Raw genomic sequence first — 60,948 nt, 5'->3', positions numbered from 1 at the left:
TACCCCTCTGTCTCCGCAGCTCTCCTTCTCAGACTGCCCTGGCAAAACTTCTGCCAGTTCCAAACAGAACTCTCTCTCTCCCTTTTTGACTTTCAATAAATCTTTTCTCTGGATACTCTGTAGAGTCTCGTAAATGCTTTTACATTCTGCAAATGATCAGGGGTTAATTCTGCACCAAGATAAACCCGTCAATTTCCCGCGATTTATTTGAGAAGCCATTAAAAAGGGGGCAAAACTATAATGCATGGTTCTGGGAAGCAGGAGGTACACTCTGATAAGCAGGATGTGTTCCCTCCCTCTCTGGCATTTCTCCTTTTTCTAATGACATATCTTCTTGGTTAAGGGGCGTGTACTAGCCCACTATCTTCTCATAATTCTTTAGGAAAGCCTGCTAAGGGGGGTGGGGAGGGCTAAACCGTAAAGTCTTGTTCTCAGTATCCTGCTGAGCAAGCTGTTTGTGCCCACCTTTGTTTTCAGTATCCTGCAGAGCAGAATATCTAACTCAAGTAGGAGCAGCTGCAAGGGGCCTCCTAACTGGGGCTAGTTCCCCTCTTTCTGCTTATTTCTACCTTTCTACCTACCCTATCAAAAGCTTTTATACCTTTTAGACAATGAAACAGTAAATCTGGAAAGAATTGACAAGTCAAAAGGGTTTGAGCTATGGGTAGTAAATGGTGAAAAAGAAATTAGAAAGAAAAGGGTTAGTTTAACAAGGTTCGTTTATACAGCTAAGTTTTACTTCAAAGCCTAAGCCTTTAAACCACCCATCTTTTATCCACTAAGCCTGTTAACTTGAATATTAATTGCTCTGAAAGTAAGTTGTAACTTGAACAGATCTAGACTGTTTATAATGAAACCTTGCATAAATTACCTTGTATTAATTAACCATGTTGAGGTCACAAAGGGTAGGAAATTATCCTACTGGAATGAAAATTGTTTGCAGTAGGTCCATCTAAATAAGAATGTGTATAAACAGCCTGAATTAGCCTGTTTGCTTGTGTTAAGTACATTAACTTAAACGGAAGCTTGGTTTAAAAAGTTCAGCCTAAAACAGTGCAGGTAGCATCACTGGTTCATAAAGAGATAAGGTGAAGGAGAAGGTTGTGTCATATCAGCACCTTTTAAGGTAAAGAAGGAGGGGATCTGCCTTTAACTCATTAGCCAATCAGACTCTGAGGCCACTTCTTAAAACCACTTCCTGTCTCTGTACTTTCTCTCTCTCCGGTTGGTGGTGGGCTGGTGAGTGTGCACTTAATTTTGTTCCCTAATTGTTTTGAATTTCCTTTCCATTTGAACCATGTATCCTGGTGGCAGGCCTTTATTTCAAGCCAGCATTGGAGTGTGTGTGTGAGCCGTAAGGTGATTATACTCGGCTGGTGGAGACGAAGAAGGCAGTGAAATGCTTTGCCTGGCTTGTTTCCACGTGGGCCTCTGCAGTACTGGGTCTGCCTTCCTTTCTTAGACCTGGTGACTTAGAAACAATAGACTCTGTTTCATGTACAGAGTGTACAGTGTTCCTGGAAAATGTGTGGATTCATTTTGCTTGAAGGGAAAGCTACAGTTGTTATCCCAGTGCTGTTTGACTTCTGTCTCCCTGGGTGAGAGGGTAGGTCTTGGGAGGAGTTCAGACCAGTACATTGAACGCTTTTGTGGCTGCAGGGCCCTGGTCCTTACTGGGTTTGTGTGAGCTGCAGTGAATGCTGTCTTTGCCCTGGTCTTTGCTCAGAGCCTTCCAGTTTACTTAGTAAGATTAAAGCAGCAAACTGAAGTCAGGATTTTAGCCCTAAGAAGAGTTCCTAATTTTAATGTTGCCACTGTGGTGAGGGTGCCCTAAAAAGCTTAAGATATACTAAAAAAGATCAGGGGCCTTAGCTTAGTGCAAGCCTAAATCAAATTTCAGTGCCACAGCTTACTATTCCAGTGACCTTCAGTGAGTCAGTGAGCCATTCGGAGGCTCAGCTTTTGAGGATCAAAATACATGAAGGCCAGGCTCTAGTTAGTGTACAATAAATGCAACGTAACTTCTGGAAGTAAGCAATACATTTATTTAGTAAATCTTTTTTTTCATAAAAATGTTTTGCCTACTGACCTTGAGTGTAATTTCACCAGATTCCCATTTTTCTCTTTGTTACACTTTAGTTTGAATAAAGCGTATGTGTTGGCTTAGCTTTACAAGCAGGAGGTGTGAGAAAGACATAAACTAGTGTATGGAATGTAGTAACAGCCAGTTATAGACCTCTGATAATCCTTCTAATTCTCAAGCTTTATTGTTAATTTTATTTTTTGAATAGGTAGTACATTCATATGGTTCAAAGTCCAAAAGGGACCAAAGTATATACAATGAAGTCTCCTAAGCCAGCTGATTCCCCTTCCCAATAACAGTGTTAACAGTTTCTTGTGTATCCTTCCTGAGATATTTTCTGCTGCTATTAGCAAATATATGTATCTTACTTCCCTCCCTGCCCTAAGATTTCCAAATGAGTAAATACAGAGCATCCACATTCTTTATAATGGTTACACAGCAATCTAATATATGTACATACCGTAATTTATTTAACCTTTTTTATTCGACTTCTAGGTCATTTACAATTTTGTTATTTCCCCCACATGTGACATTTCAGTTGGGTTTTGATATATTGTTTATAAGGACTCTAAATATGCAGTGCTTCCAGTTATATTTATTTTGTGCACGTAATGATGACTAGAAACAACCAACACCATAATATCTTGACTGAGCAATAAAGACTTTTCTATAAAAAGCAACACCATGCTGATGGCTTTTAATGTGAGTACATCTTTGCCCACTTCGGTTTAAAGCATGTAACGTTGAGAAGGAATGACAACATGAACCACAGAAAGCACGTGGTCTTTGTGTTCACGGGCAGAAAGGGCATGCTCACGGTGTGTACTTAGCAAAATGTGTGCTGGATGTCTTCCTCAAATTATGATAATGAGTGAGTAAACTCATTTTAACATTAAATTAGGAAAAACTGACTTTTTTTGGGGGTGATGGAAACGTGCAAAATAAAAAAGGAAGCCTCCGGGAATTCCTACAAAGCTAATTTAAAAGTCTTAAGAGGCTAATAAGATCGTGTCTAATACTTAATTTTCCAGTTAGGAGGCTTTGATGACTGGGAGAAAAATTTCTTTTTGATGGAAGTATGCTTTTGTTGAGTAACTATATAGAATATACCGGAGTCTTCACTGTTAAGGAGGGAATTGAGGGGAAGGGGGCAGTGGACTCTTACAAGATGCAGCATCTTAGATTTGGAGGGGCCCTTTTACATGAGTGACTTTCTGGCTTCAAGATTGTTCTGAAAAGTTGAATTTTTTGGGCAGAATATCTGCATTCTTACTCATTAACTGGTTGAGCTTAGATACTTACTAATAGAAACAACATATTAAACATTAAAGTATTTTATATTCATTTTACCTCATTTAATCTTCTCAATAGTACTAAGAGGTAGATGGTATTTGTCCTCATTTTACAGAAAGGAAATCTAAGGCTTAGGGAAGTTAACTTGCCTAAGGTCACAGCAAATATGTGGGGGAACCAGGGTGCAAATCCAGTTCTGTCCAACTTCAAAATCCATTATCTTAACCCCTAAGCTAAGTTGCCTCATTTATTTAGTCTCTATACTACTTCCATATCTATAAAATGGATATGGCATAGTACTTGCAAAATGAGGTGAAATATGGAAAGTGCTTTATATATTCTAAGATAGGCGAAGTATTATGAAATAGATACAAATATGTTGATACAGTAAAAGATTTTATTTCCTCTTACATCCTGATTTCCAGTTATTCCTTCCTGTTGTTTCCCTTAGGTTCTATATTTTCAGTTCATTTTTATTCGTTCCTCCAGCAATGGGACTGGGCTGGGTGAAATAGTGGTCTCTTAGGATGAACTTCATGGTTAGTCATATTTCTGATCTCACCACTTATTTATGCTCTGAGTGGATTCCCCCTGCACTAAGAATTTAAAACAATTAGTATTCTTGGCTAAAATAGCTAAGAGTGAGTGGGGACCAAAACTTGGCAGTCTGTTCTGATAGTGCCCTATAGAGGTATCTCTAAAAGAGAACTATGCCAAGCACCAATATAGCATACTTCCCATACAAACTTCTGTATTTTCCTTTGTTTCAGGTTGAAGATGGAATCCATTGAGGAAGGAAGGCCTGGGTCTTCAGCACCTGTGTGCGAGCACAGAAGTGGCACTGTGAAAGCCTTTATAACATCTGCTGCAGACCCACTAAAAATCAAGTGGGCTTGTATTTGGACATTCTCAGTAGGAATGGTTAAAAGCTGATGGGATCATAAAGGCAAGTACTTGAACTTTGATCAAGATATGTTGCCTTACAGTGTTCTCTGTTACCTGTATATGTGTCTTTCCCATCTAAAAAAGGTAGGAGGTTCTTTGAGTTACCATTGTATCCCACAATCGCTAGACACACAGTCGGAAGAGTAAAATTGAATGGTAATGTAATAAAACAAGCCTCAGCTGATTTAGTATTGCGAATAATTAGTTTGTATCAGGCTTTGATGAAGCATCTGTTCATATATATAAAATGAATCTGTTCACATATGTAAAATGATACTGGTGCCATGAGCACCAGTACTTTGAAGCACTTGTCACAGGGAACAAAATGAGTGGGTCATTGATTGTTTATGGGGTATTTACAAAACAATTTATACCCAGTAAATAAGTACGCAGTAAATATGATGTGGCCTTCACATGGTAGAATGACACTTGTGAAACGACTAGACCCCCATAGGGAACATCACACATTGGGAAAGGCATCATTTAACACCAGGATTTATGTGGTAGGCTTCGTGCCATGTGCTAAACACACAAAGACCAGGTTCTTTGCAATCTTGGTTTTGTTTGTGAGATGAGACAAATAGAGAAGTTGCACCCTTAAATCTATAATTTATCTCCTGTAAGAAGTACTTGGATCATGGAGTTTTGAGATAGACATTATTAGAACTATAGAAACCTCCGACTTCATGTTTTGCTTCCTGTCTTTGTTCCTGCTGATCTGAAAACATTCTACATAATTAAAGCATTCAAGAGTAGGACAAGAAAGGAGTAAAATAACACTTTGATTATATCTCTGGGGTACTTAAAACTCCTCAGTTTCTTTCCAACCTACTGAGCCAGCCAGTATGTTCTCATTACGTTCTAAGGTAAACCATCTTCTGTAGCTCTGCTTTTTATTTCATGTAGGTGGTGGCAAGTTGAAGTGAAAACAGGGAGTTTTGACAACTAGACTTAAATCCTAGCTCTTAATAGCTAGGTGACCTTAGGAAATTTAACTTCTGAACCTCAAATTTCCTTGTAGATATGGGGTTGTAAATTTTGAGTAAAACGATTTCTATAGTTCTGTCAGCTTATTTTAGTCAATACCTGTCCTTCAAGGCACTGCTGTCCAACAGAACTTTCTGCAATGGATATGTTCTATATTTGTAATGTCCAATATGGTATTCATTAACCAAATTTAGATATTAAGCAGTTAAAAAGTGACTGGTATGACTAAGAAATTTTGTTTTTAATTTAATTTAAAGTGGCTGTGTGTGGTATTACTTATTGGATAGTACACTTTTTAAGAGCTGAGACGTAAGTGGCAACATTAGTTTCAGGTGCACAACGTAATGATGCGGTAATTGTATAGATTGCAATATGATTAGCACAGTAAGTTTGGTTAAGATCCATCACTACACCTTCTTAACATTTTTCTTGTGATGAGAACGTTTAAGATCTACTCTCAGCAACTTTCAAATATACAATATAGTATTATTTTAAGTCCAATTTTAATGTTCATTCAAGACTTTTTTTAATCAATAGGACGTTTTATTCAATTTAGTTCTGGAATGGAAATAATCGTCACATTTTATAATGTCTAATTTCAATTTCATATTATCTATTGTGTATAGTCAAGCATACCTGCTAGCCTTGTTCCTTCCCCTAACTTTATGAAACCATCCTTGATCAATGATTCTTTTAACATTACTTGCTTTCTCTACCACTTATTTAGTATTTACCATGGACATTAATTTTCATGAGTCTTGTCTTTTCTAGCTCGATTGTATTTGAGGTTATGAATTTTTAAATCTCCACATTACTATATGAAAAGGAACCTGATAAAAATACAATTGTAATATTTTTAGTTAATAAGTTTTAAATGATCATTAACTGTAAGAGAAAATTTTTCTATTTAGTAATTAGATAAAGAACAGGGAATAGTCTGAAGGGTTGCCTACAGTGATGAATTCTGTGTCCAGTCGGAAAGTTCAGATTACATTCAAACAATGGAAGAGGAAATTAAAGCTTCTCATATTGCCAGCTTGTGGCTGACTTGGGCTCCAAGTGATGAGAATTCAATTTTGCTATGTCAAGGGAAGGTTTTCTTTAGCTTATTGCAATAAAAAGTGTACCAAAAGTAAAGGTTAAATATAATCGATATTAGCTCAAATGAAATTGAAGTGTATTTTGAAAAAAACTTTTGGATTACCTTCTCCTATCTAAATCTTAGTGTCTTCCTTTTTTTTTTTTTTTTTTTTAGGATTTTGTGAATTCAATGACTAGTTACATGTGTTCTGTCATCACACCCGCCTGTGGAGTTGAGAGGCTGACAGTGACCAGTGCCATTTATGCCTCATCTCCCTGCATTTGTTCCCATGGCTGCCAAGCTCTGGCTGCAGTCAGCACAGGGCTCTTTCCTTTTGCATACCTGTTCTCATTGTGAGACTGTTGACCTTTATAAACTTTCAGAGGCTGGTTACACTTATTGCACAGTTTTCCCCAAACTTTTACATTTATACAAAAAGTTGAGCTTGGGTAGAAGTCCTGCCCTACTCTGATACTGAGTTTGAGCATTTGATGACATTCTGCATGTAGGTGGATCAATTTATATTACTGAATGGAGATTCAAAGAATGAGCAGTTTTCCTTGAGGTTAATTTTCTTTGTGGCTGTATGGGTGTGACTTGTGTAGGCTGGTGTGCATTCAAGTCTTGTCGTAAACTTTGTGTTTTTTTTTAATTTGTTTTCCAGAGATAATGCTAAGTAGTCAATAGATTCTGTAGTTCAGCTTCATTCCAAGATAGATGCTGGATTCATCTGATACCAGAGGTAAGTGAAAGAAAAACCTTCATTCTTACCTCATTTGAATCTCTAATCACTTAGCAAGTTTTGGGGCTCAGTGTTCATAGTGGCTGAGATTTGATACTTGAAAAAGCGTTGGTTCTAACCTTAAGATTTTCCTGGTTTAGGGATGAGGAACCGGTGGTGGTTTGCCCTTCACCAGTCATTTACAGTTTGCCATGATGAAATGCATGTTAAGTCCGTGTTTCAGCTGATCATCCTGATTAAACACATGCTCTGAGCAGACTAAAGCTAGGGCAAACACCTGGAATTCTGCTTGTTGGAGTGCCTAATTTGGGATCTAGCCTGTGATCCCAAGTAATTCTTAAATCTTTCTGAATTTGATACTATAACACTTTTGTTATGCATTAATCTTTTCATCAAAAGATCTCTATGATATAGACAGAACTAGGGTCAAGAATTATAAAAAATTTGAACAGTAAAGAAACAGCACTGATAATGGGGATAATTCTATTTTATTAGTCTATATATCAGGTTAAGAGAATCTCAGAGTCAGATCAGTTTTGTCAGGATCATATAATGCAACACTATACAGTCACTTACAAGTTGTGTTTACCTTTCTTTTTATTATTAAAATTTATTGGGGTGACAATGATTAGTAAAATTACATAGGTCTCAAGTATACAATTCTGTAATACATCATCTATATATCATACTTGTGTGTTCACCACCCAGAGTCAGTTCTCCTTCCATCACCATGTATTTGATCCCCTTTACCCTCATCTACCATCCCTTTCCCCCTTACCCTCTGGTAACCACTAAACTATTATCTGTGTCTATGAGTTTTTGTTTCTTCATTTCTTTGTCTTATTTCTTTGTTGCTTTCAGTTTCATATCACACATATCAGTGAAGTCTTATAATTTTCGACAAAGGAGCCAAAAACAATGGAGAAAAGAAAGCCTCTTCAGTAAATGATGCTGGGAGAATTGGAAAGCCACATGCAAAAGAATGAAACTAGACTGCTATCTGTCACCATGTACCAAAATTAACTCAAAATGGATCAAAGACCTAAACGTAAGACCTGAAACAATAAACTGCGTAGAAGAAAACATAGGCAGTAAACTTATGAACCTGGGTTCAAAGAACATTTTATGAATTTGACCTCAAAGGCAAGGGAAATAAAAGCTAAAATAAATGAATGGGACTATGTTTACCTTTCTTGAAATGGGAGGGTATTCATGACACATTGAATTAAAAACAAGTTACAGAGTAATACGTATAATCCTTTTACTGCCTAAACATTTTTATATACTTATTTATTTGAGAAACCACCTGAAAGGATATACTCTAATACTAGGGATTATTGTCTCTAGAATTGGATTCTATGTGTGATTTTGTTAACCTGTACTTTCTGACTTTATTATATCATGTATTATATAGTTTAAAGTTATTTTTTTAATTAAAAAAATTTTTTTATTCCTCAGTTTTATTATTATTTTTTAATTAAAGTTTATTGGGGTGACAATTGTTAGTAAAGTTACGTAAAGTTCAGGTATACAATTCTGTAGTACATCCTTTATAAATCACATTGTGTGTTCATCACCGGGAGTCAGTTCTCCTTCCATCACCATATATATGATTCCCTTTACCCTCAACTACTACCTGCCTCCCCCCAATTTTTAAAAAATTTTTATTGGGGAACTGTGTTTTTACAGGACCTATCAGTCGTCTTTCAATCTAGTTGTGGAGGGCACGCTCACTGGCCTATGTGGGAACTGAACTGGCAACCCTGTTCAGAGCTTGCGCTCTAACCAACTGAGCAATCCTGCTGCCCCCTAAAGTTATTTTTAAATAACCTAGATGGAAGAGGCTTGTATTCTTTACCTGTGCCTGAACGTTTCAACAGAATGGGGTAAATCTGAGGGTAAAATACAGGAAATACACATAATTCAAAGTAACATCAGCACTTGAAATAGTTTTTTAGCTTTTGGCTATGTCTTTTGCAGAAATGAAATTTCAGGAGACTGAAACTAGATGAATTTCTTTCTAGAAACTTCTTTCCCAACCTTGGAACTCTTGGCTGCTGTAAGTCCTGGATATACAATAGATGATGACAACATTTTTCTCTTATGGTAAGGCTTATGATGAAATTGAGAAGCTTTGATATACATATGAATCTTTGAAAATTCAGCTTTGTGACATTATGGCTAGCTGCTAAGGTTCTACAAATTTTATTTTAAAAAGTCAGATGTTGAGAGGTAGCATAGTAGTAATACATGGGTCAGACTGGAGTCAGGCTGGGTTCAAACCCATCCTCTGTCACTTAACCAGCTATGTAAACTTGGCAAGTTTCTTAGTATCTCAGTTTCTTAGTGTCTATATCTTAGAAGACAATGCTAGTGCCTGACTCAATAGTGCTTGACTTTGAAGATTAAATTAGGTAATACATGTGTGGGGCTTAGAACATTGTTAAGCGTATGGTAAATGCTCAGTAGATGTTAGCTGTTTTATCAGTGTTCATGTGTATATTTATTTTAGACTTTTTCACTATCTATTCATTTCTGACATCTGCATAATAGGGTGTTAGAAATTCTTTTATTGCTTATGTGCATCTTCCAGTCTGCCGGTTCCTCATTATTTTTACCCCAAAGCCTAATTTAATTCTTGAATTAGGCAACATATGGTAATAAGGACTATAGTGTGTATCCCTATATAATTCCAGTAACATTTTCTCTAGTTAATTATTCTTGGTTCGGGCACTAATTCTTTTTATAATCTGATTCCTCATTTTTGTCTGTATAGCTGGACCAGTTGATATTTAATGGTTGTTTTCGCTCTTGACTAACTCTAAAATTTAGATGTTATGATTCCTGTAAGTCACTTGATAGCTTTATTTTTTATTTTTAAACTTTTTATTTTTTTTGTTTTGATTTTTTTATTTTGTCTTTTTTATGTTTTTTGATAGCTGTATTTTTGATAAATATTTCTTAGAACATCTATTACAGTTTATTAGAATGGTTGGAGATAAACTTTGATGGCTGTTCCTCTCACTGCTTGGAGCCTTAGGTAGTGGGATTTTAGTCCATCATATATATAAGCTGACTTGTCTTCACTCAGAGCACCATGGGGATGGATTGGCTGTCCATTAGTGCCTTCTGATTTTTGTGGAGTCAGACAATTACAAAACTTAGTAATTCTAGGTTAATAAAATGTACCTGTGATTTAAAAACAAAACAAAACTAAATTTAAAACATGAGTATATAGTTTGAGAACCCTTTGATTGCAATAGTATTTGAATAGCACTGATCTTGGGCTATGAAATGAACTCTAGTGAATTGATCTGGGATTTACTGAAACATTATACTACTCTAAAGTCATTCATGTTTAAATTTTAAATGGTTTACTCAGTTTTATACTGAGTGATTGTTCACATATTCAGGGCGATACTAAAAATATCTTTTTCTTTGCAGTATGAAGGTAGACGATTCTTCAAATTGAAGATGGAAGCTTTTGTCACCAGAAAAGGTTTTTAAAATCAACTTGCAAAAATGTAAGAGGCAGCAAAGGAAAGAGTAAAATATTTTCTCGTTCTTAGATTCCACATTGTAAACTCCGTGAAAGCAGGCCAACTTCTTTATCCTTAATGCCTGTCCCAGAATAGATAATCAAAAAATAAACTATCTGGGTACCAATGAATCTACTTATAATTCTTAATATCTGGTTATGATGCTTGATCCTTTAAGAGGCAATAAAGAATGGCTGTGCAAACATCCTATGTATGTGAGGAATAGATATATAAAAGCTTACTGATATTTAATAGGAAATCTTTTATTAACATTTTATAGTCTTATTGGATATTTACCATTGATTTAAATTACACATACCACTCAAGTATGATAAAAAACAAACAAACATTATTTCTGCTTTATATTTAATGTTGAAATAGTCTCAGTTTTGGCTACATTATACTACAGGGAATTTTTTGCCCAATATACTGTACTTACATTCATGAATGTATATTTAATATGCAAAAGGTATAAAATACACATCCAAATATTGGAAGTCTGGATTACTTCAGTGTGTTTTGGAATGAGATTTAATATCATGCTTATACCAGAATCACACCAATGGTATGTAACTGTAATAACTTCTGTTAGAATACGAAACCTATTTAAATTAAGATTCTTTTATTAAAGTATCAAATTAGTTTTAGATTACATGATGCTAACAGCCAAAGATTCAAAGATAATGGGAGGTAAAGTTACTATCTCTGAGACTCTTAGAGAAATGTGGTACATAAATACTCATAATATAGCTGAAAGTTACTTAGAATATTTACACAAGATCAAAATCAAATTTCCAGGCAAAAATATCATTTTTGAAAGGTGAAAGTAATATGTAATGAAATGGTGTAAGTGATGTATAAGCACAAATTGTACTGTCAGTTTATCCAGACTCCTTATAGGTTAAAGATCTATAAATGTAAAGGAGAATTTTACACCTATAGAAAAGCAAAGAATGTGACATTGGAGTAGACATAAGCTCAAAAAGGAAAGATTGATAAATTTGTATACAGTAAAATTCAAACTGTATTTGCATGCCCTGTAACTGGCAAAGGATTTCATATAAATGAAGGAAATGATCAAAGGATTAAATGTGCAATTCACAGATGAGAACCCCTGAGTAATCATTCACATGAAAAGATGTTTAATCTCACTAGTTCAAAGAATTACACATTAAACAACATTGAGAAACCATTTTACTGCCATTAGATGGGCAAAACTCAAAACAGAAAAACTGATACTTCCATATGTTGCTGGGTCTGGAACGTGGGCTCCCTTTTCTGGTGGCAGTAAATTTAAGTGATACTTTGGAGAGTGGTTGTTTAAGATACTTATACACTAACCCAGTCTCTGGGTATTACGTTGTGTAGGAATTGGCATGTGTAGTAAAGGAGGCATTTACAGAAAGTTCACTGCAGTATTTTTAATTGTAAAAACCGGGAACCAATGTCCATTAAAAAGTGGATAAATTGTGGTATATTTGTAGTATTTGGCTATTAAAAGGAATTAATACAAAGTATGTATATTAATTTGACTACATCTCAAAAATGAGTTAAAATGACCAAGTGATATGTGCTATGTGATGAGATTTGGTGGTTTTGGAACATGCAAAACAAGACTGATGTTTACCGTGTTTACCTGAAAATAAACCTAGTCAGACAATCAGCTCTAATGCGTCTTTTGGAGCAAAAAATAATATAAGACCCGGTCTTATTTCACTAACATAAGACCGGGTATAATATAACATAATATAATATAGTATAGTATAATATAATATAATATAATATAATATAATATAATATAATATAATATAATAATACCTGGTATTATTTTACTATAATATAAAACCCGGTCTTATATAAGACCGGATAATATATTCATTTTTTGTTCCAAAAGACGCATTAGAGCTGATTGTCCGACTTGGGCTTATGTTCGGGGAAACACCGTATGCATATACTAAAAGTGTAAAAGCATGTATGAGAATAATAAACACCGAAATTTGGCTGTTTACTTCTGGAGAGGTGGGAGGAAAATGAGGTTGAAGTGTACACAGGGGAGGTTTCAATTATATCTAATGTGTTACTTCATTAAAAAAGATCAAATGTGAGAAAGGTTTGGGTTTATTAAAGCTGTGATGCTTTGATATGCTTGATATTTAATAATAAAATTTTGGGTTTATTAAAGCTGTATGATGCTTGGTATTCTTGATGTTTAATAACAAAAACCAATATTTTAAAAATATTTTTTTGGTGGGTGGTTGCCTTAGCCTTTCTTGATTGATTTCAGTGGTTTCATCTCCAGGAGCACCCTAGAAACAAGCCAGTGAAGGGTTTGTCTATGCCATGAGAACAGGATACATGCCATGAAGAAACAGTTAGTTCCTGATATTCCAAACTACTGGGATATTAAGACTTTGTAGCTCCCCCCACTATATGTGTAGAAAGAAAAATAGTAACTCTGAAAGGCGTTTAGCCAAATGGGTTGGAAATTGGAAACTGATTTAGAGAGAAAATGGTGTGGGGAACACTAGGTTTTGGGAATCAAGAGGATGACCTTAAGCTGGAAGGGATTGTATTGCAGAACAAGGGTAACTTGGCTAGGATCACAAACTTAGGTACTTGTATTGGTGGAATTTGAATGCTTTGTGTTTTATAACTTTAAATGACATTGTACCCTTTTCTTTTTACATTTGGCATAGTCAAAACCAGAAAATGCACAAAAGGCTCAGATAGCCAAAACATGTTAGGGATTACATGGTTTATAAATGAACTTAATTTTCTCTGAATCCAGTTTGTACCACTAGAATCAGGTCACAGCTCTAAATTCTCAGAAGATAGACATTTTAGGAAATGTATACAAAGCCCAAGATGACCCTTTCTAATTACTGTGAACAAGTTGCAAATAGACCAACTAGCAGAATGTTTTAACAGGTTTTTTGGAGAACGGTTTAGTATTAACATTTCACAACCCACCAGGGGTTTGCAGGGCTTGGTGTCCATTGTTTTGCTGATTAATTGGATTGTGCCTGTTACAAATTCATAGTGGAATCACATCTGGAAAGGTGGTTACAAAAGACAGCATTAAAGCTTATATCCCCAGGACCCCTCAAGCCCTCCTCGGCTTAATTTCTAGTGTGAATTCTAATCGACTCATATATTGAGCCAAAAAATCATAGTACAGAACAGAAAAGGAAGTGACAGGTAACAGCATTAGGATCAAACAAGTACAAACATTTAAACAATCACAAGTGGGTCCAGGAGAGCACACAGGCTGATCACCTCAAAAAAGCTGTGGCGCCTGATCCCAAGTGCTGTAATGAAAGTTCACAAGGCAGAGTGAATCAAGGAAAGTTCCAGAGGATGTGTAAAAGCTGGAAAGATAGCTATATCAAGATGAATAAAAAAGTCAGAATCTACCTCAAGATGGAGGTGATAGCTGTCCAATTATATGTCGGTATCACCACTTCTGGGAATTTTTCCTGAAATCACTTAGCCTGTGCTATCCAGCTGGCACTCCCCACATGTTGCCAGGACAGACACACGCGTGTATTAGCTTCTTAATTGTTCCTCTCTGCCCTTACCCTCAGGGGATTGACCTCAAATGTTATCCCCATTAAAGTTAGGAGGTACTCTTGTGCTGGTAGAGGGCAGTAAAGGTAGTCAGTTACAGGATCTGCGAGGCTCCAAGTGGGAAACCTCACCCAGGTGTCGGATTTGTGCGCTCACTGCCCATGCGACGTGCAGTGGGTCCCAGCATCCTGAGCGGCTGGACCCGGAGCTCGCCACCCGGCCGGTGACTGCGCGTGCGCCCCGTGCGCCCTCCGACGTAGCGGCGACACGCGCCGCAAATCCTTTCGCCTGGTGGAGTTACAGAGGCAACGGCGTTTTCCCGCGCTTTTTCTCAGGCGCCTCAGGTTAGGTACTTAATTCATATTACTGTTATTTTCTCTGTGGAGCGCAAAAAGCAGGCCAAGAAGTTCTGACTGAAGTTTCTGTGAGTCTAACTCTCAAAAACTTGGCCCTCAGCTCGCTAAATTGGCTTTCCCCCAATTCGTGGAAAATTTGGAATTAATCTGCGCCTCTCGCACTGCCTGAGAAGCGTCTCAGCTTCAAAACTGTCCCCAGGTCTTCTGCTTCCTCTACTCCCATTATGCTGCTGAAGGTAAAAGTTGACCTCATGACCAGCTGCAGGTGCCGTACACCTGTGGGGAGAATCACTCAGCGGTGACATTTGGGGTAAAGGTGTCAGAACGTCCTTGTCAACCCCTATGACCAAGGCAACATTCTTGACAGATTTTGTCTGTCAATAAACGTGAACATTTTTTCTTGGTGTTTAATTGGTGTGTCACTACTATGTTTTACAATGTATGACTTACTTTGGTATATCCCGAAGATTGCTGTCCGGTTTGGAGTAGTAAAATTCCAATAAGAGTGGACACCATATTGAAAAGTAACAAGAGTATTTCGTTTTAAAAATGTTTTAAATAGAAGCATAGCATTGAATAGTATAATAGGTGAATTGTTGATATGGTGATAAAAAATCTGCTTTTATATAGTCAGGCTTCATAATGGTCAATTAATTGGATGAATTAGATTAGTTTTCATTTAATACTATCAGGTTACTACTCTTTCAGTCAACACAGGTAAAGAATCTGAGAAATCAGCATATATGAAAAAATTTAAAATACTTTGCACTAAAGAATGGCTAAAATTAATGCCTGGACTTTTATATATGCCAAGAGGAGAAGTAATACTAAAATATTCTAGCAAACAATGAATGGGAAATTTGGGTTTTTTGTTTAGGCATTGAGGAATGGCAAAAAGCACTAATTTGATGTTTATTTGTTTGTACTTTGTAAATGTTACTGAACTTTTTCTCCCATGTACGTATTATTTTTGATTTTAGTGAGACTTGGAACCACCCATGTCTTTAACTATTTCCATAAAAAAATTCTCAATGGCTTTGTAGTGATTTGCATGAAGGAGCACAATTAATATTGATTATAATAAATATAAAACAATGAAATGTACATTATTTTACCATAAAATGAAAACATGCTTTATTTATTTAGTTATTTATTTCATTTCACTGCGATTTGACTTATATGACCTTTTCATTTACTCCTTAGGATCCTTTTCAGCACCTAAAGACATCACTTTCTATTATGTCTTTGTGTGAAGACATGCTGCTTTGTAATTATCGCAAGTGTCGAATCAAACTCTCTGGTTATGCATGGGTTACTGCCTGCTCTCACATTTTCTGTGATCAACATGGTAGTGGTGAGTTTAGTCGTTCACCAGCTATCTGCCCTGCCTGCAACAGTACCCTTTCTGGCAAGCTAGATATTGTCCGAACAGAACTCAATCCATCAGAGGAATATAAAGCCATGGTACTGGCAGGACTTCGACCAGAAATTGTGTTGGACATTAGCTCCCGAGCACTGGCCTTCTGGACATACCAGGTTAGTGCTTAGGCTAGTTTCTTTGGAGAGTGTGATTTAAAGTATATGTGGAAGTTTCTAGTAATGTTTTTCCTTCATCGTGTTTGCAATTATTTTTTATGAATGTATGGAAAACTTTCTTTTTAGTAAATCATCTTCAAAAGTAGGTTTAGGGCAGCCTGTTAGCTCAGTTGGTTAGAGCCCGATGCTTGTAACAACTGGGTTGCCAGTTCGATCCCCACATGTGCCAGTGTGAGCAGTGCCCTCCACAACTAGATGGAAGCAACTACTTGATTTGGAGCTGATGGGTCTTGGAAAAACACACTTTAAAATAAACTTAAAAAGTTAAAAAAAAAAGTAAGTTTATTGCTGAAAATCCAAAAGGAAGAAAATTAAAAAACATCCATAATTTCCCTCACTCAGAGATAACCATTGTTGATATATTTTGTGTATTAGATTTTTTTCTGTGCATAAATATATAAATAAAAATATATATTTTTGTCTTTACAAAAAAGATAAGAGCACACGTACTGTTTTAGTGGCCAGTTAAGGTTGACAATATATTATGTCTATTATGAATATTTTATTAAATGTTTTTAAATTAAGTATTCTATAATCATAATTTTAGTGGTTGCACTGTATCATGATTTATTTTCATTATAAAAAATGCTGTGATGAGCATTTTTATCATCAAATCCACATCCTTAATTATTTACTAAGATTAAATTCCTGAAGGTGGATAAATACATTTCCATGTTTTAAAATTGCAGTATTTTAAAGTTGCCCTCTACTGAGATAATATCAATTTGTATTCCCTTAAGAAGGTTGTATTCCCTATATCAGGGTGCTTGGTTCTCCACACTTTCTACTGTCCAATTTGATGTGGGTGAAATAGAATCTCATGGCTCTTTAAATATGCATTTCTTGGATGACTTTTAGATGTACACATTTTCTTGTATTTTTGCATGTATTTTTCTTTTATAAATTGCTTTTCAGTTTGCTTACTTCAATTGCTGTAGGTTTTTTTTCCTACTGATTTGTAAGACTTCTCTCTATATATTTAAGTCAGATGTTGCAAGAAATTTTGTTTTTTTCACTTTTATTAGTCTTCATTGATTTTCTTTGGACATACAGAAGTTGAAAATTTTAGTGTATTCTATGTAATAATATTAATGATTGCATTGTATCATATTTTTTCCTAGGTTATTTAAAATGATGCTGTATAAGCATTTTTATCATCAAATTCATACCCGTAACTCTTTTCCTTTATGCTTTCTGCCTTTGGTGTGTTCTTAGAAAAACTTACCTTCTGTGGAGAACTTTTAATCATATCTTGGAGTATATTGTATCTTGCATGTGCATTTATAAGACTGCTTCCTAAAGGTTTTGTTTTCTGTCAAGTAAATATTTTCATTGTATTTTTCTGGGTAAGATGTCTCTGTTATACACTGTTGTATCATCTTATGCTTACCTTTATTGTATTATTAATATTGTATCATAATTACCTCCATACATGTTCACCTTCTCTAATTGGGAGAGTTCTTTAGGTCAAGTTTTGATTCTTGTATATCTCTGTATGAGCAATGTAGGATCCTCAGTGACAATCATAGTTACTGGTCTTAAGTCTCAGTAAATACTTATTGACTGAATGAATAGACACTGTATATTAAAGTAGATTCCTATTTGGGGGTTAGTATTGATTGAACATGTACATGTGATATTGTTTTCATCATTTAAGATATGGAGGAAACCAGTGAGTGAGTTAGTAAGGTAGCCAGAAATGAATTTTTCTTTACTTCATTAATTTTTTTCCTAATATTTTAGTCATTCAACATACATTTTTTGAGTGCCAGGAAACATTTATATTTCATGCACCTTCTTAGGTGCTAGGTACACAGTAATGAAAAAAAATGTATGAGCTTCCAGGAGGCTACACTTTAGTGGTGTTAAAGATTAAGAAAAAAAACCCAGACATTTACTATCTATCTCTATCTATCTATCTATCTATCTATCTATCTATCTATCTATCTATCTATCTATGTCTATCTTTTTAAATTTTATTGGGAATATTCGGGTAAAGTGTGTTTCTCCAGGGCCCATCGGTTCCAAGTCGTTGTCCTTCAATTTGGTTGTGGAGGCCGCAGCTCATCTCCAAGTCCAGTCGCCAGTTTCAATCTTTAGTTGCAGGGGGCACAGCCTACCATCCCATGCAGGAATTGAAATGGCAACCTTGTTGAGAGCTCGCACTCTAACCAACTGAGCCATCCGGCCGCCCCAGATATTATATTTTAATGTAATGTTCTCACAAAGTGACATCTTGTCATTTTTCCTGTATTTCAGTCATATGTCCTATCCACACTCAAAGGGAGAATATAAGTACCAGGAGGCAGGAATAACTGGGGGCTGTCTTATAATCTATTTTCCACACTGTGGGTTACTTGAAACACAGGATTATATTTCTTAAAAATTTTTGGACTACATGTCACTTGTTAAGGTTAGACAAATACTCATTTCTTTTGTTGGTGTAATGGTAGTAGTTTGAGATTTCTTTCTATGCATTTAGTGACATAACGTATTATTTTCAATAATAATCACCCTAATTCTTAATCTGATTCTAAATGTTAATAACAGTCCAGTATAGGCATATTTTTCTGTTTGTATAAAGTTTCATATTATATAACTTTATATTTATTGCATTAAAAACCTTTATTTTTTTCTCTTGGGACAGGTGCATCAGGAGCGTCTCTATCAAGAATACAAATTCAGCAAGGCTGAGGGCCATCTGAAGCAGATGGAGAAGATATATACTCAGCAAATACAGAGTAAGGATGTAGAATTGACCTCTATGAAAGGGGAGGTCACTTCCATGAAGAAAGTGCTAGAAGAATACAAGAAAAAGTTCAGCGACATTTCTGAGAAACTTATGGAACGAAATCGTCAGTATCAAAAGCTTCAAGGCCTCTATGATAGCCTTAGGCTACGAAACATCACTATTGCTAACCAAGAAGGCACCCTTGAGCCATCCATGGTATCACAGTCTGGTATTTTTGGCTTCCCTGTAGGTAAGGAAAGACATGCAATATCCAACATCTATTCTTTAAATCCGTGATTTTTCACACTGTTCTATACAGTTCCACGTAGTCTGTGGAGACTCCAAAGGCCTAGAGTGGGATAGGCTCTAGGTTCTTCATGTCTCAACCTGTACATCACTGCTTTTATCTATTTTATTTGATTATGTTTAAGTTACATGTTCAATTTGAACTGTAAATTTGGGGTATATCTCCCCAAAATAAAATTTTGCAAATTGGTCCTTTAAATGAAAAGCTATTTAGTTGTAATAATAATAATAGCTGCCATTTATTGATTCCTTACCAAGTGCTAGGCACTGTTATAGATGTATTTATGTTATTTTAAAAACTTTATAAGGTAAGTATTATTTTTATCCCTCTTTTACAGATGAGAAAACTGAGATACAAAAAGTTTAAGTAAATTGGTCAAGGTCACAAAGCTATCTTCAGAGCCCAGACTCTTAATCATCTGTTATCCTCTAAGAAGGCTATATTTCACTTTTACAAGGCAATACTGATTGCACAGTTCTTAAGTTATTGTGGGTTGTTTGTTTGGTGGATGTTTTTGTTTAGTTGTCCATTCATCAAATATTTATCAAATGTGTTTCACATGCCAGGTTGGTAGGTATAATCCCAGGCAATGAAGATATAAAGATTATGTAGATAGGATTCCTGCCCTCTGGAAGTACACAATCTAGAATGATACTAGCCCTTTTCTGCTTGTTTGATGCCTTGGCAGATACAATGAATCAAGTGTTATTGTGTATGGGCATTTGTAGATGTTCTTATTTTTTCCCTTGTCCCTATCCACATTTATTTTTATTTCTTTCATATTCACCAGTCTTTTTCTGTTCCTCTTTTTGTGCACACTTACCTTTTTCCTTTTACCTCTTACTACCATTTCTGGCTTGAAGCAGATATGGCCACCATTCTCCTTTAGTTATGTGTTCCCTTTAAAACTTGTACAAGCCCAGGAAGGGTTTAGTGGACGTTGTTAAATGCTTATTGAATCAGATCTATTGTCTGATTTTTTTTAAGGCTATTCTAATTGATCTCATGTCATGAATATGTGCCAGTTTTTATAGTTGTCATATATTTTTTTGGAGTGTTTATGGTAATCTTTTAAAAAACTTAGTCTTAAAGAACCTGGGACAAAAAATTATATACCCCCTTACATGTATATATGATATTCCTTTGAAGTAGATTAACAAATAAATAAAATTATGATATTATACATTCTAGCTCTACTAAAAATGTATTTCATTGTGTCAAATTACTTTAGGTGATGAGGTCATGGCTATCACAGAAGAAGGTACAGTTTACACTGTGGTCGGGGGAGGGGGTGGGGACATCATAGTTCTCTTCTTTATCCAACATTAGGTTTATATTTTATCTGTCTTGTATGTGTTGGGTTCTGTTAAAATATTTCTGGAATATTGAATTACTTTAGTCTTTTTGGTTCTAAAGGTCTGTAAGTAAATAGATGATTAAGTTTTTCCCTTATTTTTTTCCTAGGGAACAACTCCAAGTTTCCTTTGGACAGTACACCAGTTCGAAATCGAGGTGGTGCAGATGGAGATTTTCAGTTCAGACCATTTTTTGTGGGTTCTCCCACAGCACCCGAACCCAGCAATAGCTTTTTTAGTTTTGCCTCCCCAAGTCATGAATTAGAGCAACAGCAAGTCTCTAGCAGGGCCTTTAAAGTAAAAAGAATTTAGCTCACATTACAGAATGTTTCTGTTTACTTTAAGTGTTGTCATTTAGCGAATAATCTTTATTCTAGATAGGAGTCACCGACCTCCCTGTGCTGTTGGTGACTTCTTCCCTGTGCTATTAAGTCTTTGAAGTTGTCTTCACATTTTCAATTTATGAGAAACTCAGTGGCAGTGAGGAGTGGCTTTCGAGTCTGGTTTCTTTTCCTATTTCCATTATATGAAGCATGAGCATTTTATTAAACTCAATTTCATTGTGAACTGTTGAGTTTTCACAATTAGTAAAAAGGTTACAATATTATTGGGTGTTTTGTAGATCAATGGTTGTTTCTGTCTGGGCTATTTGACTGAGCTATGTGTTTTTGCATCTGTATAAAAGCACCAAAGCACTTATGTTATATGTCTACATGTCACTTTGGGTTTTGGTATTTATGCATATATGTATATGTATGTTCCTTTATATTGATATTTTGCTGTATTTGCTGGTATATTTATGTGAAGATTTTGGTTCAGGAAATGGTAGGTGTGTCTACAGTTTGTCGTTTGGGTGTGTACATTTATTTCTATTTATTTATGTACTTCCTCTTATAATTACTTGTTTGGAGTGTTTATGCTTATGTCAGTGAATGAGAGTACAATTTGATGCACATCTGATCATTCCCTATTTCTATTTAAAAGTAATTCACATTAATAAAGTTATTTTGCAAAGTTGATTTTTTTTTGCCGTTTATTTTAAAATAAAATTGCTCTTTCTTTACTGTTTTGCCAGCTGTTGCCTTGGTTTACTTATTTAGGAATATACTTCTAATGCAGAAAACTTACAATATGTTATTGATCTTGAGAGATTGTATTAATTAAAATACTTTAAAAGATTTATTCCTTGTTTTCCTTTATTCAGTAATGAGGATTTCGGATTACTGTCACAGATAACTTATTTAAAGCATAGAGTCAAGAAAGAAATTTGAAGGATACTTTCAGTAACTTTATGTCCTATAAAGGCAAGACTTGAAATCGTACTGGTTGGGGAGACAGAACATCTGGGTTCTAATTATGGCTTTTTTTGTTGTGTGTCTGTTTAAACTTTCTGGGTTTTTGTTTCTATATCTTTATATTGAGGGATTGAATTAAATTATCCAGTAAGCTTTTTGTAACTCTTAAATTTTATGATTTATTCTTAATGGTTTGGGAGGAATTGCAATGGAATTATCCAAACTGCCAAATCTCAGCTTTGTTAGGTAATAAAGTCATACTGAAATAATTTGAGGATATTTTATATTTAGTCATTGTAGAAAGGAGTGAATAATATCAAGCAAGTAATGTTTTCTTTAGGAGTATAGAATATAAAATCTCTTCAAAAATATTTAATTTTATTAAATTATAGTTGGCATACAATATTATATTAGTTTCAAGTGTACAACATAGTGATTTGACATTTATATATCTTACAATGTGCTCAACACACTGTCTAGTAACCATCTGTCACCATGAAAAGTTACCACGCTATTGACTGTATTCCCTATTCACCTTTCCACAAATCCCTTCACCTCCATATCCTAAAGTTAAAATTGTGTCTGAGAAAGAGGATGAAAAATCTTGACTTAAAAATTTTAAAACGTCTTTCCCTATTTCATAGCTAATCACAGATTTTATAGATTACAGTGCAAAATATTTGTTTTCCCTATGCAATTTTAAATTTTGTTGGAAAATGCTTTGAGGAAATACTTTTATGTACATTCATGATTTCTGCCTTGAACTTTGCTTCTTTAAGTTCACAAAATCACTTTGAAGTACAAGAAGCTATAATTAAAACTAAAAAGTACAGAGAAACTTTGAAGTCTCCCTTTCACTCCTGCTCCCCAGCCACTCCTGCTTTCTGGAAGAAATTACTGTTGCCAGTGTCTTATATCTCTTTCAGAGATAGTCTAATGGAAGCAAATCATTTTTTACTTAAAAATTATACTTATTTTTGATAGCTAATACATATACAGATAGAAATTTAAAAGTGTACAAAATTCAAAAGAATTTTCTTTGCCCACTGATAACTCTGTTCCCATTTCCCTCGCCAGAGACACTCATTATTTCTTACGTATCCTGGATATCGTCTATCAATAAGCATTGTTAGTGTACTATTATACTACTAGTGTATTAGTGATGGTTTTCATAATACCATGCCAAGTGTAGATTTATTAGAATTGTGTGTTCAAAATAAAATTCCTCATATAGAAAATCACTATAAAGTTTGGAAAATATTCAGACAAGTTACCATTGTACTACATTTCTTTCAAATGTTAAACTTGTAACAGGCATCCATAGTCTTAACCTTTTTTCCTTTCTTTTTTTGGGGGAGGGAGGGGACCTCAATAATTTCTACTTAAGTGATATTTTTCAGTTCTAAAATTTCCATTTGGTTCTTTTTATACCTTCTATTTCTTTGCTGAGACTGTTTACATTTTCATTTGTTTCAAGCAGGTTCATAATTGTTCCTTTACGCTTTTTTCTGACAGCTGGTGTAAAATCCTTGTCAGGGAATTCCAAGATTGTGTCATCTCAGTGTTGGTGTTTGTTGATTATCTCTCCTCTTTCAAAATCTCAAAAGGCTAAGATTTTCCTGATTCTTGGTATGATAAGTGATTTTCTATTAGATCCTGGACATTTGGAGTATTACCTTAATGAGACTGAACTTTGTTTATCTTATATCAGTAGGTCTCCACTGACCCCATGCTATTGGGGAAACGCGGGCTCCCCCTCTTTGGTACTGCCTCGGTAGGGTGGGGGGTCTGGCTCCCCACGGGCCTTGCTGATGGGGTGGGGACCTGCAGACTTTGTGTGGAGTGCAGCAGGAATTATCCAAGAAGTCTGTCCTGATGGGCTGCCTTTCCCCTTCCTGCGCTCCTTGGGGATTCTTCATCTCTGCCTGTTAACTGTTCCTGGGCTTCAGGTTTCTCCAGGACCCAGGATTATTGACAAATACTCGAAGGTCAAGTGCTACTGCACACACGGCAGGCAGAGCCCAGTTTTTTTCTTTGTGGGCCTGAATTGCCTGCCGGAATGACTGGACGATGACACTCCGTCATTTATATGCCTCTATGAAGTCATGGTTCCCCACTACGGAAGTGCACCTTAAATGAGCTGCAAACGTTTCATCATAATGGAGTTCCAAAACTTGTCACTTCTCTTCTGGAGAGGCCAATGGAGCCGTGGGTTGGCATCACGAGGATGCTTGAAAGACACCAGCTCCGCCCGGGATGCTGGGTTCCTGTTGTTGATTGCTACATAGTCCTCCCGCAGGTACCGCTTTATGGCGATGTGCGTCATGGCGTACCCACCGTCTGGACTGGCTCTTTTTTCTTTTGGGGGTAATAAATAAGTAGGAAAATATGAAACAAAAAATATACATGCAATTAAGCTGAGAACATTTTATTTCCAGGATTTGGGAAAGAAACAAGTTTATGAACTCAAAAGTGATTAGAAAACATCTCCTTTGAGGTGTAGGCATTGGGTTAAATTGGTTTGGAGCGATGTCTTTCCTTTAATCCAGCTCCTTCTGCTCAGGTGCAGGTAAGCCTCCAGCTACCTAGATGTCGCTGTGGCTCCATGATGAGGGTGGGTATGAGTCTCTGTGGTTATGAAGTTGGGGGCGGAGAAGCCGAGAGTGGCTGGGAAATGATGGCTGAGGAAGAGGAGGAAGTCAAACAGATCTTGCAGAAATTGCAGGTGGGGCCATAGATTAAAATCCATATGTGCTATTGTTATCGGGAGCCCCGTTTATGCAGTACCTGCGAATTCCTTGGCACGTACACGACGCTGCCTGTGTCCCTGTGGTTACTGTAACTTCCGTAGGTGCAGCCGCAGCCGGAAAGCGGAGGGGAGCAGCCGGTGTGTTTGGACCTCCTGCCGCTGACCCGACTGCAGTTAATTTCAGTCCTGTAGGGAGAGTATTTGTTGCTTCTAACTTGATCCCTGCACATTCTTGTAAAGTTTTATTCCCTCGATTCACCCATAACAAATAGCAAAAAACCTGTATTGCACATCTATTACTGCATGTTTTGATCCCCACAAAGGCCGTTTCTTCGGTACTTTTTTGCTTTCAAATTGGCAACAGCCACAGTAATGGCTTGCACCGCCTGGATCCTGGTTACTCATTTTAGAACTTCACAGTTTTGTTTTGTTTTTGCACACTGCGGAATCCCAGTTTGGGGTCTGATGTAGAGGGGTCCAGACTCCACCCAGTCCACAGATGACTGCAGTTTTGACGAGTCTGTTTTTCCTCGGTAGGTGGGAGCTAACTAGTTGCTTGGCTCTTTATTTTTCTTTTAATGACCCATGATTTTTCTTAAACCTCAGAAACTTAATTCTTTGTGTTCTAAGGCAGCCTGGAATTTAAACATTAGACCTGTGACAGGCTTGTAACTTGCTTAAAGGCTTCTAATGCAAATGTTTAAACATTGGTGAGATTTTGCTGCTTTTTTTTTAGCAGATTAAAATAAAAATTTTTAGAATGTGAACTTTACCTCGTTACCAGTTGACCTGGATTAACTTAATTTTATTCCCTCGTCTTGATCCTGGCTCCATATTAGAAATATTGTTAAAGTGCATATGTTTGTATATGTATAGAAAAAAAATCTGAAAATGTATGCTAAACAGTGGTTATCCCTGAGGTTGTTGGGGCGATGAAGATTTTTTTACTTTGTATTTTCTACATGTACCTACTTGAGTTTTAACAACTTATATATGTTGATTTTGCCATGAGAAAAAAGTTATTAAAAGTGTTCAATCCAGCAAAACAAAACAAAATCACCACAAAACTAAACAATTTTGCTTTAGCAACTACAAACAAACAATAAGACCCTCTCTAAAATACCTGATTTGCAGCCATGCTGATTGCAGGGCAAAAGGAAATAGGTTGTAATTTTGGCTGAGAACTGTTTTCCTGTGCTCATTTGTGGTAGATGCACTAAGCATCTGGGCAGAGGATGCTTGGGGTATCTTGGGGTAAGTGGGGCAGGTGCAGGAATGGAACGGGAATGCAGTGGAGGAGAGGAAGAGGAGAGTGATGTTTCTCTCCGTGGGAATGGTAGTAGGCTTTGGTTTCATTCTTATAGGCATCTTAGGGTAGAAGGAATGCATGAAAGGATATTTCTCCAAGTGTGTTTTTACAGACCATTTTCATTACAGTCATCTAAGGTACTTGTTAAAATGCAGAATTTTGAGTTTGGTTCAAACTACTGAAATCACAATCTGCAGGGTGGGTCTGGGAAATAACACACAATAAAATGTGAAAAGCACAGCTGCAGAGGGTGCTAGTCCATTCTCTTTGTTCTTGGTAGGATTTTAAATTAAGTAGAGGACATAAGTATTTGTTAGAGACAGGGATGATTCATTAATTCATTCAGTCAGTTTACTTAATGAGAGCCTCTCATGTCCCAAGTCCTGTAGCAGTGCTCAGGTATAGCTGTAAACAAAACAGATCAAGTCCCTCCTATCACGGAGCTTACATGCCAGTGGTGGTGACAGATAATAGACACTTAGTGAATAGGCCACATAATTTCAACTGATAAGTGCTATGAAGAAAAATAAGGGTGCTTTAACAGCGGACAGAGGAGGAGGGGCTTACTTTAGTTTGGGCAGTCAGGGAAAGCCTCTCTGAGAAGTTGATATTTGAACTGAGATCTAAATGATGATGAGAAATGAGCCATGTAAAGATCTGGGGAAAGTTTCCAGGCAGAGAGAACCCTATGTGTAAAGACCCCGAGGCAGGATTGAGCTAGGGGATTTGCCCCTCTTAGCCCATGTGGCTTGAGTATTGTAGGAGGCAGAGTGGTAAGAAGTGAAGTTTGTGGCAGGGTGAGTAGTGGGAGGTCAGATCACACAGTCTTCCAGGCCATGGTAAGGAGATACATAGATTTTGTTCTATCTACAGCGGGAAACTGAGGGTTTGTGATATGATGGACATTTTTGTAGGGTCACTCTCACTATAATGAGGAGAATGGGAGAGAGTAGAAGCAAGATGATCAGGTAAGAAGTTCTTGTAATAATCCAGGCAAGTAATGAGGCTGGTTTGGTGCAGGATAGTCATAGTGGGATGGAGACAAGTAGATGGATTTAGGATGTGCTGTAGAAGAAGTTAAGACTTGATGGAATAGTATTATGTATTTCTGCTGTTACTGGTTTCAGGAAAGAATAGACACCTTTGCCTGGTGTCACAGGAGCACTCAGATAGGAGCATTTAAAAGAGGAAAGATAACATTTACTTGGGAAGCATGCAAGAGAGCCAGAAGGTGACTTGACAAGAACAAAACAAAACAGAACAAAAACCCAAAAAACACAAGTATTTAACAGAACAAAATCCTGCAAAAATACCAAGGTTATCAAGCTTAAATTGGTCTATTTGTCATTGGAAAACAACGACTCTCACATGTTACCATATTCATAAATATTCAAAAGTCATATACTTTCAGGTAGCAGCCTAGGAAAGATCAGGGATAAGATTGTTTTTGTTAGGAAGTCCAGTTCTTAGGGTACATTTCAAAGTTTTATACTTTGGGGACCAGTCCCAGATAGGATTATTTTATTAACTTTCATTCTAATCTCAAGTTGCAAAGTGGTAAGTGAAGTACTTAACCATAATTTGGGATTCCTGCTGGAGCTTGGAGAGAGAACTATTATCACAGTTCAGATTGTCCTCAGCTATCATCATGGTGCAGAGACTGGCATGGGACAACGTGAGAGTGGGCCTGGGACACTAGCCCTGTCTACCTGCCCCTCGTGTTATTCCTACGTGAGATAGAGAATCAGTATTTCTAGGCAAAGAGCTGGTATAGCTAGCCAGTCTCAAGTTTTCTTGTCTGTCGTTCTCTCCACTTAATGGTACCATCCTTACACTTCCTAGGAACTGGTGGGTCAACTCTATTCATTTCGAGACTGCTATTTCGAGACACACAGTGTTGAGGATGCTGGGAGGAAGCAGCAAGATGTGCGAGAGGAGATGGAGAAGACCCTGCAGCAGATGGAGGAAGTCGTGGGTATGAGTCCCAAAAAAGCATGCAACCCCCTGCCCTTCATTGAAATGTAACAGAGTTTTGTAATCTCTTTGTCCTTCAAACTCATTTTCCTAAAGTTTGATTATAGCAAATGCCATGAAATAAAAGAGCATCCTTATTGCTTGGACTTTTGCAGTGATCTTATTATCTGATCTTTCTGCCTCTAATTTGTTTTATTTCCAAATCAACTTATATAATGACCATTGCCATCGCCTTTCTAAATCATTACTTCATGCATTTAATCCTATCCTTTTGTCTGTCTCTTTGCTCAAGTATCTTCAAAGATTCCTATTGTTGAGTGGTTGAAGTTTAAACCCCTTAAACTGGTATTCAAGTCTCCATTTTCTGACTCCTTTTTTTCCCTACCCTTATCTTTGACGACTTACTTCCAGAAGAAGTTTTTGTTTCATTCAGGTTGGACCATACATTCTCCCATGAACGTGCTACATATATTTCTGCCTCTGTCTTTGTTTACATCGTTTTTCTACCTGGAGGGTCTTGTGTTTTTTCCTTTTCACTTGTTAAAGCCCATTCGTTGGCTATCTGCATGTGTTCCTTTTCATTGTTTTAATTGTTGCTGTATATACTTTGTCCTCTCCACTAGACTGTAAGCCCCTCAAAGGGCTAATGCTTTAGTGATAATGCTTTCTTTGTTACCCCATTTCATAACAGTACTCTGTATATTGTAGGTTTTCAATAAGAGGTTTGTTCATAAAGGTTGTCCTTAACTATTTCATTTCTAGTTATTCCTTAAGAGAAAGTGTCCTGGTCTTATCTGTAAGACGGCCTGGGTTTTTCCATTTTCTTTTATCTCTTTCCCCTTTCCACTTAGGTTCTGTCCAGGGCAAGGCACAGGTTCTGATGCTGACCGGGAAGGCACTGAATGTGACTCCTGACTATAGCCCTAAGGCTGAGGAGCTTCTGTCAAAGGCTGTGAAACTGGAGCCCACGCTGGTGGAAGCCTGGAACCAGCTGGGTGAGGTGTACTGGAAGAAAGGGGACATTGCAGCTGCCCACACCTGCTTCTCAGGAGCCCTCACCCATGTGAGCAGCCCACTGTCCCCTCAGACAACACCGATGGGAAACATGGGATTCCTTTGGTTCTGTGAATTTCCCTAGGATATGAATACCAGAGTAGAACTGTATTGGAACTAGGAGAACAGAATCAGAAGGGAGGAAGGGTGGGGAACAGGACTGGATGAGGAAAATGGACAGGGGACTGAGAAAGGAAGAAGATGATGGGATCAGGTTCACAGGTAGATGGGAAGTGAAGAAAAGTTAGCAGCCAAGTTGATCCTTGTAGATGTGGGTCGAAGATACAGATGGCATGCCGTAAGAATTAAGATGACAAATTAGGTTTAGGAAGATGGAGATAGAATGGGTGTGGAAAGGGGAAACAGAATCCGGAAGGTTGAGTGTATATCTTCTCCATTTGCAGTGCAAGAACAAAGTCTCCCTTCAAAACCTGTCCATGGTGCTTCGCCAGCTGCGGACTGACTCTGGAGATGAACATTCTCGCCATGTCATGGACAGTGTCCGACAGGCCAAATTGGCTGTGCAGATGGATATCCATGATGGTCGCTCCTGGTGTGAGTGCTCTCAAAAGATCTCCAGCAGGTGTCTAGAGCAGGGGTTCTCAGCTATGGCCGCATACCAGGGCATATCTGTTGAGGCTGCCTCTAAGTGTGAAGCCAGGGAATTTGTTTTGAAGAAGTCCACAGGGTATTCTGATGAGCCACTATTCTAGGAACTCTTGGAACTTTTCATCTGAGAGAGAAGGCTTGTGTTTCCACATAAGCAATGTGGGGCATTTGTGCACTGCGCTCCTGTTTCTCCTTCAGGTCTGTGTTTGCCTCTTTATCCCAGTGGAATGTGGGGTATACTAGAGTATCATCACCGGTTTGTGTCAGGTGTGAGGCCTTTTAAGTAGACTTTTGAGGGTGACTAAGATAGATCGTTTCTTGAACTTGAGCTCTGAGACGACCCACCATTGTTTCAGTTTTTTTCTCCTCTCTGGGACAGGATGGCTAGAGTGGGCTGGAGGTGGATATTTCCTTCCTTTAGGTCAGTTACACTCTGGTTAACTCGTTTCTCTAGAGGGCAGGCTGATTAAGTCTTGTGAAGAACAGAGTACTCTAGCATATTTCAAAATGGTTTCTTTTACCGCTCCCCCTGCTGGGAGTACGAGTTGGTTTTTTTCTCTGATATTTGCTGTGGGAACCTGATTGAGCTCCTGGAGGTAAAACTCACAATATTGTGGGTGCCCCTTATGATTGGGACCTCTGCAGTTTTTCCAGATTTGTCCACGCTGAGCCTCCAGTAATTTATCAATTACAGTTCAGGTTTTCATTCCCCGGCACTGTTTCCTGTGGCACCTTGTGAGTTTCTGCTTGGGTATGCCATAACTCCCTGTAGTTCCCCGTCTGTCTCTCCAGTTATGGGGGCCATGGTATACCCTGTGTTGTACCCTCTCTTACGGATCCAAGAAGAGCTGTGATTTTTTTTAGTCTGTTCAGCTTTTTACTTATTAGGATGGAGTGGCGACTGTCAAGCTCCTTCCAGGTGGAGCTGTAAACCCCGTGTTTCTTTTTCAGATATTCTGGGGAATGCATACCTTTCTCTTTACTTCAATACTGGCCAGAACCCCAAGATCTCCCAGCAAGCCCTCAGTGCCTATGCCCAAGCAGTAAGTATTTATAGTCACCCAGGCCAGATGAAGAGAAGCAGCGACAGAAGTCAGTCTTCCTGGTGCTCATTAGCAAGCAGGATGGGCATTGTTTGCCATGTGGTTTTGCACAGCCATGTCTGTAGGATTGACTTATTTCTTCTTACAACGTCAGTATTAGTAACCATTTGCAGTGTAGAGCCTCAGAGCTCCTCGAGCTGCCTAGATTTACAGGCGTGTATAACTAAAGCACAGAACCCATCCCAACATGTTCATCTTTTATAAATGGGAAAAAAGTCTATATTAAAATAATGGCTATTTGTGTGTGTATTTTAAGAAAAATGAAAATGCTAATACTTAAGTATAAATTAAGTGCTTTCCCCAGATTAGCCAATAGGTAGTATGGAACCCACTCTGCATCACCTCCTAGGAATTATTTCACTGGAGTTCATGCTTTGCTTAGGCTTTCAGGCTGTTTTTATACTGATAGCCACTTGCACGGGGGTTTTCTTCAGGCTTTGACTCATTAAAAGGTTCACATTGGCCTACTTTTTTTTTAAAAGATTTTATTGGGGAAGGGGAACAGGACTTCATTGGGGAACAGTGTGTACTTCCAGGCCTTTTTTCCAAGTCAAGTTGTTGTCCTTTCAGTCTTAGTTGTGGAGGACGCAGCTCAGCTCCAGGTCCAGTTGCCCTTGCTAATTGCAGGGGGCGCAGCCCACCATCCCTTGCGGGACTCGAGGAGTTGAACCAGCAGCTTTGTGGTTGAGAGCCCACTGGCCCATGTGGGAATTGGACTGGCAGCCTTCAGAGTTAGGAGCATGGAGCTCTAACCGCCTGAGCCACCGGGCCGGCCCCACATTGGCCTACTTTTTATTTAGGCTTTATTTATATTCACTTTTCTGCATTTGCTTTCTTCTCTTGACACAGGGAGTTGGTTTTTAACTTACCATTACTTATTTTGTTCTGTGGCAGAATAAAGACTACAGCTTCCTTATATTCCTTTTGCAGTTTAGGGACTGTCCTTTTTTTCAATTAGGGAACTTTTAGGCAGAGGAATTCTATTTTAATCTCTTAATTTAGTTAATGTTTAGAGAATAATATGGTACATTCCTTTAAAATTTTATATTTGGCTTCTGCTAAATAGCTGCTTTTAATTCTTAATTTCTTCACCTAAACCTACATTTATAAATATATGGGAACCAATCATTTAAACAATTTTAACTCATGTTGTTGGTGTTTTGCAATGTGCCAGGCAGTGAATAGAGTTTAAAAAATAAAATGGACACAGCCATGAACGTCGCTAGCAGTTTCTTCACAGCACATCTGTCTGCACTGTCATGTGGTTTCTGGCCTTCTAGTTAAACTAGAGAATCAGAATTTAACTTTCAGTGTGTGTTTTAAGGGGGGGTTGGATATAGAAACATGATTCTCCCGGTGTCTGGAGCTGAGGAAATGCATTAATTCGACATCATGTCTTTCCTTGGTTTTCCTCATTTATACCATCATCTCATTATACATTTTTATTTTAATCAGAATTCTTTCACATATTTCTTCTATCTTTATACTATTGCATGGGTAAATTATAATCATATTTTAAAGTTTCATGCACATGCAAAAACCTTGCGGTTTTAGGGACTGTATAATATACCACATCAACAATGACTGTCTAATAGTGTGTGGGTATAGGTAACATTTTGACAAGGAAGAAACTTGAATTTTTTCAGGGAGAGGAGTGTCTAGGACTTGTCGGGCATGGCCATCCTTAAGACTGAGACAGGACCCACTGATGATCTTTTTATCCCACCATAGGAGAAGGTTGACAGGACAGCTTCCAGCAATCCTGACCTTCATCTGAACAGGGCCACGGTAAGATCTGTGGGGGTGGTCATCGGAGAGTCGAATAAATAACATATTTAGGTCTTAGCCTGAGGGGATAACTGAGTATGAATAAGACAAGGTTGGATACAGACTGCAAGAAAAAAGTCAAATTATGCCCTATGACAAACTAGCTCAGTTTGACTTCAGTATCTGGTGGAGTCACTGGAGGGAAAAGAGAAGAGGTTGAGGAGGTGGGAGAGTACATTAAGGATGGGGTGGGCGGCAGTTTAGAAGACTTTTCTGAAATGTTCATTATAAATATAAAAATAGAAGGACCCAATATATGCAACTTCACTATTTTAGAGTTTGGAAGTTAGCGTCTTTGAAATGACTCCATCTTTGGGGTTGTGATCACCCTGAACAGGAAAAAGGATGTTAAGGTGTTACTACTTTAGGATGTTTGTTGTAGGACAGGAATACAACTGGGTAGAAAAACAGTTTATTTCTTGAGAGTCCTAGTCCATTGTGCCATTACTTTTCCCCGCATAGTTTTAAACACACACACACACACACACACTTAAATATACTTATAATTAGGAGGGTTTTGGTTACTTTTTGTGCAGTTACATAAATATGAAGAGAATTATGGGGAGGCCCTGGAGGGCTTCTCTCGAGCTGCAGCCCTGGACCCTGCCTGGCCAGAGCCCCGGCAACGAGAACAACAACTCCTGGAATTCCTGAATAGATTAACCAGCCTCCTTGAGAGCAAGGTAAAGATGTCTGAAGGCTGAATCCTATTTTTTTAGTCTGCTACAGGTCAATAAAATAAGAATAGAATAGGCCTTGGTAGTAGTGACCCAGTAGAAGTGAGTAGGTGGGAGGGAAGGACTAGACTCTCAAGGAGAGTGACTAGTTCCCAGCTTCTTACCTATTGATTTCCCCTTCCTTTGCAGGGAAAGGTGAAGACCAAAAAGTTGCAGAGCATGCTGGGAAGCTTGCGCCCGGCCCATCTAGGCCCTTGTGATGGGCGCTATCAGTCAGCCTCTGGGCAGAAGGTGACCCTGGAGCTCAAGCCACTGAGTGTGCTGCAGCCTGGTGTGAACAGTGGTGCCGTGGTCCTGGGAAAGGTGGTGTTCAGCCTCACTACAGAGGAGAAAGTCCCCTTGTGAGTTCTTGCCTTTCCTCTGTTTCATTCTTTTGAGCTAATGCTCTCACTTCCTGGCCTTTCTCTCACAGTTGAGGACATTGTTAGGGGTCACAGTTTAGTGAGATCTGCTTCCCTTCTGTGACTGTCCTAGTAGCAGGTTTTGTCTATGTGATGTTTGACGATCTCTCTGTAGATTCTGGTACCACCCAGCTTTTTCCCTATTTCAATAAATGTGTATGGAGCTGCTGCTATAGGTGTTGTAGGGAGTTAAAAAAACAAAACAAAAAAAGAAATGTAAAAGATTCAAGTGAATTGTGCATGTAGTCTAGCAGAGGAGATGAGTTAAAAATATTCATTTAGACATTTTTTATTTTTTTAAGGAGGGCACAGCTCACAGTGGCCCATGCGGGGATCAAACTGGCAACCTTGGTGTTATCAGCACCACCCTCTAACCAACTGAGCTAACTGACCACCCCTCATTTAGAAAATTTTTGACTCTTAAAAAATTAGGGTATAATCAGTGCATCACTGCTCACTCACTTCCAGGAAGTTCTTTTGTGTTCCTTCCAGTCGCTCCCTGTTTTTGTCCCCCTATTGAGGATTAGTTTTCTTGTTTTAACTCAGCAAATTTTTCATTCTTAAAGATTCAGTTTGATTGTCTCTTCAAGGAAACCTTCCCTGCTTTTCGATTTGAACATTTTTCCTCTGGGTTTCCATGCCCAGCCTTTGGCTTTACTGAATTCAGCACAAGGGAAATGTTATTCTAGTATTTACATACTAGAATGTATAGCTAGTTACAGCTGGACTGTAAGTGACGGTGTAACTGCCTGACTCCTGCTAGACTATAAGCTCACTCATAGCTGAACTGGTATCTTTCTGCTAAGCACAGTGCTTGATAATAATAGGTACTCAGTGAAAATTTGTGGAATTAAGTTGACAGAGAGTTTTATGAAGGTTGTGATTCTTAAATTGATAGGCCAGGAATAATGTTTTAGCTGCAACATTTTGCACTAGTTCATTAATATTTGCTGAATGGTATCAGTGTACATGTGTCCCAAGTTCTTGGCAAAATGACAGGTTGATGAATCTTGTGTATGTTCTCTAAAGATATTACGTATCTAAGACAAACAAGGACTCAGATGTCCATAGTAGATGATGGCACCTGTCATAGGGTTTCCAGTTAAGTAATGAAGCACTTGTTTTAATGGTATTTTAAAACCACTCTTCTGTTCTTCTCTCCTGCCCACTTTACTTCCCCCTGACCCTTCTTAACCTGGCAGTACCTTTGGCCTGGTAGATTCTGATGGACCTTGCTGTGCCGTGATGGTGTATAACATGGTGCAGAGTTGGGGAGTACTCATTGGGGACTCTGTAGCCATCCCTGAGCCCAACCTTCGGCTTCACCAAATTCAGCACAAGGGAAAGGTGAGTGATGGCTAGGATTCTTTCTCAACACCTAGGCTCTGAAAGTGGGACCAAGTTTATCTCTTTTTAAAAATACAGAGGGTGCCAAAAAATGTATACACATTTTAACAAAGGAAAAACCTATTAAAATTGTATAATACTCAGTATATACCGATAATACAAGATGAATGTAAGTCACGTTTGACTTCTGCAGTTACAAGAGGTGCTCAAAGCGGTTACCATAGTGTCCAGACACTTCTGATTATGGCGAACTACTACTTGAGCAACGTTGACCAAAGTGTCCACTTGTATACATTTTTTTGGCATCCTTGGTAAGTAAAGTAATGCATATGGCATAATATATATATATGTGTATATATATATATATACACACACACATATGTATACATGTATATATATATATACATACACACATATATACATACATATATATACACATACATACATACATATATATGTAATTTTTACTAAAAAGGGAGACTACTGGTAAAGAAAAAGAATTAAAAAAATGGATAGAACAAAGACAAATACTGTATGATGTCACTTATATGTGGAATCTAAAAAAGCCTAACTTGTAGAAAACAGAGAGTAGAATGGTGGGTACTGTGGGTGGGGGAATTGAGAAGATGTTGTTTAAGGGTAAAAACTTGTAACCAATAGATAAGTAAGTCCTGGAGATCTAATTCACAGCACCGTGATTATAGACAAAAATATGGCATTACAAACTTCAGAGTTGCTGAGAGACTAGATCTTAATTGTTCCCACCACAAAAGAGAAACGATAATTATGTGACGTGATAGAGGTGTTAGCTAACTCCAGGGTGGTGATCATACTTTAACGTAGAAATGTATGAGATCAGCATGTTGTATCCCTTAAACTTACACAATGTTATTTGTTATCTATCTCAATTAAAAAAAAAAAAAAGAATTGCAGTATTGCCACTCAGATGTTAACAATCTGACATGTATACCTCCAGTCTTTTTTATTTTCATAAGTATATTATACACATTCATATGTATATTTTTAATCATGTGTAGAATATCATATGCAAATGTTTGTGTGAACATTTCCTGGGTTTTTACATATTCTACAACATTGTTCTGAGTTGACACATAGAGAAGGTGGTGATGATGATGATGATAGTAAAAATTTACTGAACACTTAACTGACTGCTAGATACTGTGCTAAAAGCTTTACTGCCTGCACTGGCTCATTTAATCCTCATAAAAACTCTGAGAGTAGGTATTTAACCACTTTTTCACCAGGTAGATCAGGGGTTGGCAAACTATAGCCCATTCACCATATCTGGCTCACTGCCTGTTTTTGTATGGCCTATAAGATAAGAATAGTTACAATATTTTTAAGTGGAAAAAATTGAATGAGAATAATAATTTGTGATAACATAAAAATTACAAGAAATTCAGATTTCAGTGTTTCGAGGTAAATTTTTGAAACAAAGTCTCACTCATTTGTTTATTATTGTCTGTGGTAGCTTTTGCACTATTGTGTCAGAGTTGAATAGTTCTGTGACAGAGACCCTATGACCCACAATTCCTAAAATATTTATTATTTGGCCCTTTACGGAAAAAAATTTGCTGACTCCAGATCTAGATTATTTCCGTTTTATTCCTGTGACAAAAGCACTATAGCAAGTATTTTTATAGCTGCCCATATCTATGGTTATTTCCTTAAAGAATTTCTAAGGTAGAATCCTGGCTCCAGAGGGTATGCGGACATCTAAGATTTTTGATACATATTGCCAAATTATTTTTTGGAAGGTTGGACCAGTTATTACCAAAAGTGGATGTGAGTAATTGTTTCCCTGTAGTTTTCTTCTCAACTGTAGAAATCTTTGAACAATTATTTGCTGATTTTATATGAAAAATATAGCATCAATATTGTTTGGCTTTGGTTTCTTGATTGTTGGTGAGGTTGAACATTTTATCTTATGTTTATTGACTGTTATAAATTGCCATTTTATTGGCCACTGCCTATATTGCTGTTAGTTTATTTAAAAAAAATTGATTTATGAGAACTCTTTGATTTACCTCTTTACTTTGACTTAAAAGAGTCCCTTTCACACTTCCAGTGGGACAATTTGGATGAAAATCTTTTAACAACATATTTTACAACTTAAAGTACCCTTGAACTGATAAAGTGAGCTGATACCTTTTCTGTTATCAGGAGAATGTCTAAACCACACTTTCTGTTCCTTCCTCCTGCTATAAAGGGAGAAGTATCTTTATAACTTTAGATCTGGCAGGTTAAGTTAGGGCCTTACAAACACTTGGAGAAACTCTTGGAATCAGAGTTTCTCAGAATTTCCACCGGCTCTGGCTGGCTGCTGTGTGGTTTCTAGTTAAAATTGTCATCAAACACTGGGAAGGACCAATTCTGTGAGAGCAGCCTTTTGTTAGGCAGTGCCAGGAATCTGTCTTTTTTTGAATCAGAGAATTGTTTTATTCTTGTAGTGACACTGCTTGTACCCTACCTGCCCCAGATTTTTCTTCTGAAGATTGAAAACTTTGGGGAAATGATATCCCTTTTCTTAGCTCAGCTTTGTTGAATATGAGATGGAGGTTAGGGGGGTATATACTGAAGGGGGAGAAAGGAGGAGGAAGTCACAGGTAGTATATCCCCATGCTGGAGTCTGTCCCATCTTAGGATCTATAATGAACCTGTGTGTGTTTGTCTTTTATAGGACTATTCCTTCTCCAGTGTCCGCGTGGAGACACCCCTCCTGCTAGTGGTGAATGGGAAGCCTCAGGGCTCCAACAGCCAGGCTGCTGCTACCGTGGCATCACGGCCACAGTGTGAATGACCTACTTAACTTGCATGCTAAAGAGGGAGTGGAGGCGAGGACATAAGCTCAAGGGCATTCATCAGCTGGACCAGCTGGACTAGCCACATCCAATGACTCAACCGGAATGGGGGGATGTTTTAGATGAGGTCTTTCCCTTCCTCTGCCCTGTAAGACGTTTTGTGTCCTTTCTTTGCTGTTATCATGTTCTATCTCTGTCTGGGGCCACACACTCCCCTAGTATATCTCTCCTGCCTCTCTGTTGCTCTTCTGTGTCTTAGGCAAAGAGCATGGAGTTGGTAGAAGTGTTGGGATCTTGACAGAGGACAGAATTCCCAAGGTTCCTGTTCTTGCCTCCTTCCTGAGCCTCATGTGTATATATCATTTCAATATTTATTGCCAAGGGAGGGGGCTTAATTTTTTAATGGCTTGGTTTTTAAGCAGTTTTTTTTTATTTTTATTTTTAAAATTTAGGTTTATCCCCTTCTTTGGGGCTGGAACAGAATTAAATTTCTTTGGAAAAAAAATATTGTGTAGTTTGGCCTGCTTCATTGTTTCCAGGCTTGGATTCTTGGTTTTTAGGATCATGTCAATCCATTAGGGTAATACCTCCCCCCCACCCCCCACCCCCGCCCTTTTTTCCCCTTTATACAAAAAGTTTATTTCTCTCCTAGTTAAAAGAATTCTGGCAATAGGCAACCCAGGGCAGGAATGGCAACTCTACAGAGTTGCTAGGAACCAGCTTCCCTCCATTTCCTCATTCTGTCATTCCTAGGGATGGTCACCACCATGATCCAAGATGACAGTGGTACTATTCTAATAGTGTTACTAGGCTGAAAAACCAGAGAGAGCTAGTAGCCAGTTTCTTTAGATTCTAGTTTTATATATATATATATATATATATTTAATTTTTTTATTGGGGGATATTGGGGAACAGTGTGTTTTTCCAGGACCCATCAGATCCATGTCAAGTCGTCCTTTTCAGTCTAGTGGAGGGTGCAGCTCACTGACCCATGTGGGAATTGAACCTGCGACCTTGGTGTTATGAGCACCGTGCTCCAACACTGAGCCAACTGGCTGCCCCTCTAGTGATATATTTTATAATAGTTTCTCTTAATATCCTTGTGGGAAAATGTGAAGGAGGGTTAATAACCAACCGAATGATTATAAGCAGAGAGTACATTATAGGACACAGATTAGTTTGGAAGACTTCTAGTGATATGGCTCCCGTCTTTGTTCCTGGTCCACTCCTGTTCAGCCCTTGATCAGGGACTGAATATCATTGATGACTCATTCAGTTAATAAAGAATGTAAAATGCAGAGGAATCCTCTGAGAATGGGTGGTAGAATAAGCATGTATTTCCAGAGTCTAAGATAAAATTTTTTTAAATAACAATTTTGTATAAATTTTAAATCCAGTTTCCTTAAAACAGCAGGAAAAACATTTTTTTTCTAATAAAATTTTGAAGACCATTCTTTTGGTCCAAAAAGGTCAACTTTATGAGGTATATCTTCAATTTTATGTATGAAAAAGTACTAGCAGCTTTAGTAGATAAGATAAAAGTCAGTATGAGTAACCAGTATGATATAGTTGCAAAAATATGCTAAGGAGTTGGTAGCCAGAGACAGTTTTTAATAGTGTGTCAGACCACAGGTGGAGCCTTGTGTTCAGTTCTGGTTGATTTTGAGGCCTGCAGTCTCGGAAGAGTGATCAAGAACTTGTCTTGAGAAGTGGTTGAAAGCAACTGGCGGTGGGAGGTGAGGTATGTCATCAGAGTCAATAGAGAGATGAAATCCAATAACTGTTTCCGTTTTACTCAATCCATATGTACCTTCTGTACTAAACTTTTGTCATTGTATATGCTACAAACATCTAACAGTTTTCAGTTTGTCTTATCACTCTTTATTGGATTTTTTGTTGAACAGAGTTCTTAATTTCAGTGTTGTTGAATTTATGAGTCTTTTATGGTTAGTGCTGTTTATGTCTTAAGAAGGCCTTCTCTCTCCTGAAGTCATAAAGACATTTCCCTTCTATTGTTTTATGAAATTTTATCATTTTGTTCTTTTCATTATGACTTTTCTTTATGTTGTGGTGTAGGCATATAATTTTTTTATTAATGAATAATTAATTGGCCCAGCACCTTTTATTAAAGAATCCATTCTTTAACCACTGATCTTTAAAGCCCTATCTGTCTTAAACCATCTTTCCACATATGTGTAGGACTGTTTCTGAGCTCTCTATTCTCATCTATTCTGTCTGTTTATTTCTGTGCCAGTACCATGTTGTCTTATAGTTTTATAAAAGGTTAATATCTGATCAGACAAATTCTTTCATGTTCTTATCAAGTGGCCCATTTACATTTTAGAATTTGTAAATTTTCATGAAGAACTCCTTTGGGATTTTGATGGGGATTGTGTTCAATTTATAGATCAATTTAGGAAGAGTAGACATCTTTATAACTTTGAATCTTCTTATCCATGATTTTCTTTATTTAGGATTTCTTCAATGTATTTTAATATAATTATATACTTTCACCCCCAAAGTCTTATGTATCTTTTATTAGATCTATTCTTAGATACTTCATAAGTTTTGATGCTACTTAAATAGTATCATTTAAAAAATTACATTTGCTAACTGTGCTTGGGAATATAAGTACAATTGGCTATTTATATATTTTTGTGGGTGTGACCTTTTCAGAACTCTCTCATTCTAATAATTTGTTGATTCCTTTAGTTTTCTGTGTACAGAATGATTGTTTTATGTCTTTTCAATCCTTTTACGTTTTGTTTTCTGTACTAGTTAGGACCTCTGCTATGCTGAATACAAGTGATGATAGCAAGTCTCCTTGTCTTACTCCTGTACTTATTTTCAGTATTTTAATATTAAATAAGATCATTTATGTTTCTTACATTTACCTGCTCTTACATTCTAAGCCTGTTTTGCGTTGTTGTTTTTTATTTATTTTTAAGGAGGGCGCAGCTCACAGTGGCCCATGCGGGGATCGAAGTGGCAACCTTGGTGTTATCAGCACCATCCTCTAACCAACTGAGCTAACTGGCCACCCCCCTATTTTGAGTTTTTATCATGAAAAGTTTTAAATTTTATGTAATTTAAATTTTATCTAATGCTATTTCTACATCAATTGAAATGGCAAATGATTTTTCTTTAATTTGATAATGTGAATTAGAGTACTCAACTTTTGATTAATAAACCAAATTTGGCATTATTGGTACAAACCTTACTTGGTTCAGGATATATGTATTTTTATACATTGCTAGATTCACTTGTATAATATTTAGGATTTTGTATCTTTGGGTCACAAGTGATACTAGTTTATGAGTCTATTCTTTTTATTTCTTAATCTGTTCTAGTTTGGTTTTGGTATCAAAGTTATGCTAGCCTCATACAATGAGTAAAGAGTGTTTCTTTTTTGTGTTTGTTTGAAAAGTTTATATAAAATCGCTTTATCTTTTTCTTCGTAGAACTTGCCTATAAAGTCATCAGTACCTGTTATTTTCTTTATGGAAAGATTTACTACTGATTTAAATTCTTGAATGTTTATTGGATTGAATTATTTAAGCTTTTTCTTGATCCACTTTTTATATTTTGTATTTTTTTTAGTAATTTATGCATTTCATTTAAGTTTTCAATTATTTGCAATATGTTCCTTATTTATTCTTGATGGTATCAGTAATTTTGTTCCCTTTTTTACTACTGATAATTGTTTATTTGTACCTTATCTCTCTTTTTTTGAGCATTTTGCCTCTTATAAGTCTTCAAAGAACTTGACTTTGTTTAATAACCCTTATCTTTTGCATTTTTATTTCTATTTCTTTAGCTTTTATTTTTATTTTCATGATATCCCTTTTTCTCCTTCCCAACTGTTATAAGGAGTGCTTATTCATGAGCTGGGATATATTATAGTTTTTAATATCTGATAAGCAACATGACACTTCATTGTTTTAAGTTTGCATTCCTTTGTAATGTTGAGCATCTTTTAATACAATACTTGTTGAATTTTATGTGAAATGTAAAAGAGGGCATCTAAGATTCAGGAAACAGTATTAAAGAAAAATATTGGGGCCATATGTTTAGGAAATGATATAGCACTTTGTATGTTCTATATTGTACATGTTTTATTGTATTCTAATTACTTGATGATATATATATGGTTTGAACTCTTTAAGGACTGATACTAAGTCATACTTCTCTTTCAGTTCTAGACATTATTACATACATCTGTGAGAATTAGACATTGAGTGACTCAATAACAAACGGCTGGCTGGATGTATGGTGGGTTAGGAAAATGGGATATATTAGACTAATATAGAGGGTGTTGACATCTTGCATGCAGAATAGTAATGATTTTGAAAATTTGTTCTATTGACTTGAAGAGCCTGTAGAACAGGGCTTCTGTTCAGGTAATCGATCCTCTTGTAGGTCAACGTGGTATCTAGCCTTTCAGAGAAACAATGGAAATTGTGCTATGCTTTATTAGACTGTGAGGCGTGGAGGTCAGAATTAGAGAACAGGATGGAATATGTCAGTCATGGTTCAATCAGGGGAGCAGGATCTTTATGACTTAGGGGATACAGGATAGGGATTTATTGTACAAATTAGACCTTATGCAGTTGTCAGAGACACTGGAGAAGTACAGGTCTAGGAGGAAGTTAGGCGTCACCAGCCAGTCAATCTGAGAAGCCAAGCACGTCCAACCACTGAAATGGGCCTGCAGAGGGAAGGCTTGTGTGGAGGGCTGTGGGAGGTGCCACCTGCAAACACAGCCTCTGTGGGCTTTGCTGCCAAGTGTCTGTGGTGGGCCTGCAACCACTGTTAGCCAGCCAGGTCATCAATAAAGAGGAGCAGGACAAGCTGGAACTTGTCACCTCTGTGTCACCATCTCTTGCCACAGTGACCTTCAGATTGATGGCTCTGATTCATTTCCACCTTCCAGGTCTTGTGAAAATTCCTTTTGTGGCCAACTCTAAACCAGAACTGTGTAGGGAAGAGGATTCTTGGAAATGTAGTTGCAGCTTAGCAGGCTGACACAGCACAAACCCACCACGTAGAACTTCTAGGAGGATCCTCTGAGAGTAGAGTGGAAGTTGAGGGCTATGACTAGGTTCCCCCTAGGAATTAGGAAAAGAGGGCTAATTGCAGTGATTAGGGGAAGAACTGAAGGGAACAAAGCCCTTCAGGGTGTTGAATCTGAGAGAGTAACCATGAGCTTAGTGAACCCAGGTAGGTGCCAAAGCACGAACTTCCTGATCTGTGGGTATGACGAACATAGCCCTCGTGAAGAAGTCAGAAGCTTACCGAGTCCTACTTCCTGTGTGGACTCTTCCTCCTCATCCCACCTTTAAATGATGGTGGCCTTAGGAGCTCTACCCATGGCCTGCTGCTTTTCTTCCTCCAAATATTTGCCTTGGACTATTTCATTCATACCATGTGTTCAATTACCAAACTAAGTACCAATTTCCTAAATTTATATTTACAGGTCTTTTCCCTGAACACCAATAATAAATTCATACCGCCTTACTGGGCTCTATGTGCCATAGATACTTTAAATACGATAGGTCTAAAATAGAACTCATATCTCTAGCATCCATCTCTGTTGTCTCCATATTAGCAGCTGATAAGCACCAGGTATTCAGTTATCCAAGCCGGAAACCTGGGATGTCACCTCTGAATTCCTTCTTCATTTTCAATACCCAGTCTGTCATTGGAGATGTTGATCATATCTCCTCAGTATCTCTTCATTTATTTTCTTTCCATTCGTGTTATTTTAGATCAGTAGTTTAGCATATTTTGCCTGACTATTGCAATGGTATTTATTTTCTCTATAGCTGAAATCTTCCTTTCTCCATTTTTTTTCACTTTTTATAATAATGATCATAATATTTGTATTGTCCAAGTTTGTATGTCAGTAAGTAGCAGAGCCAGGATTTGAAACTATAACTTGTACTTCCAAAGGCTGTGGGCAAGTTTCTTACCTCTCTGAGATCCCATGTCCCCATCTGTAAAATGGAGATAATATTACTACCTACCTTATCGGATTGTTGTGAGGAGTAAATGAACGAATGCGTATCTTCCATGTGGTTTTGGACAAGCAGGGACAGGAAGGACAACACTCAGATATGCTGGAATTCCAGCTGTGTTAGAGTGGGAATTTGAACCCAGTCATCCCATCTCGGGAGCCTGTCCTCTTATCCACAGAGCTAATGTGCTGTGTATTTCAGAAGTGGGAAACGCTGTCAAGAGTTTCACCTTTCCCAAACACAAATTTGATCATATTACTTCCTGGTTACCTGTATCACCTCATTTCTGACCCTGTAATCCTAATGCATGGCAACCCCAACATATTTTTAACATCTGGACATTTCTAGGCTCTTTCATACCTCAGGACTTTTGCATATATGATTCCTCTGCTTGAAATGTGTTGTCCTCACCCCTGCAGCGCTCCTAATTGTCCTTTGAGACTCAGCTCAAACATTAGCTCTTTTGTAAAACCTTCCTGAGCATACTCGAGGTAGAGTTTGAAGTCTGTCTCTCAGAGTACCTGTAACATTGTGTTTTAGTTATTTGCCAGTTTCCTGTAGGCTATGAGTACCTTTTTGAAGGTACTCATCCTTGTGGCCTTTGATCCTAGTTCAGTACCTGACACACACGCACAATAAATTTACATGGAACTAATGAATGAACTTTAAAAGAATGTGTATGCTGTTTCCATGGTAGTCTTCTATTGTAGTCCATGGTAATGACTGCCCTTAGGTGTCAGGATTCTGTTAGCACTTTCTCTGTTTACTGACCTCCCTACATCTATGATTTGTAGAATCAGAATGTCAGTGTTGAAAGTGACCTGAGAGATAATTTCTTCCAACACTCCATCAATTTAATTTTATATATTTTATCTTTAAATGTGTGTAACTACAATTCCCATTTTGTCATATATCCTCTCACCTTTCTTCCTGTTGGAACCTGTCTTTCTGTATCAGGCCAAGAAATCTCCTTTGATATCCAGGAAAGTGAGTTCTCTCTTCTATCAGCCTGTTGACTACTGGGAAACCACAGTCCCTGGTACTGGCAGGTTTTGTGGCCTTTTCTTTCTCATCTTAATACTTTATACTGAAGTGTTAGCTTTTCTGTTTTCTTAAATGTTTGAACAAAAATGCGATTTTTTTCCAAATGAAACTTGTTAAGATATATATAAATATAAAAAAAAATCAGAATACATATAAATCAGAATCACATTTTCAATTTCCCTTATCACTTGGTTGGTTTTCAGCACATTCTCAGCTCCTGGCAGATTTGCGTAGATCAGGTATTCATGGGAAAGTTCTCATACATAGTTGTGTATATGTGGACAGAGGTGATGGATTGGGGAATAAGTGGAAGATACAGGAGAAAGAAAACTGCTCTGGCCTCTTCCCCAACATGGGAGGCAGTATTATACAGTGGGAAGGAGAACTGGATTGTGGTTTTCTGCTCCTTAATTATAATTTTCATTTGATTTCAGGAAGTTATATAGGCAATAGTATAAAATTGAAAAATTACCAAAAAAGTAACAGAAAAGAAAGCTTCATTTCCACTCCTGACTCCCAGTCCCCTTGCTATAGTATAATACACTCCATTTTCTTATGTATTCTTCCAGAGATATACTGTGCATATATAAGCCTAGTGGCATATCACTTAAAAATATACAAATAAGGGGCGGCCGTTGCCTCGGTTGGTTAGAGCGCAGTGCTCATAACACCAAGTTCGCTGGTTCGATTCCCACATGGGCCAGTGAGCTGTGCCCCCCACTAGATTGAAAAACAACAGCTTGACTTGGAGCTGATGGGTCCTGGAAAAACACACTGTTCTCCAATATTCCCCAATAAAATTTTTTAAAAAATTACATATATATATCTATATATAGATGTAGATATACACACACACACACACACACACACACACACACACACACAAATAGTACTGCCTGTGTTATATTTGGCAAATCTCTTGAACTTCAGCATTAACTTTAAATTCCTAGATAGAAATACTAATACATCCCTGACAAAACTCACAGGGATTTTATAACAACCAATGAAGTAGTATTCTTGAACATGCTTTGAAAATCAGGTATTTTACAAGCACAGGATGGAGGGGAGGGGTCATGGAAATAGAATTGTTTTTCACAAAGGACAACGAATCACATGTGATCTGATTTGAAATAGCAATTCTGAATTGGTAGCAGGGCTGATGTGTCAGTAGCCTAACTATTGGGTGTGTTTCCCAGCCTGTAGGTCCCGTCTTTCTCATGGCATGTTCTTGGGGTTTTTCTACATCACTGATCAAGAGATAACACTTGCACCTTAATTGTCAGGTGTGTATACACTTGGGATAAGAAGTAGAACCTTGCCAGAGTGTGGGGCACCTCTGCCTTCCTCCCTCACCCTTCCCCTCTGCTCCCTCTTCATGTTCAGGGAGTTGGTATTGGAACTTGGCTGATGCAACAGTTTGAATCACTGTCCCTAGGTGCTGTGGGATCCATTCACTTTTAATTGGTAGTTGCTAGTATCATTTCCTCCTCCCTCAGCCTGACTTCCTTTTCTAATTGTCTCTCAGGAGCCTCCAACACTTGCTTTAATTAACCAAGACAGTTTCTGCAGAGAGTCCCAAACTGGTGCCTAGGGACCCCAGGTTCTTTTGCTATGATTCTACTTCTTCAAGTTTCTTTTCTAATCTGTTAAACAACTTTGTCTTTGGATTAGGCCTGGGGGATAGGGATCCTTTGGGCATTTCTTTCACAGAGGCAGCTCAAATGGTATCAACTTCTTATAGACTACTTGCCAACTACTGTTTGGCCTGAAGCATTTTGTTCCTTCTAGCAGAGAGGGGAAAAGAAGAAACCTGGTTGAGGTGTCCAAAATAGGCCTGGCGAATGATGGGAGAAGCATGCAGATGAAAAAACTTACCATTTGAGGAATGTGAGCCTTGATATTTTGGTCTACAGTCTGCTTCTTTATTAGCAAAACACCTTGTGGAAAACTTACTTGGGTTTTGTTTGTCACTGCCTGAAGGAAAGTAAATGCTAGTTGTGCAGCTTTGGCCAATAATAAGTATTAGGTTACGTTTAAAAAATGTATTTCTTAAATAGACTTCATTGTTTTTAGCACAGTTTTAGGTTCACAGCAAAACTGAGAGGAAATTACAGAGTTCCCATGTCTACCTTCGGCCCTCACACATGTACTCTTCCCCTACTACCAACATCCTACATCAGAGGGGTACATTTATTACAATCAATGAACTTACATTGACACATCGTTACTCAAAGTCCTAGTTTACCACAGGGTTCACTCTCGATGCTGTACATTCTGTGGTTTTTGACAAATGTGTAATGACTTGTATCCACCATCATACAGAAATTTCCCTTCTCTAAAAATCCTCTGTGCTCCACTTGTTTGAGGATTGAGTTGTGACCCTTTTACTGAGTGATAGGGTAGTTATTAGCCTGCACATACACTTGCTTATAGGGCTATGTCTTGGGCTAAGAGCAAGAAAGATACAGAAATCACTGTACGGTTTTATCAGTGTTCATTGAGAACTACATTCTAGATAAAGCCACCATATGAGTGTGTGTGTGTGTGTGTGTGTGTGTGTGTGTATACACATATATATATTTATTTTTATTTTTTATTTTTTTAACTTTTTTTTATTAGTTTCAGGTGCACAAAACAATGTAATAGTTAGACATTTATCATTTATATCCCTCACACAATGACAACCCCCCTCCCCCTATCCTCTACCCCTCTGACATCGCACACAGGCATTATATTTCCACTGCCTTTATTCCTAATGCTGTACTCCGCTTCTTGTAACCATATATATATATGGATATATGGATATATATATATCCATATATATAAAATTGTAGTTGACATTCATTATTGTATATATATGTTATTACTACATAATATATGAGATTTATAAATATCATAAATGTCTCCCAAGAGATTGTGATCTCTTCTAGGTAGGAAATATGTCTTATGTCCCTAACTCTATCATGGTATCTATTTATAGTACACAATAAGTATTGAATGAGTAAACATTATTCTGTTTTTGATCACAATTCTTGGAACACATGTTTTTCTATTCTTGCTTACCTTAGATTTAGAAGATCAGTTTTTCACGTATTTTACATGTCTATTTTGATAGAGAATACAAACAAAATGGCTGTATAAGGTCCCACTTATCTTTGCTCAGAGCAGGATGGCTGTAGAAGAGTTTATACCAGAATTCCATCAGATGAGTACAGCAGTAGATTAAAGGTACTGGAACTTTAGGACATGGCCCCACTAGATGGGAGAGTGCAGGGCTTACCTGCTTTCCAGGAGATAAGGAATCCCAGTGAGGGTCTAAGCCTACCATTCTTTGTGCCCTGTCTAGCTTTGCTTCTCTGTATGTTCCTTTCCTGTCCCAGACATTTCCTCTTTGCCCTGCCAGGTGGTTGAACAATTGGGAGGGAGGACTGCACCCTTTCTTTTCTTCACTTGTCTGTTGCTGTAGCCCAATTCATAAGTGGCAAGCACAGAGGAGACCTCTTTCACTTCTTCATGGTTCTTCCTAGACTCATTTCCTGAGTAAATTTATAAATTCTACTTTAGAATTGGATATAGCAGTATGAAAGTTTTAAGATGAATAAGATGATACAGCTAGTCAATGGTAAGTCTGGGCTTAAATGTGGGTCTCCTGATGCCAAGTGCTGTTGACAGTACACCAGGCTGTTTTGTGGGGTTCTGTGTCAAAGTAAAAAGGTGAAAGAAATTATGTATTCTTATTTAAACTCACGAAAAGATAATGCAGAAAGGACTAAAATTATAATACTTAAGATTAGTATGTACAGTGTCTAATTCTCCTTAGGTGTTTAGATTTAATTTTTAGAAGATTTTTATTAAATATAGTTAACATACAATATTATATTAATTTCAGGTATACACTATAGTTATTCAACATTTATATACCATAAGTCCAGCAACCATTTGACACCATACTATGGTATCACAATATTATTGACTATATTCCCCATGCTGTACATTACTTCCCCATGACTTACTTGTTTTATACGTGGAAATTTCGACCTCTTATTCCCCTTCACCTTCCTCCCACTTTAAAAAATTTTCAGTTACAGTTGATATTCAACATTATTTTATATTTATTTCAGGTGTGCAGCATAGTGGTTAGACATTTATATAATTTAAGAAGTGACCCCCCTGCCCCCTGCCCGACTAGTCTGTTATCCACCTGGCACTTTACATAGTTATTACCATATTGACTATTCCTTATGCTATACTTTACATCTCCATGACTATTTTGTAACTACCAATTTGTACTTAATGCCTTCACCTTTTTCGCCCTATCCCCCAACACCCGTCCCATCTATCACCCCAATAAATCTAGTAACTATCTGACACCATACATAGTTATTACAATATTATTGACTATATTCCTTATGCTATACCCTACATCCCCATGACCACTTTGTAACAACCAATTTGTACTTTTTAATCCTTTCCCCTTTTTCAACCATTCCCAACTATCCTTCTGTCTGGCAACCGTGAAATGTTTTCTGTATCTATCAGTTTGTTTCCGTTTCATTTGTTTGTTAATTTTATTCTTTAGATTTCACATATAAGTGAAATCACATTGTATCTGTCTTTCGCTGTCTGACATACCTCACTCAGCACAATACTCTCCAGGTCCATCCATGACTGCTGCAGATGGCGAGAGTCCATTCCCTTCCTTGGCTGAGCAATATTCCATTGTATATACAGAGGGTACCAAAAAAAATGTATACACATTTTAAGAGAGGAAAACTGTATTAAAATTGTAATACTCAATATGTACCAATAACAAAAGATGAATACAAGTCACGTTTGACTTCTGCAATTACAAGAGGTGCTCAAAGTGGTTACCGTCAGCGTCCAGACAATTCTGATGATGGCGAATTACTGCTTGAGCAACATAGACTAAAGTGTTCACTCTTATACATTTTTTGGCACCCTCAGTAGTCCCATTTTATCATTCCAATAAGGATAGCCTTTAAAAAAATTTCAACTGCAGGTTGAAGTCCAGTGAATTAAAGCTTTAGTAGTCAGCATAGGTTTTAAGCTGGGTACTCTTAAATACCTCTAACCACTTAGAGTGAGAACGAAAAGGCCATTGAAAGAACTTATACATCTCCACCTTATTCTTTATTAGAATTTGGAAGTGTGGCACATTTTTGGCTCATGACTTTTGACTAATTCTTATTCTGAATAGGACACTTCTCAGAGCAAGTTTCATGTCCTTATTGCGAAGACTATAGATCAGGGGATTAAAGAGAGGAGTCATTGTTGAATATGCCAGTGTGAGGATCTTCTGCATCAAAGTTGGGATGCCATGTGTAGGGCTCACATACATTACCATGACTGTCCCATAGAAAAGAGACACCACAGCTAAATGAGAACCACAGGTAGAAAAGGCCTTTTTCCGGCCAGCTGCAGAAGGGACCCGAAAAACAGCTCTGAGCAACAGGGTATAGGATCGAAGAATATACATAATCGTGAAAAAGAGGATGAGGGAGCTCTGAGTATAGAAAATAAATTCAGTAATGGGGGCTGGAGCACAGGACAGAGCCATCAGTGGGTCCATGTCACACAGGAAGTGATCAATGATATTGGGTCCACAGAAGGGGAGTTGGGAGATAAAGAAAATAGGAATTGGATATCCAAGGAATCCAATGAGCCAGCAGAGAGACACCAGCATACCACAGAGGTGCCCAGTCATGACGGTGGGGTAGTGCAGTGGGCGGCAGATGGCCAGGTACCGATCATAAGCCATTATTGCCAGGAAGAGACATTCAGTTGTGCCAAGGGAAAAGAAGAAATAGAACTGCAGGAAGCAGCCAGAAAATGAGATAGTCTTGGTTCTGGAGAGAATGTTGGCTAGCATATTAGGGACAGTGGAGGAAACATACCAAATCTCAAGGAAGGCAAAATTTCCCAGCAGAAAGTACATGGGAGTGTGTAGTCGTGGGTCCCATCTCACTGCACAGATAATGGCTCCATTCCCCAGCAAGGTCAAGACATAAATCACCAAAAACAGTGAGAAGAGGAAAGTCTGTATCTCCGAGCAACCAGGGAATCCAAGGAGAACAAACTCAGTCACAATGTGTGTTGCTGACCTGTTCATGGGTCTTAAATCTATGAAGAAGAAAGACACGAGTGTAAAACAAGTTGCTTTGCTTCCTACATATCTCAAGGACTTTATTGAGAAGGGAACTTCAGCTCTACAGGAAATTAAGATATATTTTGAGACCAGATTGGAATAAATCCCACCTTATTTTGAACTGATCGTGGTTCTAAATCTCTGTATTATTTTGCTAGAATCCAAAGCAGCAAGAATTTTCCACACCGGTGGTACAAGCAGACAAATTTCTTTCTTTTTTGCTTTGATTCTTAAGAAAACCTTTTCTGATTTTGGTTTGTTTTCTAAAGTTGATTAAGGGTATTCATGTACAAACTCATCCATTTTTTCTTATTCAGCTTACATTGTTTAAAAAAACGAAAACGTATTTTGAGGACAGCTGGTGTGAAGTTGGGTTAAAACTGTGGCAATTGAACAGAATTAGTTGAATTACACATGGACATAAAACTTACTCCTTGACACTTTTCAGAATAGTGTAATCAACTGAATTAATTGTCACAGGCATCACTACGTTCAAGACTCAAGGCTGTTCTTAAATTTTCCTTTTAAGATTTTCTTTTAAAATATCACTTAACCAGTTGAGTGACACCTAAACAATTATACAACAGACCCAGAATATGAAATATCTTTGTTCTAAAGAATAAGTGAGAATATTTTTTCATGTCTCTATTTGCAAGTGTTTATTTTCATGGTTTTTTACACATACTATACAAAAATGAACTATCTTAATTTTCATATTCAGATCTTATATAGACAAAATAAAGAAAATAGTGTTTTCAATATAAAGGTTTAAATCATTTAGTAAGTATTTTGGGGTGATAAAAACATATGGATCTGAGAGCAAATGGGGTTTCATCTACAATTTTATCTTGTAGAATTAATTTTGTTCTCTGAAAGGGAAGAGAGGACATTTTCAAATAGTTGGACAGGCAGGTATTTTTCAGTAGTATTTAAGAATTTATATTTAAGAATTGAACAAAAAATATGAATTTTGTGTTTAACAAACAGGGTACTCTTTTTATTGGGGGAACAGTGTGTACTTCTAGGACTTTTTTCCAAGTCAAGTTGTTGTCCTTTCAGTCTTAGTTGTGGAGGGTGCAGCTCAGCTCCAGGTCCAGTTGCCATTGCTAGTTACAGGGAGCGCAGCCCACCAACCTTTGCGGGGGTCGAACCGGCAACCTTGTGGTTGAGAGCCCACTGGCCCATGTGGGAATTGAACCGGCAGCCTTCGGAGTTAGGAGCATGGAGCTCTAACCGCCTGGGCCACCGGGTCGGCCCCCAAACAGGGTACTCTTGCAATTGATTAATATTAAAAAAATTGATTAAAAGTCTTCAAAAATGGTAATTTTGATACTGAGTTTTCTTGTTAAATTCAGATTTCTTGCATTGTATATTGGAGGGCACTAGTCATAACTTTGTCAGTAATGGAAGATAAATTTGAGAGGCAAAGAACATAGAAGAAACCAAGATTTGGACTTCAATATCATTAGTTTCCTGTTGGTGGTTATTAAAAACACATAGAAAGGAGATTTGAGCATCCAGATTCTAAAGTCGTCCAATTTTTCAATGTTCAATTCAAAAGACATTTGTTTACTACTCAATAGATGATTCCCAGACTTTCATTTATGAAGTATAAATAAATCACTTTTCCTGCTGTGGGTCAGGAACTAAATCCAGGTTTACAGATTTAAACTGGGAACCAGATTCATGGGGTCTGTGTTGCCTGTCCTTTCTGAAAAAGTGCTTAATGTGCATTACGTTTCAGGACACTCCGTTGTATACTGACAACTTCATACCTCATTTTATCTTTTCTATCACCATACTCTATATGATTTATTAGCAGCAACAATATTTTTCCTGTAGCCTTTGGTGAAAGAGTTGATAAGTAATGAGATGATCAAAGGGTGAGGAGCTTAATGGAAAAGCCAGAGTAATCAATTTTCATTTTAAGCATTGATGGAATAAATGGACTCTATTACGTTCTGCATAACTCCACACTCAAAAGCCTCCAAATTTCCTTGCTGGGAATAGTTAAGGCATTAGAATGGAATACCCACCATTTTGTCCTATAAACATACTGTTTCTAATGTGTTTGGATTCATAAATCATCATGTGAGCGACAATCCTTGGCAACCAGCTCTTTCATACACTCCTTTCCAATACAACCAACCAACCAACCAACCAATCAATCAACTCACCAGTCTATTCACCTCAAGAATAATATCTTGATTAAATAGCCTCCTTCCAAATGTCCCTCACTTGGCATACTGCCTTTTCAGGTAGTCAGGGAGGAGTATACTACTTGATCACTCCTGGAAAGTGAGATTGCTTCTCAGAAAGATGGTCCCTAATAATCATAAAACCATAGAATTGGAAAAAAATAATACAGATGATCTAACTTTTCGTTTCACAGGTAGGCTTCACAGAGGGTGCATGACTTTTCACCCAATGAGCATTAAGTGTCCTGTATTCACATATGAAACATCTACACTCTACTACTACAGAGGAACAATGACTAATCAGATAAAGTAAAAGACACTCTTTAGTATATCACAGCAGTGGTTGTAATGTGGACAATTAGTCCTTTTCCTCATACGTACAGTGACGAATTTCCTGGCTCAGCTTGGAGAGAGGGATGGGTGCGGTGGTACTGAACATAAAGGCATGTCCTCCTCATTGACTCTGATGAGAAAAATCGCTGAGGGCATCATATGTGGTTCATTGGCCTTCCTTCATTACTGGAGGCTCCAGAGGCTTGTTTTCTAGGAGTTTGCTGAGACATTTAACATGTGAAGCCGTGTTTATATTTCCTCTCAGGGATTACTCTAAAACTCTGTGTCTCCCCAAGTGGTTTCAGTGGTGTCCTCAAGTTTTCCCTGGAGTGCATCCTCTTTCCAATCTTTGGGGCTCATCCAGTAGGTTAGCTCCTAGGGGTGGCTAGACGTAAGAAAATAGAGAATTCAGGGGAAATATTGGGTAAATATTAAGAGGCTTTCTATTGCCCAGTTTGCATTCCATTAAGGAATACTCTCTGTGGGGATCAGTGCAATAAATGGAAGTTTTGCCCATGACTCTTTTTTTGTTTTTTTGTTTTTTGGACTTTATTGGGGAACAGTGTGCACTTCCAGGACTTTTCTCCAAGTCAAGTTGTTGTCCTTTCAGTCTTAGTTGTGGAGGGTTCTGTTCAGCTTCAAGCTGTTGTTCTTTCAGTCTTAGTTGTGGAGGGCGCAGCTCAGATCCAGGTCCAGTTGCGGTTGCTAGTTGCAGGGGGCACAGCCCACCATCCCTTGCAGGAGTCCAACAGGCAACCTTGTGGTTGAGAGGACACGGTCCAACCAACTGAGTCATCCGGGAGCTCAGCAGCAGCTCAGCTCAAGGTGCCATGTTCAATTTTAGTTGCAGGGGGTGCTGCCCACCATCCCTTGCGGGAGTCGAGGAATTGAACTGACATCCTTGTGGTTGAGAGCCCACTGGCCCATGTGGGAATCAAACCAGCAGCCTTCGGAGTTAGGAGCACGGAGCTCTAACCGCCTGAGCCACCTGGCCAGCCCCTGCCCATGACTCTTAATTCTATAACTGACACATGTTTTTGAACATTACCTCTCTAGCTTAAATGAAATGCTACAACACAGTGAAAAAGGAAACTATAATATATTCTGTTGGTCCCTTTAAAATGAAATCCATTGAATTTTCCTGGAGTTTTTCACTGTAATGACCATGTGGTTGGTACTAGGTAGGAACTGCCTTGTGTGATCTGATCATGATGTGGAGTGACATTAATTGATATGGGAGGAAATGGAAGGTGGCAGAAGCCATAAAATTGACTAATTTGGTCAAATTATCATTTTCCTCTCTGATTTCACTTTCAAAGAGTGAGGAATTTGAAACCAGTGCAAATGTGAAAAGAATTTTTTTTTTTTTATCATTGGTCTTTTCCTTCTTAAAAAAATTGGGGTTTCTTCCTAGGGTCCTCTTAAACCACTTCTTTAAAATATGACTTCTAGGTTTCCTTAGGAGTGAGGTGACAGTGATGATCAATGAGAAAATCTTCACTGATGTTTACTGGGGCAGCTTGTAAGTGAACTTGATGTTTAGTGATACTCTATACAATTTCCCCATTGGCTTCCTTGTCAAATACAAGTTGACCATATATGTGAGGGTTTATTTCTGGGCTTTCAATTCTGTTCCATTGATCTATGTTTCTATTTTTATGCCAGTACCATACTGTTTTGATTACCACAGTTTTATAGTATAGTCTGAAATCTGAAAGTCTGATGTCCCCAGTTTTGTTCTTCTTTCTCAGGGTTGCTTTGACTATTTGGGATCTTTTGTGGTTTCATACAAATTTAAGGGTTTTTGTTTTTTTCTATTTCTGTGAAAAATGCTGTTGGAATTTTGATAGGAATTGCGTTGAGTCTCTTGAGGGCTTTGAGTAGTATGGGAATTTTGTTTTACAATATTAGTTCTTCCAATCCATGAGTATGGGATATCTTTCCATTTATTAGTGTCCTCTTTGATTTCTTTCATTAAAACCTTACAGTTTTCAGTGTATAGATCTTTCATCTTCTTGATTAAATTTATTCATAAGTATTTTATTATTTTTTTGATGCCATTGAGAATAGGATTGTTTTCTTTGTTTCTTTTTCAGCTATTTCATAGTTAGTGTACATAAATGCAACTGATTTCTGTATGTTGATGTTGTATCTTGCAAATTTACTGAATTTGTTGATAGTTTTTTGGGTGTGCCTTTAGGATTTCTTACTTATAAGGTCATGTCATCTGCATACAAAGACAATTTACCTGCTTTTCTAATTTGATGTCTTATTTCTTTTTCTTGACTGATTGCTCTGGCTAGGACTTCTAGTACTACGTTGAATAGAAATGGTGAGTGTGGACATTGTTGTCTTATTTCTGATCTTAGAGGAAAAGCTTTTGACCTTTCACGATTGAGTATGATACTACCTACGGGATGATCATATATGGCCTTTATTATATTGAGGTATATTCCTTTTATATCAAATTTAAGAGTTACACAACACATCAAGTAGTATAATATTATTTGAAGTTAGACTCTGATCAAATAAATATTGTAAACTCTCAGACAATCATTTAAATTAAAAAAAGAGAGATATAAATAATAAGGCAATAATGGAGTTAAAATAGATTCATAAAAAAATAAACCAAAAGAAGACAGAAAAAAAGAGAAAAAAGGAGCTGAATAGATAGAAAAATAGAAGGCAGTTAGCAAAATGGTAGACTTTAATCCAACCATATTGGAAATTAGGTTAAATATAAATGGTCTAAAGAAACTAATTAAAAGGCTGAGGCTGTAAATTGGGGGGGCAGGGGAAGCAAGACTCAGAAATATGCTGTCTGCAAGAAGTCCACTTTAAATAAAAATAATAGATTAAAATACTAGAAAAAAATAAACCATAGAAACATTAATCAAAAGAAAATTGGAATAGCAATTTTCTATTAATATCAAAATAGACTTTAGCGTGAGGAACATTACCAGGAATAAAAAAGGACATTACATGATTAAAAAGGGTCATTTCTCCAGGAAGACATAATAATTCCATTTGGTTCTTTTTTAAAGTTTCAATCTCTTTGGTAAAGTACTCCTTATTGTTCGTTAATTTTATTTCTGAGTTCATTAAACTGCCTATTTGAGTTTTCTTGTATATCGTTGCATTGTTTTTTTTTTTTTCTTTCAGAATTGCGATCTTGAATTCTCTGTCATTTAAATCACTTATTTCCGTGTTTTTGTTTATTTTCTGGAGACTTTTCATGTTCTTTCTGAGCTGCCTTGGTCCTTTTTTCCTTAAAGTATTTCATGGATTATTTCTCTGCGTAGGCATTTATGGAAATGAAATCTACTTTATTAAAAGAGTGACACTTCTCTATTTAGCGTTGATAAAAAGAGGTCTTTCTTTTGTTTCCCAATAGGTGGCGCTGAAGTGTAGGTTTTTCATTTAATCGTGCATTGCTCCAGCTTCCCAGATCTCTGTGGGGCAGTGGAAAATGCCCTGTGTTCCCTGGGGAGATGGGCGTTTCCTCTGTGACCAGGTTGCCCGTGGTCTCAGGGTGGCATCCTGGTGGAGGAATGTGGTGGGCGATGGGGTTCTGAGCTTGTGAAATCCCCGTGCTGCCCCCTGCAATCAAACGCTGCTGGCATTGCGGGACTGCCTGAGATGACCCAGGTGCCCCTGTTGGTGTCAGCCGCTGTGGGTGTGTGCAGGATGGGCTGGGAGAGGCAGACTTGTTTGTTTGTGGCTTTGTTCTCCCAGTAGTGGGGACTGCAGACCTCAGTTGCCTCCTCTATACGTCCTCCCAGTCACTGGGATTAAGGGCAGCATAGGTCTGCCACTCAGGGAGGAATGCATGTGCCTCTCCATTCCTCAGGGCTGCAGGGAGTCTCCACTGTAATCCTACACTCACTGCTTCAGCTTCTTCTGGGGCCCGCTGCTAGCTCTGGGAGGATGAGGGAGGCGGCCAGGCTCCAAGGCTTTGTTTGCTGCCTGGTGATGGCAGCTACTAGACCATAGCTGTTGCACCTCTATGTTCCGTCTCTGCCCCAGTGCCTGGGTTCAGCCACTGTCTGTGCTGACCACTCTGGCAGGAATGCTTATTCTACCTTTCTGCTCCTCAGGGCTGCAGAGAGTGCACACTGCAACCTAATTCCTACTCCCTCCAGAGACCGACAGTGAGCTCCGGGCTGCATTCATGGCACCAGTCTCTTGTTATACATTCTGTGGTTTTGGACAAATATATAATGACATATATTCATTATTACAATAACCATACAGAGTATTTTCACTGCCTTAAAAATCCTCTGTCCTCTGCCTATTCATTTCCCCCCTTCCCAAGCATTAATTCCCTCCCAACCCCCGCCCCGTGTCTCCACAATGGGATTTATTATGGCAGGGGAAAAATGAGGGAAGAAAAGTAGACTCTTAAGGGCTATAAATCCAAATGCCAGCACAGCAAACATGGAAGCAGCATAGCTTCCTCAGATCCAGGAACAACAGCAAGAGCAGGAGATGCCAACAACCCAGCTGAGGGCCTGCAGCTCCCTGCGGCCAGCACCTACCTTGTCCCTGCACCTACCAACACCTACCATGACCCTAGCCAATGCACAGTGACGTCAGGCAAGCCAGTCTGGATGCCTGCGCCCCCTCCAAAGGAGGGCACCAAGGAACCTGCGATTACAGAGCCTGGCTAAGTGAGCATTCCCGTGAGGGCAGGTGAACCTACGGGAGAGACATGGGTCTCCTTGAGATATGAGGTGCAGCTATCCACATGAACTTGGTGTTTCCATCCTTAATCTTACAATTTGAGCACTTTTAAAGTGCCTTGTCTCTCTGCCCCTAATATTCTCTTGAGGGGGGACATGGCAAACCCTGGGCCATAGAGTGTGACTCTTAAGAAACCCTGTGGAAGCACCCTTGCATTGCTGGTTTTGCACCTCTCCCCTGCATTTATTTGTGGGGGGTTCGGCAGGGGGAATGGAAGCTCCCTAAACTGCAGTTCCTTGATGTGGTCAATGCCTCATTGGCTGGGCTACTTGTGACTTTTTTCATTCCTGGATTCTGGTGACTCACTCGATATAGACTCACTTTTGGTGTTGCCTTTCTTCACCAAGTATTACTTTTGGGTGGAATCCCTTTCAAGATGGACCACATTGGTTACCTTCCATGAACTCTAGGCCAAATGTGGGTATTCTGTATTTGCTCTATTATTAATAGGAATTCAGTTTGCCATTGCTTTCTGCTCTGCTTTCAGAGCCAACTCTTCTGCAGTGTTTACATTTTTTCCCCAGGTATGAATCAGGGAAAATGCAGGTGTCCTCCAAACTCCAGGGGACAAGTTCAATCCCTCTGAGTCGTTCTCTTGATGTAATCCTCATTTTCCTTATGGGGATTACATACTAACAACTCACTAAAGATATTATTACTCATAGCTTCAGTCAAACTTTGAGCTTCCCCTCGTATACTGTTGATGAGGATAATGAGCTATGGATTGTGAAACTGGCTTTATAGTCTGTTAGTGTATCCAACATTGATGTGTGGAGTTTCTGCCAAAAATTCAGGACAACAGGTATTTTTATCTGTTATGTGTCTTTTTAATGAAGTGTTACACTGTAATCTAAGCAAATAACCAATTTGATTGATATCTCTTAACAAATTTGAGCGGGCAGAGATTACACATTGGAAAAATCAAAACATTCCTGGGAGTAAATATTAAGATTTTTAAGAATTATTTTTACCATGTGTCTGGTGGCAATCTCTTCCCATGGAAATACACTTATGAAAGTAAAAGCCTATCAAAAAATGATCAAATACATGATGAATTTTGCTTTGCACAAAACGACCTTGACAGTTATGAATAATGCCAAGTCAGTTGGGGTAGAAGAAGAGGATTATTCTGACATTTGCAGAAAGAGAGTCATTCATTGGGTTTCACAAAACCTATTCATGAGGTTTGGATAATTCTCATTACACAAAGGAAATGATGGAGGGCGAATTTCATGTCCCTGTTGCGTAGGCTGTAGATGAAGGGGTTTAAGACTGGTGTCACTACAGAGTATATCAGTGTGATGATCTTATGCATAGCAACTGAGCTTTCAGATGTCGGACTTACGTACATCACCATTATGGTTCCATAGAACAGAGACACCACAACTAAGTGGGATCCACAGGTGGAGAAGGCTTTTTGCCGCCCAGCTGAAGAAGGAATCTGTAGCACAGCTCTGAGTACCAGGAAATAGGACCCTAGGATGTACAAAATGGTGAGAATGATGATAAGACAGCTCACAGAATGGAATACATGCTCCATGATGGGTGTAGGGGCACAGGACAATGCCATCAGTGGGTCCATATCACACAGAAAGTGATCAATGATATTGGGACCACAAAAGGGTAGTTGAGAAATGAAGAAAATAGGAATTGAATGTGAAAAGAAACCAATCATCCAACAAAGAGACACCAGGATGGCACAGAGCTGTCCAGTCATGATGGAGGGATAGTGCAATGGGCGGCAGATGGCCAGGTACCGATCATAAGCCATGACACAGAGGAAGAAGCATTCAGTTGTGCCCAGGGAAATGAAGAAGTAGAATTGAGTGAAACAACCAGAGAAGGATATGGTCTTGGTTTTGGAAAGAAAATTGACCAGCATGTTGGGGACTGTGCAGGTCACATACCAGATTTCTAGGAAGGAGAAGTTGGCTAGGAGCATGTACATGGGGGTATGGAGTCGGTTGTCCCACCTCACCGCACAAATGATGGCCATATTCCCAGTCAGAGTCAAGATGTAGATCAACAAAATCATTGAAAAAAGGGTGATTTGCATTTCCCAGGGACCAGGAAAGTCCAACAAGACAAACTGTGTTACAGTAGACATCCCTGACTTATTCATTGTTCCCAGACTGTGGAGAGAATACAGATAGATAATGACAAGTCACTTTGCTGCTGAGGCATTTGAAACTTTTCTAAGGACTGCAAATTTGATTCATGCAGGCAAATGTACTGAATATTCTAAAACAATCTTTGAATAAATCCTGCCCTAATCTGAATGAGGCCTTTGGTCCTGATTCTTTGTAAATGGACAGTTCCAGGCTCTTGAACTTTTCTGTCAGTGGACAAAGCTCAGTTAAATTTCATCTTCTTTTGATGTAAAGAAATCTTGAAATGGAGGCAAAAATGGTTTGTCTTATATCTATTTTTTTTCAGTGAAATCTGTTCAAAAATAACAATTGGCGCTATTCAATTCAAAATGTGGGGATACATACGAATATCTATCACTTGAAAACAGATTTGAATCTGACACTTTTACAGATTTACATGGTATGAACTTTGACACTGTTTCAGATTGCATCCCCCCTTAAGCTATTTTCATTAGGAGAATTTAATTTCTATCATTTTTTCCCATGATA

At 38.0% G+C, this 60,948-nt stretch overlaps 4 protein-coding genes and 2 non-coding genes across 10 annotated transcripts; 4 read left to right on the top strand and 2 right to left on the bottom strand.

The window, feature by feature from the left end:
• The first annotated feature begins 1,189 nt into the window (after nt 1-1,189).
• CCNB1IP1 (cyclin B1 interacting protein 1) lies at nt 1,190-21,601 on the top strand. 3 transcript variants are annotated; one of them, XM_074327944.1, is made up of 9 exons: nt 1,190-1,239; nt 4,147-4,322; nt 7,054-7,131; nt 7,993-8,179; nt 9,156-9,237; nt 10,576-10,655; nt 15,797-16,129; nt 18,837-19,170; nt 20,692-21,601. In XM_074327944.1, exons 7-9 carry the CDS (start codon nt 15,833-15,835, stop codon nt 20,892-20,894), a joined length of 834 nt encoding a protein of 277 aa, XP_074184045.1. In that variant the 5' UTR covers nt 1,190-1,239; nt 4,147-4,322; nt 7,054-7,131; nt 7,993-8,179; nt 9,156-9,237; nt 10,576-10,655; nt 15,797-15,832; the 3' UTR covers nt 20,895-21,601. The 3 variants fall into 3 exon arrangements, with proteins under 3 accessions (XP_074184045.1, XP_074184046.1, XP_074184044.1); XM_074327945.1 differs by having other exon boundaries at nt 4,147-4,405; nt 9,112-9,237; XM_074327943.1 differs by having other exon boundaries at nt 1,191-1,239; nt 9,112-9,237.
• LOC141570937 (small nucleolar RNA SNORD126) lies at nt 7,315-7,391 on the top strand. Its single transcript, XR_012495377.1, has one exon. It is a non-coding gene; the product is annotated as a small nucleolar RNA SNORD126 (small nucleolar RNA).
• LOC141570929 (small nucleolar RNA SNORA79) lies at nt 10,138-10,285 on the top strand. Its single transcript, XR_012495371.1, has one exon. It is a non-coding gene; the product is annotated as a small nucleolar RNA SNORA79 (small nucleolar RNA).
• Nucleotides 21,602-24,052: 2,451 nt separating the features above from the next.
• On the top strand, nt 24,053-38,313 carry TTC5 (tetratricopeptide repeat domain 5). 3 transcript variants are annotated; one of them, XM_074327941.1, is made up of 10 exons: nt 24,053-24,176; nt 27,778-27,910; nt 28,761-28,972; nt 29,367-29,517; nt 30,523-30,614; nt 32,406-32,462; nt 33,038-33,184; nt 33,368-33,579; nt 34,842-34,986; nt 37,688-38,313. In XM_074327941.1, exons 1-10 carry the CDS (start codon nt 24,078-24,080, stop codon nt 37,805-37,807), a joined length of 1,368 nt encoding a protein of 455 aa, XP_074184042.1. In that variant the 5' UTR covers nt 24,053-24,077; the 3' UTR covers nt 37,808-38,313. The 3 variants fall into 3 exon arrangements, with proteins under 3 accessions (XP_074184042.1, XP_019574067.1, XP_074184043.1); XM_019718508.2 differs by lacking the exon at nt 24,053-24,176 and adding an exon at nt 24,489-24,602; XM_074327942.1 differs by lacking the exon at nt 24,053-24,176 and adding an exon at nt 25,139-25,159.
• An 11,741-nt stretch (nt 38,314-50,054) lies between these two features.
• Nucleotides 50,055-51,032, bottom strand: LOC109438541 (olfactory receptor 11H4). The gene has a single exon (XM_019718467.2). It carries the CDS (start codon nt 50,997-50,999, stop codon nt 50,055-50,057), a length of 945 nt encoding a protein of 314 aa, XP_019574026.2. The 5' UTR covers nt 51,000-51,032.
• Nucleotides 51,033-59,486: 8,454 nt separating this feature from the next.
• Nucleotides 59,487-60,434, bottom strand: LOC109438531 (olfactory receptor 11H7). The gene has a single exon (XM_019718457.2). It carries the CDS (start codon nt 60,429-60,431, stop codon nt 59,487-59,489), a length of 945 nt encoding a protein of 314 aa, XP_019574016.2. The 5' UTR covers nt 60,432-60,434.
• Nucleotides 60,435-60,948: the final 514 nt, after the last annotated feature.

The sequence above is a fragment of the Rhinolophus sinicus genome, linkage group LG03 (assembly GCF_036562045.2).
Source record: "Rhinolophus sinicus isolate RSC01 linkage group LG03, ASM3656204v1, whole genome shotgun sequence".
In the NCBI taxonomy this organism is placed as follows: domain Eukaryota; kingdom Metazoa; phylum Chordata; class Mammalia; order Chiroptera; family Rhinolophidae; genus Rhinolophus; species Rhinolophus sinicus.
The sequence above is the reverse complement of the archived record's forward strand: the minus strand, read 5'-3'. Positions and strand labels throughout refer to the sequence as shown.

Excerpts from the sequence above, each read along its gene's own strand:
- CCNB1IP1 (XM_074327944.1), top strand. The coding sequence starts at position 15,833 with ATGTCTTTGTGTGAAGACATGCTGCTTTGTAATTATCGCAAGTGTCGA. Across the intron at positions 16,130-18,836 it reads TGGCCTTCTGGACATACCAG|GTGCATCAGGAGCGTCTCTA; the intron begins GTTAGTGCTTAG and ends CTCTTGGGACAG. Across the intron at positions 19,171-20,691 it reads TATTTTTGGCTTCCCTGTAG|GGAACAACTCCAAGTTTCCT; the intron begins GTAAGGAAAGAC and ends TTTTTTTCCTAG.
- TTC5 (XM_019718508.2), top strand. The coding sequence starts at position 24,498 with ATGAGTCTCTGTGGTTATGAAGTTGGGGGCGGAGAAGCCGAGAGTGGC. Across the intron at positions 24,603-27,777 it reads AGATCTTGCAGAAATTGCAG|GAACTGGTGGGTCAACTCTA; the intron begins GTGGGGCCATAG and ends TACACTTCCTAG. Across the intron at positions 29,518-30,522 it reads CCATGATGGTCGCTCCTGGT|ATATTCTGGGGAATGCATAC; the intron begins GTGAGTGCTCTC and ends TTTCTTTTTCAG.
- LOC109438541 (XM_019718467.2), bottom strand. The coding sequence starts at position 50,999 with ATGAACAGGTCAGCAACACACATTGTGACTGAGTTTGTTCTCCTTGGA.
- LOC109438531 (XM_019718457.2), bottom strand. The coding sequence starts at position 60,431 with ATGAATAAGTCAGGGATGTCTACTGTAACACAGTTTGTCTTGTTGGAC.